At 41.0% G+C, this 72,089-nt stretch overlaps 3 protein-coding genes across 3 annotated transcripts in view; 2 read left to right on the forward strand and 1 right to left on the reverse strand.

Annotated features, from left to right (window-relative positions):
* LOC146630307 (ATP synthase F(0) complex subunit k, mitochondrial-like) overlaps positions 1-857 on the reverse strand; it is a 15,826-nt gene extending 14,969 nt beyond the window's left edge. Inside the window, exons 1-2 of the mRNA XM_085355741.1 lie at positions 788-857; positions 643-713 (exon numbers count right to left, since the gene is read on the reverse strand). Coding sequence (XP_085211867.1) covers positions 643-711 — 69 coding nt within the window. The 5' untranslated portion in view covers positions 712-713; positions 788-857. The remainder of the gene's footprint in view (positions 1-642; positions 714-787) is intronic.
* An 8,191-nt stretch (positions 858-9,048) lies between these two features.
* On the forward strand, positions 9,049-52,427 carry LOC146630308 (protein kinase C beta type-like). The gene is made up of 17 exons (XM_085356841.1): positions 9,049-9,399; positions 9,850-9,881; positions 40,655-40,737; positions 41,863-41,974; positions 45,000-45,128; positions 45,498-45,654; positions 45,967-46,101; positions 46,244-46,340; positions 46,456-46,599; positions 46,702-46,875; positions 47,067-47,158; positions 50,494-50,556; positions 50,658-50,796; positions 50,888-50,968; positions 51,084-51,191; positions 51,658-51,798; positions 52,235-52,427. The coding sequence occupies exons 1-17, from the start codon at positions 9,236-9,238 to the stop codon at positions 52,385-52,387; spliced, it is 2,004 nt and encodes a 667-aa protein (XP_085212967.1). The 5' UTR covers positions 9,049-9,235; the 3' UTR covers positions 52,388-52,427.
* A 13,240-nt stretch (positions 52,428-65,667) lies between these two features.
* cacng3a (calcium channel, voltage-dependent, gamma subunit 3a) lies at positions 65,668-69,177 on the forward strand. Its single transcript, XM_085355742.1, has 4 exons — positions 65,668-65,878; positions 67,589-67,672; positions 67,773-67,913; positions 68,612-69,177. The coding sequence occupies exons 1-4, from the start codon at positions 65,668-65,670 to the stop codon at positions 69,175-69,177; spliced, it is 1,002 nt and encodes a 333-aa protein (XP_085211868.1).
* The last annotated feature ends 2,912 nt before the right edge of the window (positions 69,178-72,089 follow it).

Below are 72,089 nucleotides of genomic sequence, written 5' to 3' on the forward strand. Positions count from 1 at the left end.
TAGGTTCCAGGATGAAATCCTCAGACACGAATTTCAGACCTAACACTTGTGCAGTGGGGCCCCGGGTCCTCCTGGTGCAGATTCTGATCTTTAAGGAAATTCCCCACAACCCCATTCATTGTTTAATCTGTCTGTAGTACAGTTACAGGCATGTATGATGTAAGTCTTACTGGGATTTTTGGATGATTTTAGTTTCCATGGACTGTTTTTAGCCCAAGTTTTAAGGATCCGTCTTTTTTGTTGCCCTCTGTATATTCTTTTAATAGCTGGTCTGTTTCCTGCCTCTTTCAGTTGAATTTCACTTGTACAGAATAGCAGCCAAATACAATCTTACATAATAAAGTCAAAGGTAATAAAGACGTTGTGCTGCTTGTGGAAATGTGCTTCATTCACTGGGCAGATCCATCAAAGAAGACAAAGCAGGACAAAGGTAACTGCTGTTGCTGCTTACTGATGACACTATAACACATAAATGATAACCTAAACATTAAGACCCCCCTTAATGTTTATTATAGACCCCCGCCCCCCCTCCCGTTTGTCTTTTAAACCCCTTCATATCCATTCTGTTACAGCTAAATCCCCCTCCACCGCATGCACCGTTTCATTTCACCTGGAAATCCCCGGATCAAGCCCCCTTCCTACCTTCACCTCTGTTACCAAGTGTCCAAAGCTGGTGAGGGGGATCCTCGTTTTAACAGGTGACGTCGGCATGACTGAGGAAAACACAAAGTTATTTTCCCTTTTCACACATTCACTACAGCCTGAGCTTCGTCTAGGTGATACTTACCGCAGGTTCAAGGGTGGGAGAGACGCTTACACAACAATCGGGCGTGTGGAAACTGTTCCGTACAGGTTTAACGGACAGCACCCACTGACCAACCACGTGGTTTTGCTTAGAGTATTAACCAATAGTCTGTGGCCTGGTGGGAGGAGCTCGCCCACAGTTACGCAAACAAAAACCGGTGGAATTTGCTTTTCTTTGACTGAGCCACTAGAAGGCGGGAGACTACAATTTATGTGGTCCTGCAGACATGCCCAGCCAATGAAGCTATAAAATATTATTTTTATTTATTTATTTAAGTTATTTTTAAATGAACCTTTATGCTGGGAATGCCACCCTATTATTTTCCTGTAAAATCTCTCCATTTACTAATATGTTACAGACCACACTATAATCTGCAGTTTACCCGAGATCAAATGATCGTATTCTGATAAAAAACAGAGAATATCAGGCAAAACAAGTGGGCTTTACTTATTTTGGTATATACAGACACGACAGCGTCAAACTACACTTTTATGATGTGAATCTCCTGTTCCATCACACCCCAAAGGGGCTCTGTTGAACTGAGAAACTCTGGAGCTCATTTGAGTACAGTGAACTCATTGTCACTTTCAAGAAACGAGATTAAGATGATCTGGACCTTGTTACATGGTGCATTATCTTACTGTAAACTTTGATTGGTGCAGTGTGGTCATGGTGTGGACATCGTTAACAGCAATGCTGCGGTGCTGAAATGATGCTCAGTTGGTGGTAAGAGGCCCAAAGTGTACCAACATCCTTACACCAACACCAGCAGGATGAAGTGTTGATACAAGACCAGATGGATAATTGCTTTCATGCTGTTTATGCCTAAATCTGACCTCACGCTGGCTTTAATCTCAGTTTCCTGCTCTTAGCTGAAAGCTGTAGCATCCAGTAATGTCCTCTGCTGCTGTAGCCCATCAAATCAGTTGAGTTCAACTGGTGAGTGCATTGACGTGCTCTTTTGCATACCTCGATACTCAGTTTGTCTTGACTATCTCTACATCTCTAAATGCAGAGTTGCTCCCATGTGATTGACTGATTAGATATTTGTATTAATGGGCACTTGAACAGGTGGAAATGGTGAAAGTGTCCAGTGAGATCTGCCTCGCACTCCGTAGAGAGTGAACAAACGTCCTGGAACATTTCTAGAGTTGGCAGAAAATGAATCAACCTTTGAAACAAAGCAAGGCTTTAATTTGACACAATTTATTGATTTAGGGATGATCAAAACAAACACAAAAGCAAAATCAGCGAAGATAAACAGCACTACGGAGTTCTTTAAACTAAAAATCATTTAAAAACAGTGGAACTTCTGCCAAGTTGTTCAGTTTACAATGGTGTGAAAGTACTTTACTACCTGGCTGAGTTTCCCAGACTCTCACGCCCACTTTCCAAAGAGTTCAATTATTTGTGCACGGGCATGAAAACAGGCAACGCGCCAGGGCCATCTCAGTTTCTGTTTGTGCTTCTGCTACCGTCGACCATGTTCAGTGCTGGACTGCTGACTGCTCTGTTACCTCTGTTTTGGCAGAAGTGGTGTTCAAAGGAAAAATGGGAGTGTGAGTGAAATTTGGATCAAGTTCAGAGCTTGAACAAGTTTGCACAGGACAGCAGTTCCAACACTGCCTGTGTATTTCCTAGAAAAAATGAGCCCTTAGATTTTTTTCAAGCAATTTATTGAACATTTGCACCACAGACTAATGGTGGAAAGCTTAATCCCATAAACACTCATTATAAACACCAGTATCTAAACTACACAGAAATTTGCCTCAGTGTCTACAAGGTCCAGCAACACCTGTTTTTCCAGATATTCCCACTATTACACAAGCATATTCTTGTTAAATTCACTGTTTATCTGTGGTTAGCGTGATCTTTTGTGTACGATGCAGTTAAAGGTAAACACTGCTGTAACTTGCCAGCGAGCTTTGTTCTTGCCTACTTTTATGATTTTTTCCCCATCAGACTTCTCTCTAGAAACATAACGCTCACATATTTTCCATACACAAACATTTTAAAAACATTTTTTTAAGTGAAATGTAATTAAAATTAGATCTCTAGATTATATTGACCTTAAAAAAAGGCATGGGAAATAAAAAGCATTTTACTGTTTTTCAGTTTTCTTTAACAGCGAGATGCACCACATGCAGACGGGGAAAATATAGGTGAAAAACAACCAGTGAGGTTATCTGCCACTGATAAGTGTGACCTGATCTTTTGATCTTTTTTAGTGTGCTAAAAATGTTTTGCACAATCATCTTAGTCATGCCAACTGAGACTCTTGTTTTCATTCAATCATTAAAGCCATCAGTGCAGCTAAAACTGATTGCTGGAATGGCTGCTCTGAGTTGTGGGAAGGTGACAGACTGACACCTTTTAGCCCATTTTCTCACATGAAACCTGTAACATGATAGGTTCAAATATTCAGAAAAGGCAGAGGTTTCCGTCATTCACACATAACCTCCTACACATAACGCTGCCATTCCAGAGAGACTGAAGGAACATGGTCAGTAACAACACTCAGATGGGCTGTGGTGTTAAATAATGCTCAGCTGGTACTGAGTGTACCAATTAAGTATCCCTCACACCACCTGAAACACTGATGCAAGGCAGGATGCATCCATGCTTTCGTGTTGTCATCTCAGTGTTGCAGCAGAAATCAAGACTGATGAGGGCAAAGTGGGACCCAGTGTGGCCTTCTGCTGCTATAGCCCATCTGCTTCAGGGATGGGCATGTTGTGCATTCAGAGGTGCTCTATTGCATACCTTGGCTGTAACAGTGGTAGAGTTACTGTTGCCTTCCTCTCACCTTTCAGCAGTCTGGAATCTCTGACTGCCACAAGGCATTTTCACCCAGAGAGCTGCAGCTCACAAGATATTTTCTCTTTTCCAGACCATTATCTGTAAATCCTAGAGATGGTTATGGGCTGAAAAACTCAGTAGATCAGCACTTTCTGAGATATTCAGACCAGCCTGTCTGGCACCAACAACCACGCCACATTCAAAGTCACTTAAATCCCCTTTGTCCCCCAATCAGATGCTCAGTTTGTACTTCAAGCAGGTCATCTTCGCTTTGTATACATACTTAAAAGCACATTTGCTACCACGTGATTGGCTGACTAGATATTTGTGTTAATGAGCAGATGAACAGATGTACCTAATGAAGTGGCCATTCGTAGTTATATAGACGAATACCCATACACATTTTAGTACATTTTAATCAACCGATCAGATAACCTTTGTCACTCTAACAGCTGCACAGAGTGAAGTATAGAACATTATCTGGCTGTTAGAGCCTGATCGATCCTGTTTTTGTGTTGAGGACAGTTTCTTCTTAGTTTCTTTTTAGTTATTTTTAAATGTTTATGTTGCAGTAGCCACATTTAAAGCAAGATCATCTCTCTATCTTTGGAAATGTTAGTGTATGGATTCTGGTGCTGTAGATATGTAATAATCCCAGAAGAAAGACTTCTATGATCAGCTGGAAGCAACTAAATAACTTTGGGTCATTTTGACATGCAGTTATCACTACTAATATTATGAGCATTACTGATGAGCGTTATTAATCTGATCTATTAAAGGCTCTGTCTTCAACACAAAACATTGTATTCTAGTAACATTTCATGTCTTGAATAGAAGTAAAATTAGAAGTCAAAGGTTTTTTTTTGGTTTTTTACCTCATGTCTAAATTTTATTTTGCCATGTTTATTATATTCTATTGCTGCTATTGTTCTTGTGTTATTGAAAAAATGAGCCCTTAGATTTTTTTCAAGCAATTTATTGAACATTTGCACCACAGACTAATGGTGGAAAGCTTAATCCCATAAACACTCAATATAAACACCAGTATCTAAACTACACAGAAATTTGCCTCAGAGTGTCTACAAGGTCCAGCAACACCTGTTTACCTGTTTTTCCAGATATTCCCAATATTACACAAGCATATTCTTGTTAAATTCACTGTTTATCAGTGGTTAGCGTGATCTTTTGTGTACGATGCAGTTAAAGGTAAACACTGCTGTAACTTCAACTGTCTTCAACACAAAACATTGTATTCTAGTAACATTTCATGTCTTGAATAGAAGTAAAATTTGAAGTCAAAGTTTTTTTTTTGGTTTTTTACCTCATGTCTAAATTTTATTTTGCCATGTTTATTATATTTTATTGCTGCTATTGTTCTTGTGTTATTGTAAGGTGGGTGAAAGGTGCCTATAGATAAAATTATTATTATTATTATTCATATTATATTATAAGGAAAATATGAATGGTGGAGACTGCTGTGTGCACCTCCAGCAACCAACTATTCCTATGATGTTTTGTCATATTCAGGTCGTTGTGTGTGCAGAAAAAAGCCTGTTTAACATATATAACTGTGTCAGAGATCACAGTGTAACAGTCAGTTTTTGACTAACCCCAGTGAGGCTGTTCTCCCTAACAGTCTTTTAGAGACTCAAGATTTACGAGAGGCAGGTCTGCATGCTGTAATTTCACGTGTTAGTTTTTATTAATCTGATGGAATGCATCCTGACTTGTTGTAAGTGGAAAGTTATATTCAAATATTGCAAAGGCCCCACCCGTGGTAGCTTTACCGTAAAAGTGTTTAAGGTGCTCATTCGGACACGAAGGCGACACTTCTGTATTTGGTCAGATAACCGGAAAGCCCGATCCAATAAAGGTTTGAAGAGGTTTAATTAGTGTTTAACAAGACAACGAGAAAAACAAAACATTTTTGGTCAATCCTCCCGATACAGCTCTGAATTCTCCTGGTTTTACACTGAAAAAACCTCGCCTCCCTACTGCCATTTAAAAAATATAACAGGACAACATTAATGTAGAGCTAAGCTGACGTGTCTTAACTGATGTTCAATTCAAGCAATTACAATTCTCTAACAAAAATAACCGACTTGCAAACTCCCAGGGACAGAAAAAAAAAGGCAGTCTTGTGAGATTTGGGTGTATTAATACATTTATCTTCCTTCGTGATCCCAACCTCATATCAGTAGCCTGCACCGGAAGCTTAAGCAAGACTTTACCACAGCCTGTCAGTTTTAAAAAACGATGCCTGGAGCAACAGGCTGTGTTTGCCTCGGCTGCTCAACCTGCTGAAACGTCAGATTAAATGCATACTGTACATACTTGACCTGCTTTGTACTTGCCAGTGTGTTTATTTCTCGAGGAACCAATGAGCACTCTAACACTGAAATGATTGTTTGATTAATCAGTGAGTCACTTGACAGAAAACTAATATGTGATTAATTCTTTTAAGCTATTTTGAATGTAAAAATACTGAAACAATCAACGGTAGTTTTACAAATGCGATGGTTTGCAATGTTTCCTCCCTGATAATCAAAAGAATTGTAATTAATAATAATTATAATTAACAACAATAGCAATTCTAATAACATCGTTATTATTGTTATTATTAGTAGAGCCATATAAAAAAATGTAAATTGACAATAAAAGCAGTTTTGTTAATAAACAAACACAAACTAAAAATGTCTGAAAAATAAATTTTGACTGGCTTCCTCTACAAGAAGATTGCCAGATACATATAACCAGAGATGGGCAGTAATGTGTTACTGTAATCCGATTACTTTTAACGAGTAAAGTAAGGAATTACTATCGCAAAAACGGTAATTAGATTACTGTTACTATCCCGTAAGCACGCTGCGTTACTGCGTTACTAAAACCGTGATTTTTTTGCGAGAATGTCTCATGACAGTGACGTAAGCGAGTGCGACGTTAGTGACAACAGCTGTGTGCAGATCAACAATGGATCGTATATCGAGTGCAGGAGAGAGTATGAGCGTGCAGCGTTTAAAGCGTGGAAGTACTGACCTTACTTTAAGTTTGATTCCATAAAAAGTGACAAAAACTTTAGCGTCCGTTGTGCGTGGGAAGAAAACTTTTTACAGCGAAAAAAAACCCCTAAACAAGCACCGAGTGCTCAACGACGTAATGGGAAACTCACAGAGAAACTCGCGGATTCTTCCACTGACCGCTGCGGCACACCTGCACCAGGGTAAACCTCCGCCTACTCTACTCCTGCTTTACAGGTGAAAATAGAGCAACAGGACCGCCGAGTCTTTGACTTTATTTATTTTCTGCTGTGTTTTACTTGCATCTATTTGAAAGAGTGAGTGTAAACACAAAAAATATTTTATCTTATGTGCTGGAATATGCAGAAAATAGGTTTAAATATTAAACAAATTTCTTCCAGTCAAAGAATGTTGCATATAATTAAATGTTTGCTTGATGCATAAAGTTAAAAGATTAAAACTGATAAAACAAGTTTTAAAAAGAGACTTTTCCATTTGATTACATTTTGTATGATGGATTATGTAGAAAAAGTAGAATTGGGCTGAAAGATCTATCGCTTTATCACCTATTCAGGTTGTAAATCGTGTTTTTAAAAAGTAACTAAGTAACTAAGTAATTAATTACTTTTGAAAATAAGTAATCAGTAAAGTAACAGGATTACTTTTTTGGGGAAGTAATCAGTAATTAGTTACTGATGACTTTTTTCAAGTAACTTGACCAACACTGCATATAACCTAAAATACAGTTATGAAAAAAAAATCTGATTTGGAAGTGTGAGCATCTCTACAGGCACACATTTGGGAAGTTTGCTGGTCCAGAGCATTTGGGTGTGTGTTATCAAGAAGCAACAATCTCAGAGTTCACACAGATTTTTTGCAGTTTCACTGAATGTTGCACAGAGAGCTACATCTCAAACTCAGGCCTCAGTTAGTGTGTTAAATGGTGAAGTTCATGACAGCACATTTAAATTTACACTAAACAGGTATGACTTGTTTGGAAGGGTTGCCAGGAGAAAGCCTCTTCTCTCTAAAAAGAACATGGAGCGTGGTTTAGGATTAGAAATTTGTACTTGAGCAAACTACAACACTTGTGGAACAATGTCCTTCGAGCATATGAGACTAAAGTGGAGATGTTGACCATAATGCATGAAGCCATGTTTGATAAAAGCAAAACACGGCATATCAGCACAGGCGGATATCATACCAACTGTCGAGCACGGTGGAGGAGTGGTGATGATTTGGGTTTGTTTTGCAATCACAGGACCTGGGCAGCTTGAAGTCATTAAGGTGGCCTTGAACTCCTCCAGGGGCAAATGTGAGACCAACAGCTCTGTTTATCAGCTAAAGCTTGGTCCACACTGGATTACTGAACAGGGCAATGACCCAAAACAGAACAGCAAAATCTATGCCAGAATGGCTGAAAAAGAAAAGAATGAAGGTGTTGCAACGGTCCAGTCAAAGTCCACACCTCAACCTGATTGAAATAGAGCTGTGCATAAACAAATTCCTGCACATCCTCAGTGATCTGAACCAACACGGTAAAGGCTAAGGATGGTTCTACAAGCTGCTGATTTAGTTTCTCCACAGAAATGCACAAAGTCCTGTGTACTCAATTTGTAATGTTCATGCTTCTGACTATGTAGTAGCTTTACTGTATCTGATAAGACTAAAAGGAAAAGAAAGCAAACTGTGGGCCTGTCTGTAATCTAGAGACAACAGTATGGCTTACCTGTCTGCACTGTACCGCCGCCTGGTTTCCACTTTGCACTGTAGGAGTCTTTACATGATTAGAGGAACAGCACATTTTTCACTTCCAGAATCCATACTCTCTGTCTACATATATATTGACAAATAGGTGCTGATTATCAAAGTCCACACTGACTCTGAAAAGGTACATTAATAATGCTGAAAACACTGATGACAACAGTCAGAGGTATATAATCAATAAAATATTTTAAAATGTAAGTTTTCATTCAGACACAGAGGCACGAGTTCAACTTGAAATTCTAATGCTCTCTATATGTTTGAAATAAGAGTCTATGACTAAAGGTAGATTTTTTTTTTTTTAGAAAACGGGGTCACCAGGTTGGCTAATAATGAGGGACTCTCTGAAATCGGAGCTTCAGGGGCCTCTGACTCACGGGTTCGTGGGCAATCACTGGTTTCTGTTAACTGGCGTCTCAGACTGGTTTGGATGCGTGTGTCTCCAGAAGTCACATCACAGTGAAAGAACGCAGGGCTCGTTGTGCCATAGACGGAGAGAGATCGCTTCAGAGGTGTGCCACACAAACAACACGTCAACGCACAAATACAGAGAGGGAGGAAGAGAGAGAGAGAGAGAGAGAGTTGTAAGCAGCGGCACATCGGTGAGAAGAGGGAAGCAGGCGCGCGGCACGGGGACCCGCCGGAAGAAGCAGCTGCAGCAGCTTGAGCGCGAGCTGGACGCAGACCGACAAAAACACCGGCAGCACGAGCGACACCGCGGCGGCCAGCGGGGCGAAGAGGAGAAGGAGGCGGCACCTGTACCGCGACTCGTCCTCCCCCGCCGCGTCTCTCTCTCCCCTCTCCTCACCCCTCGTTCCTCCTCTCGGACCGCCGCCGCTTCCTCGTTAAGATGGCTGACCCCAACAGCGAAGGAGAGGTGCCGGAGAGCGCGCGCGGCTTTGCCCGTCAGGGAGCCCTCCGTCAGAAGAATGTGCACGAGGTGAAGAACCACAAGTTCATCGCGCGCTTCTTCAAGCAGCCAACCTTCTGCAGCCACTGCACGGACTTCATCTGGTGAGTGTGCGCGCGGGCGTGTGTGTGTGTGAGGGGAAAGGACACAGGTGATTCACTTGCTGCTGCGGCTCAATCGGCCTTCGTCCACACTGACACCGCAGTGTTTCTTTCATTATCATGAAAAACAACGCGGTGCGCCATACACCCCCCACCCCCCTCCACAATTCTCCACAATGCGACAACACCGCGGGCCTGTCGGGGAGAGATGGCGTGTCGGCAGCCGCAGAGCAGTTGCTGCTGCTCGGTGTTTTTACCGCATCGTCCCGGACACCCATCTCTGACACTGGAGGAATGCTGCTGAAGACACAGGGCCCCGCTGATGTGTGTGTGTGTGTGTGCGCGCGCGCGAGATCATGTGTGATTGGATATGTGTGTGTGCGCGTGCGCGTCACTGCCAATGCATATCTTGTGAATTCCCCAAATCTCACAGCCCTGTCTTTCTGTCCACAGGGGCTTTGGGAAGCAGGGATTCCAGTGCCAAGGTAAGAGCAGCGGCTCATTCACAAATCCCTCTGCTGCATATGGCTGTGGGTGTGTGGACGGATGTTCACTGTCTGAAGGAGTGTTGCTGTGTGTGTGTTTGTTTCTTATATTCGGGGGCCTCAGGTCTGCACACTGTTAACGGTGACCTGTTGACTCTTTTGTTGATGGCGGGTTGGTGTTGGCAGGCAGGTGTCAAACTCAAAGCAGGTGCTTGCCAGCAGTGACAAATGAGAGTGCGAAAGCTCCCCGAAGAGGCTCGAGCTGAGGAGACAGTGTGAGATGTAAGAGTAGAAGAGTCGGCGGAGCACTGAAAGCTGAGATGTCTGGTTTTGACCGAGGAGAGATGGCAGGGAGACAGACCAGGAAGTTAGATAGATCATGCTGTTTACATCTGATTGGAGCTGTAAAATGGTGGTGGGCGTGTGTCTGTGCATGTGGGGGTGGATGGTGATGTGTGGCTGCGGGTGGGTGGCTACTCAAGGTGCTGGTGGGTGGGTTGGTGGGTGTCTAGACATGGACCTCTGCACAAAGCAGTTTCACAAACAGGTCCTTGCAGCAGCACGGTGACACCCCTAAATCACATGCATGCTGCTCAGCTGTGGCGATTGTTGTCGCTCTGTATCACTTCCTCTTCTTCACCATCCTTCTCAGACATCCACCTCAAGTCATTTAGCCTCGGTCATGATCATCCATGTGCGGCTCAGGACGAGGCAGCCAGAGTTTCCACGTTAGCCTCTTGTGTAATAGCGAAAAAGTTGAAGTCCCCTCCTCAACTGCTCTGCTGCTGATACAGGAAATGCACCGGAGGTAGAAAAAATTAACGCTTTATGTGGGTGAGTGAGCGCACACGGGCGCCTGGACTACGGACTGGTGTGCGGTTAATTAGCCTGAGTTGATGACACACAAAATGTGGAGAGCACAGACTGTCTGCAGCCTTTCTCAGGTAGAGCTGCTGTCAGATAAGGTTTTATTGCAAGTTTCAACCAGCTTAGTGAAAACAGAGCACTCTTAATCATATAGAAAGCCTTTTATGCCTCTGACTGAGAGGAAAGTAAACATCAAAGATATGAAAAGTAGCTAACCAGTCAGACAAACTATCCAGTCAGCACTTGTGTGCATGCAGACCAGAGCTGTGCTCTGTAAGTTAATGCCAAATTTAGCAATAACTCGAGTAAGTGTTTCTTTTTTCCTCAGCTGTTACTTGGGCTGTAAAATAAAATGTACTTAAACCACTTAAAAAAAGTAAACAAAAAATCAGCACAGTTCATCTGTCCAGCTTCTCTAATGTCAAACCAAACTGCTTTTACTGGTGTTCAAAAATAAAAGGAGAAAACCCCCGCTGGGTTACAAAGAATGAGGTCCGGGTTATTTCTCTAACTGCAGCTGTCAGATGTCCTCACATGAAGACGTGCACAGAGTGATGCTCTTTGAAACGAGGACAGATGTAAGAATGCGCTCGCTGAGCGTGTCATTTGTGGGTTGCCACACAACAAGAGAGTGACTGAATTTGTCGTCGCTTAACCTGACGCCCTCCAAGAAACCGAAAGAGCACAATAAACATAAACCATAGCCAAGTATTGCATTACTATTTTGTTTGAATTTAATTTAGACTACTCTAGTGAGGAGGTTTTAGAGATGTGTTTACACCTCCTCGTCAGAGGATTGGTTTAGCGGTGAGGTTAGAATAAGGTTTAGGCCGGTAATGGGAATGCATTATGTCAGTAAATCCACTCACAGAAATGACAATGTAAACATTCATGTGGTCATCCCAGCTCATCAGATTTTAGCCAAAACGTGATGGGTTCTCACTGAGATGAGCTCAAATTTGACAATGCGCTGACCTCAGAAATACAACCAATGAGTACCAAATGGTTCCTGTCTGATCTTGGAAGCTAAGTGGGGGTTGAGCTCGGTTGATATTTGGACAGGACTAGGTGTTGTAAGTTTGGATGTAGCTGTGCCTCAGAAGGTAGAGCATCCACTAATTAAAAGGTCGGTGGTTCTGTGGATGCTATTTAAGGTACTGAACCCCCAAAGTTTAATCTGATGCATCCATTGGAGTGTGAGTGTGTGCATGATGGTTTAAAAAGCCAGTCCATTTCTAGAGGGAGGTGAAGAGCAGGGCGATATGACCAAAAATATTTATCACGATACAGATTTGAAAATTTGCGATAACGATATAACTGACGATATAATTGACACTAGACAAAATACTTTACAACTCCTCAATTTTATTAGTGCAAAAAAACCCCATCAATGTATTTTCACTTAAACAAGCAGCTGTGTTTTGCATTAAAGTTATATAAAAATGTAACAGTGCAAATGCAAATTCCTTGCTGACAGTTTAACCAAAAGGCATTTCCAGTGGAAATTGGCCGACATATCCTCAGCATAACCATGTATAATATCCACAAAACTTAGAAAGAGGTTACACACACACGCAATACGGTAATATTATGTTGAAGCACCGTACGTATTACTCCGCGAGGCTCCTGCCTACGGTAGCTGTAATGCTCCGTAGGCTCCGTACCCATATTCTATCGCGATATTTCATTTTCTATACCGGTATTACCGTGAACGGTATGATATGGCCCAGCCCTAACAGACACATTAACACACACACATACAGAGATGTCTTTATTTATGAGTGAAAGAAAAATAAGTCATTTAATAAATTTGACTTGGCAGGTTCTCATTGATCCAGGTCAGAGTAGTTTTAAGCGCTTGAGTTGAAGCCAGCTTAATTTATAAAACTTATAAGTAATTTTAAATTTGATGTAACCACTGCATAAATGAGATGAAAAAACATCATGTCAGAGCACCGTTAGTCTCAGGAATTCGGCTCAAGCATAAGAGCTGTTTGATAAAGATGACGGGAAGGAAGGACAGCTTTCAAATGCCTGAGGTGTCCTGCGGTGCACAAATATGACAAATGTGTCTGTGCAGCGTATAATCAGCTGTAATCTAATAAAAATAATGCTGCATGCGTCTGAGGAGCACAGCAGTATGAGACGGTGCTTCTGAATGAATTAGCCCGTGTGATATGACAGTGATCTTAAAGGTAACAGAAAAGGTTAAAGTAAGCTCAAACACCACAGAAAAAACACATCCTGTCAAAATCACGTGATCCTTATCTAGCCAAATCAACTGCTGCCATTCAAAAAGGCTGAAGAGCAGCTTGTGTATCAGCCCCTCCCACCTTTAATTTTACTCGTGCTCAGAAAGTCCGCTGCCATGCAGAGCAGCAGCACAGCACATCTTCAGCCCCGCCGTGTGGTCTTTGGGGACCCTGTTCTTCCTGTTCAGGGTGGTTCTTGGTAAAAGTGATCACGTGAACAGATCGAAATGTTGGTATGAGTTACAACGCAGAAGAACAAGCACGGTCAAAAGTTGACCTGTGCTTGTACCGCACATTGAAACTTCTATAAATATGGAGTATGTAAATTAAATTTGGATCAAACAAATATTCACCTCGAGTATCCAGTGAACACTGAACGCCTAGTTGGCATCCTGTTCTTGTTTCAGATGTGTAGGCCTACATATACACTTTGCTGATGCTTTCTAGAGTTCGACAGCTTTAGAAACAAGCAAACGATTATCTTGAATTCTCAGGAAGTGCTGTGTTGATTATTTACTGGTTAATGATATCTTAACATTGCTAAATTAGTTTGAGAAGTGAGCACAAGTTTAGATTTTAATGCGATAGCCTGAAAGATGTGCAGGTGCAATCACAGTTGATGATTCGTTGTTGGAAACCGTGCAGTACTACAGCTTTGTATTGCTTTTATATTAATCAGATGTAGAGTTCAGCAGCTAAAGCTTTGTTTGCAGTTCACATATAAAGACAAAAAGAGAGAGTCGTCCTTCAGATTTTCAGTGCACAGTTTGTTAGAAACTGAAATGCTACTTTGTTGTTTATCCATTAATAATGTTGTGATTAAGTTTTTACGCTGTGATTTGATGATTTGGTTTTTGTGACGCACCAGTCCCTCAGTCAGTCACTCAGTCATGCTTTGATATTTCACTGAACAAATTCATCTTTTCCAACTGAATGATTCATGGGTAAAATAACTGATACAGTAATCAGTTGCAACCCTTCTTCATATTTAAGTAACTGCTTCTGAACAACCCAATCTAAAGTTCGTGTCTTTGGGCTGTGGGAGGAAACCCCTGTAGGCACAAGGAAACTTTAAGAATATCACAGCAGACCCAGAGGTTTGAACCCAGGAACCTACCTGCTGTGAGGTGTAACTCATACGTGTAGATGTGGATGTGAGAGTGTGTGGTTATCCTTTGCTCTGTGTTAGCCCTGTGATAGACTGGCAAACTGTCACCACTCTTAGTTGGATAAGCTGTTATGGGCTTAGTTAAACATGCCTGGAAATCTCTTAGGAACCTCCGGCACTGGTGAAAATGTGTGTTACTCGACTGGTTGGTGACTAGTTGCTGGCCGACTATAAAATTATTTGCATTAAAAACCTCCCTGTGATTGCTTTGGTCGTCAGCAGATTGCCGTGGCCTCTTGTTGTTTGGAGACCATTCACCTTCAAAGTAAAAGCTGTGTATTTCAAAAGGTGCAGCTTTTACTTTTGAAGGTGACTATCTGTTTGTAGTTTGCGTTGCACTTTTCACAGTTTCACTGCCTCTGGGCAAGCGGTTGTCGAGTGTTTCCCGACAAACCGCTTTTATCCACGCTAACTGAAGGCAACCATAGCAACCTGCTAACAACCAAAGTAATTGCAAGTACACTGTACTGTAGACCTCTTTGCAGCCAGTTAAACTTAGCAGCTGCTGGGAAACACTTGCCAACCCATTGCAGAATGCACATTTTTCCCTAGCAACCTTTGATTTTTGTGGGTAAGTGGGATCATCCACAGGTGTCAAGGTATGTGTGAATGGGGCTTCAGAAAATGAATGGAGGGCAAAGGAAAACATTTAAAGGTGCTAAAATCATTTCCTTCCATAAAGAAGTTTTTTCTGTGAATTTAACCAGATGTGAGAGCTGGTGGTGAAATTTCTAAATAAACTTTTGTAAAGATTTCTCACCACAAGCTTCTGCTTTTTGTGAGGATTGGTCCTATAACTTCTGTAAATAATCGGCTGAACTTTTATTCATGACTTTGGAAACAGCCACTGACAAAATGGTTACACTGTAACGTCCTTTAGTAGCTGTGTTGAATTTATAGGTTAAATAACTTAAAATATATAAAAGTGTTGAGAATAAAGAAACTTTAAAAGGGGCCCACTTTAAAGTAAAACTAGCCATTTTAATCATATTTGAATGTTATGGCATTAAGTCAGATAATCTACATATAAGTTGCGTAAAAGAAAGGGGGTTTTTCCTCTGCTGTGTTTTACCTGAGGTGAGAGAAAAGTGTTTAGATGTTAAGAGTGAACGCTGGTGCTTTAAGAGTCCTGAGAGAGAAAGAAGAAGGGTGTAGATTAGGGCTGCCACGATTTGTCGACTAGTCACGATTACGTCGACTATCAAAATCGTCGACGACTGATTTAATAGTCGACGTGTCGTTTGAAGCTTTGTAAGATCCCAAAAGACGCAGGAATAAGTAGCAGGATTTAAGAGTGTAATAACGGACTGAAACAGAAGATGGCAGCACAGCATGTACAAGGATGCCAGCTGCCGTTAAACCCCGAAGAAGAAGAAGCAGCTGTGTCCCAGAATTCATAGCGCGGCCCAGCTTAGTTTCCAACAATGGCGGTAGCTAGTTAGTTTTAATATTACTCTTATTATTCTTTCTGGGTCACAAAATAAACGTTTAACATATTTTCAGGCGAGAATGTAGCTGTGTAAACCTCAAATATCGGCTCAGTTTATCAGGACACCACATATTTTCAAAAGCGCTCCGACGTTTTCGGAGACGTCTGTTACCCACTAGCTCGATAGCTAGCCGGGGGCTAGGCTCACTAGCGCCGTGAGAACACCGGACTCCCGGCAAATTGTTTTCAAACCCACCGCCGTCTTTCGCGACTCAGGTTAAATATATATGAGTCACTTAGATAAATTAAAAATGTTGTTTGGCTTTTTTTTTTTTTTTTTTTTTTTTTTTTAGTATTTTATTTGTTCCTGAGTAAATCGGTTTGGCTGAGATTAAAGTTATAGTTTTTACACAGCTGAATAAACGTCAAGCAGATAGCTGATTATCAGAAGTGTGAGATGCTGGAGAATATACTCCGGTGTCCTGTTATATTTTAGATAGCAAGGAGTTTATTAAACTTTACCGAAACAATCTGCAAATTTCATTAAAATTGAATAAACTATCATCTTGTCTTTATTTTTAGTTAGCACCTTAAAAGCTTAAAGCTGTAAGCTAATGATAGTTATATAAGAGCAGATGCTGCTGGTGCAATAAGCTGTAGTTTTACGTCCAGTGATGGTTGCTGCATTTTATTTTTGAAGGACTTTTTGTTTATTTTGGATGATGATGATGATCTGATTAGTCGACTAATCGCATAAATAATCGGTGACTAGTCGACTATCAAAATAATCGTTTGTGGCAGCCCTAGTGTAGATTAGGTTATTGCGAATGGGAGGTGCACACACACACACACACACACACACACACAGCAAGTCAACAACACTGTTGTCGTTTTGGTTTGAAGGAATTTCATACGTGTAGTAAGGACTTGTTCTGACGTGCAGGGTGGATTGTATGTGCACGTGAGTGTGGGCGGAGGGGGGTGTCCAGCAGGAGACACTATGTTTCATACATGTGATATAGGTATCTTATGTCCGTTTTGGGCGTGTTGGATTCCTGTTCTGCAGGTATTCAAAGATCTCTATTCTTTCTTTCTTTTCCCTGCTTTTCATTTTTCTTTTACTGGTCCTCGTTTGTATATGTGTGCACACCTGAGTGCACCGCGGGCAAAAAAAGAGGAAGTTACTGTTGTTGTTTCCTGCTGCAGTCAGATGCAGGTGTCTGAACTGAGGTTGGATTGGCTGTGTTAAGGACAGTTTTCAGTTCAGCTAACGTACCATGATTTGAGGGAACGTTTCACAAGTGAAAACCACATTAGACAAATTTAAAATGCCGCAAAGTGGTTATAAATTATGGCTGGGATTTATGAGTCGCTGAGATGGGAAGGGAGAAGAAGTAGTTGGTTTAATGATAAAAGGCCTCTTTTTTAAATCGCAATTTTAATGGCTCCCAGTATTTAAAGCACAGGCAGTGGTGTGCAAAATTGCAGCTCTGTCGACGCATTCCCAGCAAGCCCTGGCAGGAGATGGTGGGCCAGATAGTGGTACGATCTATGACATGATTACTCGTGTCATTATTTATACCTATTCTCTCTTGCTGTGACAAGTCAAATTTTCTCAAGTGACAGGCTGGTTCCCTTTAAGTGTTTTTACTTCTGAAATGCAGCCCTGAAGCAATTTCCATGGAAGGTATTTATTTAGACTTGCAACTTTCCTTCCTGCATGTTGATGTTTGAGTGCTAAGCCAATAATCGAATCATTACCAGAAACAATCAGGCTTGCACTCAATGGCCACCTCATTACGTACACCTTCCGTAGGGGTGCAACGATACACAAAATTCACGGTTCGGTTCGGTTCGATACTTTGGTGTCACGGTTCGATATTTTTTCGATACAAAAAAAATGTTCATGCCTATTTAATTTGTCATTTATTAAAATTATAAATATATATTTTAACTCAAAAGTACAGTTTTTAAATTTAACCCTAACCCTTGTGCGTGTTTTTTTATTTTGACAGCGAATGCGCACCTGCGGACCACTTATGTGCAGCCCTGGTTATTTAGCTCGTCATATTGCAGCCACAGAAATTCTTTTGTCCATGAAACCATAAAGCTGCACTTTCTTTTTGCCTTATAGTCTGATTTGTCATAACTTTTCCGTTTTGTGGTAAGCTTTTCTTTGGCTGTCACTTCTTCACCCTGACCTGTCTTATTTGGCTCAGCAGAACTAAAATATATATCCTGCTGCTTTTACACACGCACTCACATAAGCTCAGCGATTCTCTGCGCGATCAACCTCTCACAGGTTTAAGCTTGCTGCGGGAGATTTCACTTGTCATGTTTGCATAGTAAGCTAACGATTGATAAGACGATGTCAGAGGAATTGGTGCACAAATTATCATCACTCACAGATCAGTGCTGTCGCTCTCTATACACAGTTCGCGCGATTGCAAAGTGAAAGCAAAAAAACAAGCGCAAATTCAAACGCGATTGCAATATGTCACATATTGACAGTGGCTCACCGATGCCAATGACATAATTACCCAGCTACATTTCCGAAAGAATGCAAAAGCATTGACATATATTTTTCCTTCCTACAATAGCCCGACGGGCAGGGCAGAGATAGATTTTGGTAGCCCGACTGAAAAAATCGCTAGCCCCGGGACGTTGGGCTAGCGATATTGCGAGCCCTGTATCTGATTGAAGAATCACTCATCTTTGGAAAAGAGAGTTTATTACAGAGAAATGTCTCTTTCCAAAATAAAAGCTATACTATCCGCTTCTTCTGGGCTATATTCTCAGCAGCATAAGGAGAATCATGTGCTAACAGCTGTCTAAATGACTCGGCTAAAGTTAGTAGCATGCTTGTTGTTTTTGTCTTTGCACTAGGATGATGTCGGCGTAAATGTGCAGTCATATTCGTTGTGTTCCCACTAGTGCTTTCAGGTTAATCTCGTTGAAATGACGTTAACGCCACAACACGGCAAATCTCCGTTAACGAGCTACCGCCGATCGCCCCGTGCATGGGGCTAGACGGCCAACAAGTTAACGAGCTAACTGCGCTAACACACTAGTTCCCACCCATGTAATTGAGCATTGCATGGCACATCCAACATACTGTTTTACTTTAGTCCATGACTCGCTTACCTTCAGGGTCATACGTCACATGAAAACCAAAATAATTCCAAACGCCAGATCTGAATGAGGGTGGGGGAGGTCCATGTTGCAAGGAGAGCTTAACTTCTGTCTCGCTAGCTTGCCCTGCGCTCTTCCTTCTGACGATGCTGTCTGTGTTGAGCGCTCAGTGAATCTGCGTTCGACTACTCCGCCTAGGCTCGACAGTGCAGCCTAGGCGGAGTAGTCGAACGCAGATTCACTGAGCGCTCAACACAGACAGCATCGTCAGAAGGAAAGTTGATAAAATAAATTACAAATTTTGTATTGTTCGATACATATGCGTACCGAACCGAAAGCACTGTATTGAACGGTTCAATATCGATACGAATATTGTTGCACCCCTAACCTTCCGAGTGCCAGCTTGGACCCAGCTTTTTCCTTCAGAACTGTATTAATTCTTCACCTTATTGATTCAACTACATGCTGACTGTGAAGGCCGTCATGAGCTCACTGTCATGTTCAAGAAACCAATTTGAGATGATTAGAGCTTTGTGACATGACATGTTATCTTGCTTGACGCAACCATAAGAAGATACACTGTGCTCATAAAGGTATTGACATGGTCAGCAACAATATTTGGGTGGGCTGTGGCACTTTAAATGATGTGGCAAAGTGTGCCAAAAAGTACCTACCCCCCCACAATTACACCTCCTTCAGCAGCCTTATCCGTTGCTACAGAGCAGCATGGATCTGTTGCTTTGTGATGTTTATGCCGACTTCTGACCCTGCCATCTAAATGTTGCAGCAAAAGTTGAGCCTCATCAGACCAGGCAGCTATTTTCCAATGTATCACACAGTTTAATGAGTCTTGGCATGTTGCAGCCTCAGTTTCCTGTTCTGACAAGATTGGGAACTGATGTTGGCATTAATAAGCAGTTGAACAGGTGTACTTAATAAAGTGTCTTTTGACAGTTTGTAGAATAAACAGGGAAAAAATATTCAAATTCTGTTTAAACAGCATCTGCATAACACCCAAAGGTCATTGGTCCAAAATCTTGTGAGTTATTCCACATAATTTCAGAGTTTGTGGAGAGATTTGTAAATAAATCAATAAATAAGAAGAATGCCTGACAACAATTTGCGTTGAACTTCTAGTTTAAGTGACTTGATATAAGACGCCTAAGCTTGGGGACATTCTGATTGAAAGTCTCCTTTAATCTGACTATTTCTGAAACTGTAGTTAAGACTGGCTTTACAGTAAGGGCCTGTCTATTTGTTTTGGGATCGCTGACATGTAAACAGCATTTTAGGCCATTGAGGAAAGGACTCTTAAAAACACCCTTGCATGGTGAAAATTTACAAAAAAATTCCTGTATCTATGTGTGAACAAAGAAAACAAAGATTTTGTTTTACAGCATGAAAGGCGTCCACCTTCCTCTATTTATTTATTTATTTATTTATTTTTGTTTGTTTTTTACGCCAGACTGCACGCTGTGTTTGTGTTTGCAGGGTTCCAGTTGGCTAACATTTCCATACAGTTAGGGTTATATTGCTACATGTTGCTTCCTTTTTTCTTTTTTTTTTCCCAAATGCAGAGATGTCTTTAGAAGTAAAAGCAGATCTGTGTTTTTAAAGAAGAGCATATATGGAAGTAACATAAAAATAGACATTTTATTGATATTTAAACAATGGGTATAATACTTAAACTAATTCTAAAAAATATCTAAAAGTCTAGTAGCAGTTCATAATTACGGTACATTTGGATAGCCATTAACTTACGCTAGCTGAACTGTTGCTGTTCATCACAACAATGAGTAAGTCTGGCTACCATGTTGCACTCCTCATGTAGATGCAGTATCCGGTCTTTAAGTCATACGTCATTGGCCGTTTCCGGATCCAAACTCCGCTGCAGGTCCCAAAGTCAAACAAACACTGCGGCATTACTGAGAGTTAAAAACTGTCTAAATTCTTTCATCTTTAATAAAATGATCAGTGTGACTCCTCTACAGGTGTAACAATTAAGTTTAACATCCAGATGATATCACATGTTCTGACTGAGTGATTGCTGAAAAATTCAAACGTACAGCTCTGCTATCACTTCCAACATGAAGGCAGAAAACTAAACAGTAGTGACGTTTGTAGGGTTACTAAAGTTGGCCTAGCTGGTATATAATGATGTGCTACATGGTGGCTAGCGACAGAGCTAGCATAATATATGGTTAGCACAGTATAAACACAGTGAAGCTGGAGGATGAATGCTAACTTTTTTCCACTCAATAAAAGTTAACATGAGGGTTCCCAATGGTTAGGGACAAATGCAGTCATATTGCAGGATGCTGTAAATGGACGAAACATCAGTCAGGAGAACAGCTGAGATGATCCATCCCCAATACGAGGTTAGTCATTAACAGAGATGGGCAGTAACGCGTTACTTGTAACGCGATTACTTTTTTTCAAGTAACGAGTAAAGTAAGGGATTACTATTGCAAAAACGGTAATTAGATTGCCGTTACTTTCCCGTAGGAACGCTGCGTTACTGCGTTACTAAAACCGTGATTCTTTGCGAGAATGTCTCACGACAGTGACGTAAGCGAGTGCGCCGTTAGTGACAACAGCTGTGTGCAGATCAACAATGGATCACATATCGATTGCAGGAGAGAGTATGAGCATGCAGCGTTTAAAGCGTGGAAGTACTGACCTTACTTTGAGTTTGATTCCATAAAAAGTGACAAAAACATTAGTGTCCGTTGTGCGTGGGAAGAAAACTTCTTTTTACAGCGAAAAAACCCCCAAAACTTCCAAGCAAGCACCGAGTGCACAACGACGTAATGGGAAATTCACAGAGAAACTCGCGGATTCTTCCACTGACCGCGGCACACCTGCACCAGGGTAAACCTCCGCCTACCGCAGTCCTGCTTTACAGGTGAAAATAGAGCAACAGGACCGCTGAGTCTTTGACTTTATTTATTTTCTGCTGTGTTTTACTTGCATCTATTTGAAAGAGTGAGTGTAAACACAAAAAAGATTTTTATTTTATGTGCTGGAATGTGCAGAAAATAGGTTTAAATGTTAAACTAATTTATTCAAGTCAGAGAATGTTGCATATAATTAAATTTTTGCTTGATGCATAAAGTTAAAAGATTAAAACTGATAAAACAAGTTTTAAAAAGAGACTTTTCCATTTGATTACATTTTGTATGATGGATTATGCAGAAAAAGTAGAATTGGGCTGAAAGATCTATCGCTTTATCACCTCTTCAGGTTGTAAATCGTGTTTTTAAAAAGTAACTAAGTAACTAAGTAACGGGATTACTTTTTGGGGGGAAGTAATCAGTAATTAGTTACTGATTACTTTTTTCAAGTAACTTGACCAACACTGGTCATTAATATACTGCTGCATGGGCTGGGCTGTAGTTACATGTAAGGTTTTAAAATTTAGCTGTAAAATTAACAGTGGTAATAACAACCAAGAGAGGCTGACAGTTATCACTGACTTTAGGGGCTTTTTCAGAGTAAAATGAACAAGGTGCAAAGCATTAAAACATGTTAAAAACACAAAGGCTTTAATAAACACAGAATAGTTTAGACCCGAAAGCAGGGTTCAAATGTCATCACTTAACAACTGTATACGTAGCAGAGGAAAATTGTCCCCAATTCAAATAAACACAACTTGCTGAATTTGAAATTTGTCATAAATAACCAATTATACACTTATACTTTTTAAATTAATATTTTTAATACTTTATCCTCTGTAGACAGTGACATTAGTCCACTTTCAGATTAATCTCATGGCAGACATGTTTACAGGAAGTAGTAGAATACCGACCTGTGGTTACGAGGCAGTCTAGTGCTGTGTGACTGAACTCTTAATGAAAGCAGGCCTGCTGTGAGGTCTCCTGGTAGCTTCCCCATTAAAGTGATGCCCTTTTGTCATGGAAGTTAGCCTTGAGGTCTCGTCCGGAAAACCCTACCAAAGTTAATGCTATAGTAATCACACTTTAAAGTACTCACACAGTAAATACACAAAGAAGTTTTCTTACCTCAATCAGATATTTTTTTTCCTTCATGTTTTTTGTATTTGTCTGCATGACTGATTTTGAAGAATGCAGTAACGTATGTGCCGACAACAGGGCTGCAGTGTTGTTGATGCCTGTCCTTGCTCTGATTTAATACATTCAAACTTGTCTGTGAAATAATAATGACATGAACATCAGTAGGTTCTTGTATCTCGTCGGTCCCAGGAACTAATAGGTTGTTGCCAAAAAAGAAAATAAAACAAACAAATCATATCAAGTGTAATCCATTCAGCATATTGTGACACAACTGATGTGAAAGGACGAGCCTTCATACTTCCTCCAGGCTCTATATTCAGGCTTAAGAGAATCTAGGCAGTGATTGGCGGCTGTCGCAGGTTCCTTCAGGCCAGATGAAGTGAACAGTATACTGTGAAAAAGTGAAAAAGTCAATGTAGGAAGTAAGACACAGTGGCGCAATGGGCTCAGTGGAGGACTTCCTCCTGGGAGAGCAGGATTTGAAGCCACATGTCAGCGCTGACACTGATATTTTTAGGCATTTGAAGCACGTACACATGCTTGTTCTCCTCTGATGGCAGGGAAGAACTGCAGAAGGCTTTTGGATATATTCTTTTTTTTTTTTTTTTATTGCATTTTCCTGCTGCACCTTAAATTTGCACATATCCTGCGCTATTATTTTCTATGAATATTTATTTCTGTAATTTAAAAATGTATATTTATTCTGTATTTATGTTACAGTATGTCCAATTTCCAAATGCTTTTGGTCAGTACATCGTTTACAAAAACTATATGCAGTGCATCAGAAGGCTGCAGGTTACTCCCTGTTACCCGTTTCGAGCTGAACCCTGCTGCAGTATGCTGGCACAAATGCATCTCATACACATTAGACCTTGTTGTGTGTGCATATCTAAACAGAGGAAAGCGCAGCAGTTATTTTCCTCGTGAAAAACATCTTCAGCACGATTATCGCCTCCCCCTAGACTCCGGGAGGGCCTGATTTGTTTGTAGCTTTGGTAAACAAATCTGCATGTAAGTGATGGTGTGGCTGACACGGAAATACGTCTCTTAATTCCTCTTAAATCCCAATTCACGTTCAAACATGCACACCATGAACTGCACTGTGTGGGGTGTTTGTATGGTCCGTGTGCAGATGCAGCGTTAGTGATGTTTGCTCCACCAAAAAGTAACTGGAGCAAAACATTTAAGATTTTCACTGATCTGGTCACTTCACATGCCGCTGACCTCTGCACTTTGAAAAGGAGATTATATCGGGTACTGGTCTCCTTATCAGAGTTTGATGGGCATCGCCTTGTTTTGGGCTGCTGTACGTGGCTGTAGCTGAATCACTGCCAGCGACTGGAACACAGTTAACTTTTGAAACTGATTGAGAAGTTGATTTCTATAAATGGCTTGACTAAGGAAAGTTCACAGAGTTTACTTCACTTTGAAGATTATTATTGTTCAGTGTTTAGTGGTAGGCGATGAGTTTAGGATGTAAAGAAACTAATGAGGAATATGTGATGTTTTCTGCCTTTGAAATTTGAGTTGGGAATAAATTTTAGTGTAAAGGGTTTTATTTAAGTCTAGACAATTGTTTTACTAATTATTAAACAGTTTTAAATTTATTTTAAACTGCCTAAAGTAATGTTGAAGGTGAGGAGGTCCTCTGAACTTCACCAACATCCTCCATTGTCTTAATGGTTCAAAATGAAAGACTTCTATTCACAAAAAATTACAAATTAATTTAATTAATTGATAACAGACTCCCTGATTCAGAGTGTAAATCTATTAAAACAAAGTGCCGGCAGCAGCACAGTGCAGTAGCAGTGACACAGCATAAAGCACAAAGATAGCACAGTTAGTGGAAATTCTAAGTAAAAGTGTTACATAATCAGGGAAAACTAGTGAAAGCAAAGCAGGTAAAAGCAGTTTGGCAAGAACTAAGCCAACTTAACCTTGCAAGTCTTCTGTAGCTGCACCATAGTTTCCTTAACTAATTTGTCTCATTCTGCCCCCACTCCTCCCCTCTTGTTCCTGAAGCCTTTTCTTTTTCCCGCCCTCCTTCCTTTGCCTTCAGTTCCATTTACAACGCATCCACTTAACACACTGTTTGCTGCTACAGCTACACATGTTTCTTTTCCAACTATTTATTTATAAGTGACTTATGTATGTATGTATGTATATATATGTATATATTGTACTATTCTTAGTTAGCGTATTGTCTGTCTTGTCTTAATGTTGGTTTAAAATGGAGCACTGTAACAAAAAATAATTTCCCCCAGGGATCAATAAAGTATTCTGATTCTGATTCTGATTTCAAAAAAGAGAAAACTTTTATTAATCACATAATGAAAACAAAAGGGAAAAATATTTTTCCCTATCTGGGAAGTTGTAAATTGAGTCGAGCTTTTTAACGAGCTGCCTAAGGGGATCCTTTTCCACAGAAATCCGCTAAACTGGCATCATATCCTTAGTCAACCAGTCCGTAATTTCCATGCACTGTTTGCTCTTCCCATCATGCGTTGTCTTAACGAGTTCATTTGAACCATTTGTTTACTTTTGGGTTGTATGTCTCCAGCTGCTAGTGTCTCCTCCACTGTATCCTGGTTGTACTTCATTGTGCTTTTTTGTTTCCTGCTTTAAGTAGTGAAACAAGTTACTCGTTGCCACTTTTACTGGAAAGTGATCATCGGAGGCGAGTGCGGGTCTGGCGGTCAGAAGTGGCTTGTCTTGTTGTTGTACACAATATAAATGTTGCTATAGCAATGATATCATAATATTAAATGACACTTGAACTATAAAGATGACAGCTTATGTATTTATTTTTATAATGTGAAAATGTATACCGGTATTATTGTGGACAAACGACACAGCCCTGCTAGTCTTAAGCCGCTGATTGAAAGCTGCATTAGTGATACTGTGGCTGTGAAAACAAACAGTCCTGTGCTGATCCCAAGGTGATGCAAACAGACTCTGTAATGACCCAAATAAACCAGAGTATTTACTCTCATGCAAAATATGTCCGACCTGAGCAGGGCCTAACGGAGAGTATCATAACAGCTTGCACTGAGTTTCCTCTTACTACTTCAACTTGTCCACAAAAGAAACACCTCATTTTTTTTTTCTTCCTTTCCGTTCTCACCTCAAAATACGTCATTATCTCCTGCAGTTCCTGCGATGTCTGAGATGACCTTAGTGCTGCGGCTGTAAAACAAGACACTGCTCGACCTGATTAAAGTTTTTGGACCAGAGTGTCTCTGTGCAGGGTCGCTCTCAGTTTCTTAGACCCAGTGGACCTGTGACTTTGATGACTGCTACTATCTGCTAGAAAAGAACAACACATGCAAATCATACTGGCATTTTGACCTTTACTGCAAAGTCACCTATGTAGACAGGACAGATGGGGCGAGAGTCGGGGTCCAATGTGATGTAAAACACTGAACTGAAACAGAAAGATGGCATGTGATGTAATCATCCATCCTCCCATGCTCTTAGCTGCTTATCCAATTCAGGGCGATGGGGAGGAGTGTAGCCTATCCCAGCTGATGGTGATCAAGAGGCTGGATTAGGACTGGGCGATGTATCGAGTTTTTAAATATATCGCTATATTTTTATAAGAGATATGAGATGTGACAATATCGTTTATATCGATATAGTCCACGTTAGGGCTGGGCTATATCATACCGTTCACGGGATGATATAGCCCATACGGTACCGTGAACATACCGTGAGCCCAATGTTGGGCAACGATAAGAAAATGAAATATTGCGATAGAATATGGGTAAAACGCCCATGTGCAGTGCCTTTGTTTTGGAAAAAAGCGGAAAAAGCAATGAGAAGGGCGAAACAGTACACAGTATTCAGAAGGGATAGAATTGGAACAAGAGGAGGAGGAATACTTGTGTATGTAAAAAAAACACCTGGATTGCTCTTTACGTAGTTCACCAATAGATGTCGAAATAGAACATATTTCTATTAAAATCACTCTTTCCCCAGAAATGTCATTTACGTTGATCTGTTTATATCGCCCTCCTTCCGCAAAGAATATTTTTAATGAACAACTACAGATATTACTTAAATATCATGCTATAAATAATAAGTCTAATGAAATAATTGTAATGGGAGATTTTAATGTCAACTGGGACTGTGAAAAGGACAGAAAAACACTCAAGGACATAATTGAGACTTTGAACTTTACTCAACACATTGAACAACCCACAAGAATAACAAGACACTCTAAAACTAAAATAGATCTGGTTTTCAGTAATAAGCCCGAGCGAATTATTAAATCTTATAATTTTATCACTGGTATTTCAGACCACAATTTTATATTATTTTCTAGAAAATTTATAAAATCACGGGTTAAGAATGACTTTCAAAGTTCATCTAATAGGAGATCCTTTTATGAATTCATACCAAGAAGTCAGCGACAAAATGTAGCAGAAGCATTAGCATCAGTTAACTGGGAGCCTTTATTGTGTAGTGATGATCCACAATTCTGCAGCAGTCACTTCACTGACATTAAGGATGTTATATCAACATACTCCATTAGAGGTCGACAAAAAATAAAGACAACATCTAATTTGCCCTGGTTAAACAAAGAGTGCAAGAATTTAATGAAAACAAGAGATCAATTACTAAAGCAGTTCCTGAAAACAGGTCTAACTCTGGATAGACAGAGGTTTACTTCAATGCGGAACAAAGTAACAAGAAGTTCGAGACAGGCCAAAGCAAAATTTTTTATAAATATAATTGAAAGAGCCAAAGGTAATGGTAAAATTATCTGGCAACACTTAAATTACTAGGCCGTCATTCAAACAAAAGTAAAAATACAATTGATCTTTGTGTAAATAACTCTATTGTTAGAGAGCCTCTATCTATTGCTAGTAACTTAAACCCTTTCTTTATTTCATCTGTTAAGGAGATCAGTCAGAGCTTTGACTCAGTCGTATGCTCTGATAGTGTGAATGATGCTGTCAAAATTTGTTCACCATCACTCATATTTCAGACACTGAAGTTGCTAAACTAATTACAGGTTTAAAACAATCAAAAGCACTTGATGTATATGGTATTAACACAAATTTCCTAAAGGAACATATGGATTTGCTTGTACGTCCAACAACTCATGTTTTGAATATGTCATTCGAACATTCCATTGTTCCAACAGATTTGAAAATTTGCTGCAGTTACACCAATTTTCAAAGCAGGTGTGAAGACTGACATGGCTAATTATCGCCCCATAAGCATACTCCCGGTCGTATCTAAAATAGCTGAGAAGTGGGTGGTTAAACTCCTCACTGCTCACCTAGAAAACACCCAACCCTCATTACATCCATTGCAGTTTGGCTTTCGGGCACATCACTCCACAGATACTGCCCTGTGTATGCTAGTGGAGAACTTGAGGAGCTTGCTGGACAAGAGTCCCTGTGTTGGAGCTGTATTTTTAGATCTGAAGGCTTTCGACTCTGTAAACCATCAGATATTGTTGTCCAGATTGACTCAGTTTAATATCTCCAGTCGGGCTCTTCAGTGGTTTGCCTCATATCTCTCACACAGGAAACAGTGCGTGTTGTTGGATGGGGTTAAATCTCCATATTTAGACTGTGATACAGGGGTTCCTCAAGGATCTGTTCTTGGGCCCTTATTGTTCTCTCTCTTTTTATCAATAACTTACCTGAAGTCTGTCCAAATATATTTGCTCAAATGTATGCAGATGATGCAGTTATATATACGCAAGCTGTTACGTCCCCCCCACCATGGCGGAGGCAAAGGTAGGAAGGAGACAGCAACACTGGACAACCACAATCAATGAAGGAGGAAGACCACAGAACAGTTAAGTATCAGGCAGGATTTATTGGGTGCTTGCCTGGATAGTCAAATTTAACAACAGTAAAGAGGTGGGGGAGGAGGACTGGGCGGTTGATCCAAATCAAAGAAAGTAATAAAACAAAAAGAGGTCAGTAGCTTCCAGGGCCTAGCCTAACTGAAAGAAAAATGCAAAACAAAAGGCCTACCTAGCTACTCGATAAAAGTCAGTGAAAACATACAAGGGTGGCATCAACCGCATAACCTAGTGTGACTAACAGAGTAAAATCTACAACCAGTGTATAGGGTACCCCGGCTTACCTGTCCAGCCTCCCACCACACACAACATAAAGATGCCTGTTCGCAAATGTTTGTCAAAGCAGAAGCCAGCAGCCACCAGCTGGCCAGGGAGCGGCTCATTTGTAGTGTTCCTTGGAGTGTGATTGGCCAACTGAGCCCAGACCAGCCAATAGACACCTGCCAATCAACTTCGAACTGGCCTGACGCCTGAAAGATAAACAGAACACAAAACAGAGCACAAAAGCAAAGCCACACCCCTTGGCACGTAACACAAGCAAATAGTGTCCAGCAGGTGGCAAAAGATCTTACAGCTGCTTTAGCATTAATGCATAGCTGGCTGGAGGACTCATGCCTAATGTTGAACACCTCAAAAACTGTCTGTATGTATTTTTCAAAACGCCCCTTAAACTTGAAGCAGTCAAACATATTCCTGGATGGAGCAGAGCTTGAATTAGCTCCAGAATTTAAATATCTTGGGGTCATTCTAGACCCAACATTATCCTTCAAGAGTCACATAAATAAGAGTCACTTCCCACCACCACTGTGTCATGTGTTAAAAAAACATAAATTACTGAACTTCAATAACTTAGTGAAACTTAAAAGAGTGTGTTTAATATATAAAGTCTTACACCCCCTTGCTCCACCACCACTAAAGCAGTTCATTAGGCATAAAGAAAGCTCAGACAGGACAACTCAAGCTACAACCCGAGGAGACTTGTTTATACCCCACAGACGGACAGTGGGCAGAACGTCCTCTCTGTTAAGGGTGGCCATCTGTGGAACAGTCTTCCTCAACTCATTAGAGAATGCTCTACACTCAATTTGTTTAAGGCAAAGGTTAAAAACTGGTTATGGACAAATCAAGTGTGTGATCATGTATGAGTTGTATAGTTTTAATGTTTTATTTGGGAACAGAATGGTGTGTATGTGTAAGTTTGGTGATGGAGTTTTTATTATGAATGAATGATGAATTTTTATGAATTATTATTTCTATTTTTTTTTTTTATGTTTAATGACAACAGATGGAAATTAGCCTTTGGCTATAATCTGGCATGTTTACATTCATGTACTTTTTTTTTTTTTTTTTTTTTTTACATTTATGGTTTGTAAATTGAATTGGTTTGTAAAAATGCTGCAACTTCAGTGGTGTGGAACTGGTTTAGCTTTCGTCTGTCAGATACACAACAAAACACTGTTTTTGATGGAGCATGCTAGTGGGCTGTCGTTATTACCGTGTTGTTTGGAAAATACGGCACACTTAAAATCAATCCTTTGATTTTTCTGAAAATCGACAGTGCCCCTTATAATCCCGTGTGCCTTATGTATGAATTCTGGTTGTGTTTACTGACCTCGAAACGAGTTTATGTCGTACATGGCGAAAATCTGTCAAATGTTTTAGTGTGACTTTCGTAAGCTACAAACCCGCACCGCTTGATGGATTGTCGGAGCATTACAGCTATCGTAGGCAGGCGCCTCGCGGAGTGATACGTACTGTGCTTCAACATAATATTACCGTATTGTGTGTGTATAACCTCTTTTTAAGTTTTGTGGATATTATACACGGTTATGCTGAGGATATGTCGGCCAATTTCCACTGGAAATGCCTTTTGTTGTTGTTCACTTGTTTAAGTGAAAATACATTGATGTTTTTTTTTTTGTTTTTTTGCACTAATAAAGTTGAGGAGTTGTAAAGTATTTTGTCTAGTGTCAATTATATCATCAGTTATATCGTTATTGCAAATTTTCAAATGTATATTGTGATAAATATTTTTTGTCATATCGCCCTGCTCTAGTCTACGTTACGTTATAACTATACTTGTGGAGCCGCAAGTTTGCCTCTCTTTCGTCCACTTTTGTCTCTACGCTGCGATACTCTGCCTCGCCTCTCCTTCACTGAACACAACTCCCCCCCCCAATCACTTCACCTGCATGCAACGGCAAGATGGATACGGCAGCTATCAGAGAGGAGCTGGTCGGTAAAAAGAAAACAATTGGAGATTACTATTTAAGTGCTGCATTAACGGGGCAAATCTCTGTTACCGCGGATCGCCCCGTGCGTGAGGCTGGACGGCGTCAATGCGTTAACGAGCTAACCGCGCTGACGCCTAAAATCCTTTCATTTTCCCAAAAATCGACAGTGAGCCTTATGTATGAATTCTGGTTGTGCTTACTGACCGCGAACCGATTTTATGTGGTACACAGTGCTCAGAAAACTTTCAAAAAATGTTTTGGTACGACTTTGGTAAGCTACGGAGCCGCACCGCTTGATGGATTGTTGGAGCATTACAGCTACCGAGGAGCCTCGCGGAGTGATACGTACTCTGCTTCAACGTAATATTACCGTACTGTGTGTGTATAAGGACCATAAATGGCACCTGTTACGAAGCAGATTTCAAACTCCAGGCTGTCAGTCAGGCAGTAGGACTTGGGAACAGAGCAGCTGTGAAATCTGTCTTTGTTATTATGCTCAGCGTCTTTTAGTTTACATTTTGACTACACAATTGTGAGCTTTTTATTATGCACAAAAACAACATTGTTTTATATTACTTGGGGAGCATTATTATTTAATAAATGCTGATAATTTATTTCTGAGTAATTTTTTCTTGTACATCTGCGCTGTATGTTAATAACTTCTTACTTTATGGCTTTAAAAAATATCGAGATATAGATCGTTTATCGCCATCCAGCTAAAGAATATCGAGATATGAATTTTGGGTCATATCGCCCAGTCCTAGGCAGGTCATCGGCGTCATCAATCTCATACATGGATTAAACTCCATAAAAGTTGGCGCCTTAAACCCACAATAATGAAAATTGTGTGGTGCTAATGGAACAGGTGGAGCACAGTTAATCTCATTCACATACACTGATGAATGATTTTTTCCTACTCTAATCAATGAAGTATGTGTAGACGGATATTAGTGGAACAGGTGAAATGGTATTAAGTCATGGCCCCACACACAAACAAAAAATCCAAATATTTCCAACTCCCAACCACAAATTAAGGAGATCATAACTTTATTTCTGGACACAGCTTCAGCCAGAGTCTTTAGAGAGCCATCGAGGAGCACAGCATTATCTTTATGCTTCATTTTATTCATGCAAGTTAAGGCCTGAAGGATGATTATGAGTGTCCCCGTCTGTGCTTTGTGTACTGGTAATCATCCAAGATGGAGGAATTTCCCGGCGCTCCTCCTGTTGATGAGAAACTGGCAGTCCTTCGCAGGAATCTTTTTTGGATCGACTCTGGTTCGCTGCCGATGCCGTCAGTCAGATAAAATTGGGCGGCGTGTGTAGACTCGACTCTAGGGCTCAGCCTGGTTGCTAAGCAACAGAGCAAAGACCCCTTCGCCAGGTCACTAAGCCTGTCTTTCAGTAGTGTGTACCTTTTTGTGTGTGTGCGTACAGATGTGTGTGAGTGACAGTGCAGATTTATGAACAAAAGCCTCTAAAGTGCAGCTGCATTCTTCGCTGTTTTCTGCCGCTCCAGTTCTCTGTTTCTGTCTTTCTGACATGCTGCAAACACACAAATGAATTTCCACCCCCTCACATTGCCTCAAACCCAGCTGTGCCCCCATCCCTTCCTGCCCACACGCACACATTTGTGCTCCTATCGTTGCGAGGACCCTCGTTGGCATAACACATTCCCCGACCCCTTTACTCTAACCCCAACTGTCACAGCCGAATGCCTAACCCCGGCTATCAAACCCCAGAGGTAAAACTAATTTTAACGCGGACCCTGAAACGACCTCTAAACTGTCAAACAGCTGTTCGATCAGAGCGGGCTAGGTTTCCGAAAAAGTGTCCTCACTCCAGAGATCTAAAACTCAAATTGGTCCACACAGACGTGCAACCCCACATCTTCCGCTTCTTCACTCGTTTTTCTTTTTTTTTTTTTTGTCTATCCTGTCTCGCCGCCTTCTATTTTTTCCCCTCTCGTGGTCTCATTTGCATTGTGCAGGGCAACAGAAGGGCCGTCTTCATCCCATCCCTATTACTGTTGTGTCTGTGGTGTCTGTTTGATTTAAAATCGGACTGATGTGGCCCAGCCTCACTCCTGCTCTAATGAAACGCTCACACGGACACACGGCCTTGAGCACTCTGTTGCTTAACTGCTAGAAACCCGTGGAAAGTGCCTCCAGTTGCCGCTGTGCCTCATTCAAATGTAATGAGAAGGTGAATAATTAAGATTAAAGCACAGCGTAATGTCACCCTGCATTTGTGTGTCTGTGTGTGTGTCTGTTTTAGGAACTGGCTCTTGTTGCAGTGAGGTAATATTTTCATGGTCATGATCGTTAGAGCCATTGTCATGCCAGATTTCAGTTTTTAGATAACACTGTGAGCCATTTCAAAGTGGAAGTGGGTGGTGCAAGATTTTTTGTTTTTGTTTAAAATACCGTGCTGATGATGAGACTAAACTGTTCCACTCTCTCTGTCGGTTGTTTACTTCATCCGTGGAAAGTGATTGCTCTTTACTTGCGTCTGAGAATGAGACAAAAACGTGGATGTTTCTTTTTCTGAGCTTTAGTTTGGCTTTAGTTTTTTTTCTTAAATCTTTTTTGAATCAGTGGTTGATTTAAAAAACCTACTGACCTGAGATTAATTAGATCTGTGCTGGCATTCAAAAACAGATTGAAAACCTTCTGGTCCACACAGGCCTACACCCAGTACCTGTGTGTGTGTGTGTGTGTGTGTGTGTGTGTGTGTGGTTTGCCACTTGACACCTGTTGATTGCTATTTCTGTCCTAGCACAACCCAGAAACTATCAAGTAAATTAGATAAATGTAAGATAAGACTTCTCTTTTTTTCTTGCTTCAAAGTGGACTTGAATTAGCGATCTGCTCCCCAAGCCTTGCTCCTCAGTTTTGGTTGACGGCGATTGGTTTGCGTTCATCATTACTATAAATAACAATGTAGAATCTGCTTTTATTTATTTTTTAGTCAAATTATCAGCATGTTTGTTGTGTTTGTTTTTTGTGCTTTTAAACAAATACTGTGTTCTAAATTTGCACATAATGTTGAAAAAGAGGCAACATGCAGCTAGCTTACCCAGTGTTGGTTCATGGAGATGGAAATTTGTGAGACCCAGGGAGACTTACAGTGTCGGGTTTCTGTTAGGGATGCACCAATATAGTTTTTTTCCCCCTGTTGCAATCCAGTACCTATACCTTAACTGTGGGTATCTGCCACAGTATATATAATTAACAAACTGCAATCTCCACTGTGAGGAAGATGGCGCCGGTGAGGTCGGCTGCCGTCACGACTGCTCCGACCACTTTTTCTTTGTCTTTGTTTTTTAAGTTAGTTTTCAGCGTTTCTAAATCGGCAAAATCATCACCATTGGGTACATTAGGTATGACAGTGACACTCTTGTTTCTCTTGGTATACAATGTACTCACAATTCGAAGTTTTTAACTCCGGATCCGAGCTGGCCGAGTGAGATCTCGAGGGAGAACAAAGGGAAGCAGCGGCGGCCTAGAGGGAAGCGAGCCGGCGTCAGGAACAGGCTGAGAGCTCGTGCACACCGCACACCTCTGCCTAGCATCCTGCTCGCCAACGTCCAGTCACTGGAGAACAAGCTTGACGACCTCAGGGCCAGGATAAAGTTCCAGAGAGACATTCGGGACTGCAATCTCCTCTGCTTCACCGAGACATGGCTGAACCCAGCGGTGCCGGACCACGCCATCCAGCCGGCCGAGTTCTTCTCGGTTCACCGCATGGACAGGACACGGGACTCGGGGAAGTCAAGGGGAGGCGGCGTGTGTTTAATGGTGAACAACAACTGGTGCAACAGTGCGAACGTTGTTCCTCTCACACGCTCCTGCACACCAAATCTGGAACTACTGTCCATCATGTGTCGTCCTTTTTATCTACCTCGGGAATTTACATCGGTCATTGTAAGTGCCGTTTATATTCCACCACAAGCGGACACGGTCACCGCCTTATGCGAGCTGCATGAGGCACTCACACAGCACCAGACACAACACCGGGACGCTGCGCTTATTGTGACGGGGGACTTTAATAGCGCCAACCTCAAACGCGCAGCGCCGAACTTTTATCAACACATCACCTGCCCCACCAGGGGTGAAAGGACACTGGACCACTGCTACACTACGGTCAAGGACGGCTACAAGGCACAATCCCGCCCCCCCGTTTGGCAAATCTGATCACGCCGCCATCTTCCTCATGCCAAAATACAAACAAAGGCTGAAACAGGAAGTTCCGGTTCAGAGGAAGGTCGCGCGCTGGACGGATCAATCGGTGGCCGCGTTACAGGACGCACTCGATGACGCAGACTGGGGCATGTTCAGAAACAGCTCCGACGATGACGTCAACGTGTTTACGGAAGCAGTTGTGGGATTCATCGGGAAACTAGCGGATGATACCGTGGAGACAAAGACTATCACAACGTTTCCCAACCAGAAGCCGTGGGTGGATAAAACCATCCGCGACGCTCTGAGATCCCGCACCGCTGTCTACAACACGGGACTCATGACGGGGGACATGGACCCGTACAAAGCCGCGTCATATAACGTGCGGCGGGCGGTGAAAGAGGCGAAGCAGCGCTACGGGAGGAAACTAGAGTCACAACTCCAACAGAGTGACTCTAGGAGCCTGTGGCGGGGACTAAGGACAATAACGGACTATAAAGCACCAACAACCGGTATGACGAACGCGGCCGTGACTCTGGCAGACGAGCTGAACACTTTCTATGCTCGCTTCGAGGCTGCAGCTAAGGTCTCCAACAATGCTAGTGTTAGCAGCGCTAACGGCTGCAGACAGGAAGATACTGCCAGCACCGGAAACGTGCTCGTCATCTCCGAGCATGAAGTAAGGAGAGCCTTCAAGAGAGTGAACACCAGGAAAGCAGCAGGACCAGACGGCATCCCAGGTCGTATCCTAAGAGACTGCGCATACCAGCTAGCTCCTGTGTTCACTGAGATATTCAACATCTCTTTATCTCAGTCGGTGATCCCCACATGCTTCAAAGAGTCCATCATTGTTCCTGTCCCGAAGAAACCCCACCCTGCTTCTCTCAATGACTATCGCCCTGTAGCCCTCACCTCAGTAGTGATGAAGTGCTTTGAACACCTGGTCAGAGACTTCATCATTTCTTCACTACCAGACACACTGGACCCACTACAGTTCGCTTACCGTCCAAATCGTTCCACAGACGATGCCATCTCTCATCTCCTCCACACATCACTCACTCACTTGGACACTAGAAGGGGGAATTATGTTAAAATGCTCTTCATAGACTACAGCTCTGCATTTAACACCATAATTCCCTCCACACTCACCACCAAGCTGGAGCATCTGGGACTCAGCTCATCTATGTGTCAGTGGATCTCCAACTTCCTAACTGGCAGACCACAGGCAGTAAGGATGGGCGGACATGTCTCAGCCTCCACCACTCTCAGCACTGGAGCCCCCCAGGGGTGTGTTCTGAGCCCCCTGCTGTACTCTTTGTACACATATGACTGTGTGGCCACTACCAGCTCCACCACCATCATCAAGTTTGCTGACGACACCGTCGTGGTGGGCCTGATCTCTGATAACAACGAGACGGCCTACCTGAAGGAGATTAGGAATCTGGAGAACTGGTGCCAGAGGAACAACCTCCTTCTAAACGTCAGTAAGACAAAGGAGCTGATAGTGGACTTCAGCACTAAGCAGGAGAGGAACTACCAGACCCCCGTCATCAACGAGTGCCCAGTGGAGAGAGTGGACAGCTTCAAATACCTCGGAGTTCACATCACACAGGACCTGTCATGGTCCTGTCACATCAACACCGTGGTGAAAAAGGCCCGACAGCGTCTCTACCACCTCAGACGCTTGAGAGACTTCCAACTGCCCTCCAAGGTGCTCAGGAACTTTTACTCGTGCACCATAGAGAGCATCCTGGCGGGAAACATCTTAACCTGGTTCGGGAACAGCACCATGCAGGACAGACGAGCTCTACAGAGGGTTGTGCGGTCAGCTGAGCGCACCATCCGCTCCGAGCTCCCTGACCTGCACTCAATCTACAGCAGGCGGTGCTGGACCAAGGCCAGGAAGATCGTGAAGGACCTCAGCCATCCCAACAACAGACTGTTCTCTCTGTTGAGGTCAGGAAAGCGATTCCGCTCCCTGAAGACCAACACAGAGAGACTGAGGAGGAGCTTCTCCCCGCAGGCGATACGGTCTCTCAATCACACCACCACACAGTCCTGACCCACACATATGGTTCTTACACACACACTGGACTTTCTGGACTTTGTTTTTGCACAACACTGGTCACTATATTCTTCATTTCCGGTTAATACTTGTACAGCTGCTGTTATTGTGTATATATTTATTTATATTTAGATTCCTTCATACATTCTTATATAGTTCTATATTGTGTATTGTGTATTTTGTTGTACAGTTATTTTATTTTCAACTTTAATTTATATATTTATCTTTATCTTATTCTTCCCAGTTAAATTTACCCTTCATTCTAATTTGTGTTGTACAGTTATTTCATTTTTAACCTTAATTTATATTTTATTCCTTCCTAGTTAAATTTACCCTTTTTAATTTTTCATATTTATTTCCTATCTTATTCATAGCCTTTTCCTTTTTTGTTTTCTTTAGGTCACGAGCAGTTGTCCAAGCATTTCACTACATATCGTACTGTGTATGACTGTGTACGTGACAAATAAAAATTTGAATTTGAATTTGATTTGAATTTGAGACTGGGAATCTTTCTTTTATACATAAGGCAACATCAGGATTTATGTAAGCAACTTTTCTTTGTAAATGAAAAAAAAATGTTAGAGATGAATGGATAAATATGAACACCCAGTTGTTGGTATTAGTGTGCAATTGAAGCGTTCTAGTGTTACTCTTCATTTTATTTGGACTAGCTTAATTCAAGTCATAGCTGCGTTCAAATACAGATACAGAAGTTTTTCTTTCTCCTTTTTCCTCCTAAAACACGTCGTGTATATAAAGTTGACGTATAAAATGAAATTGAATCGAGCGGAGGACGACATGTTATGTTAAAATAAGTATAATAAAAGCTTCCCAACAGCAAGCGTTTAACCTAACCAACGTCCAAAGTAGTGTTTCTCTCCCTGAAAATTTTGAGAGTGAGCGTCAGAAACAGAGAGAAATCTTAAGAATGACTTTGAGCACTAGTAGACTAACAATAACTACTGATGTGGCAACATGCAATACCTCCCTCTGCTGCCTCCTCTGTTTCATTTGCACTGCTGCTAGCTTCTGCTGGCAAATGACGAAGTCAACGAAACAACATAGAACTGAACTGAATGGATATGAGCGTGTGTTGACTCGCTGTCACTCATATTTGTGGCGATATTGTACCAACAGGGATACCAAATATAGAACACAAAAATTAACTTGAGAATAGTTTTTTTAATAAGCAAATAACTAAATTCAAACTGAAAAAACAAAACAAAACAAATTTGAGCAGCTAGGTCCAGAGCAAATGTAGATATTCCCAGCGCTGCAGAGTTGGTAAATTGGCAGACATTTTTCTCTCGAGTAGATACACTAATAGTTATTTTAAAAGATATTGATAGAGTTTTAAGTACTGACTGAACTTCTTTAACTGAATAAAAGTGAAAAAGCACAGGTGCTGAAACGAACTTAAAGTATAAAAATGAAAAGCAGCTCTTTCAGGGATATTTTTTTCTAGCTCGTCCTTTAACTTTAGCTTCTTTACTCTGGGTTGTTTTTTTTGTTTTTTTGCCTCCTCAACTTGACTTCTTTTACATCAGCAATAAGCACATTGTGCTATTATTCCTTATCTTTAGGTTGAAATTGGCCTGCTTTAGGGAAGATGTGCAGTGACATGAAACAACTTCCCACAAACACGTTATAAATGAAGGATCTTATTTTGAAAATCCAAGTAGTAGAAAGCAGAGATGTTTGTGTTAAAGTCAAAAGCGGTCAGAAAAGTAAATATTCAGATAAACTGCAGATACCTCAAAATTGCTCACTTCCACTTCCAAATCTACCCAACAAAAATTCCCATCCCACTCCAACCCCCAAGAGGAGCAAGAAGGTCGTCACAATGCTAGAATTTCAAACTCAATACCATTTTACGGATACAATAACACATGGAAAGAATGACAAAGGATAAATAAAGATAAAACAATATTGGTTGGATTAAATGTATTGACTTTCAGCCCTGTTTATTTCCTGTGCTTCTGGTAACTTGACCCCATATTTCGTTGCTGATCAGATAGATTTATTAAGGTAGGCTGCCACCGTTTCTGTCTAGCTGCTGGTAGACTTTTTGTTGCTTCAGTCTGGTACTTTAAGAGAAATGTAACTCACTTTGGACACAAATAATTGTGTTATCCGTAACAAAATGATAACAGACGGCTAATGCAGCTATTAATACTAGCAGTTAATATTAATAGCTGTTTAATACTTGAGCTTTCTTGACCTCACAGATCGGGATGTCTGAAGATGCTTCAACAGCAGTTCAGCTGCTAGTGAGGGGAGGGGCTGTGTGACGTTTGTGTGTCAGCTGGCTGAGGTGATGACAGTACTGTTGGTACCAGTTCTGCTGCAAGTGAATATTTAATCTGATGGTAATTTCTATTATAAGTTAGTGCAGATTTTGTGGACAATCCTACTCGGTGCATATACCAGCTTTAATTTTAAAATGCTTTCAGTGTTTTGAAATCTAAAGGTAAAAAAAAAAAAAAAATAAAAAAAATAAAAAAAAAAAAAAAATGACAAAGGATGAACTGAAGCTCTGCCATCACGTAATGTCGCATACTGCTGTTTCTGATGTCATTTAAAAAGAAAAAAAAAAAAAAAAAAAGAAATCTAAAGGTACCATCAGTCCCAGTTCTGGTGACATCCCTATCCATAACTTTATAACATAAACTGAAGGAGAGATTTGTTCTTGTAAACCGATGTTTAAAATGACATTTTTGTCTGTGTTCCTCGTCATTTGCTCCCAACTCAACCAGCTTCTGGATGTTAATTGATAGCTCTCTTTTTTTTGGTCTATATAAGACTAATAGGGTGTTCAACTGAGCCACAGTCTTAAATAGTATAATGTTGGGGTGTTCATTTAAATAAGCATGCTGTACAGTAACAAAGTATTTCTGCTTTTCCCGCCAACAAGATTCAGATGGTGAACTAAACGTCGTCGGGTTGGACTGTTTGTTTGACTATAAGTTTGTGATGGGTACTTTCTGATATTTTAATGACTGAGAAAATAACCAGCTTTGTTACAAAAATTCACATTTTGTTCTATGATTATCTTTAAATAAGACACAAATTCTTGTATTGCGTTACCCGGCAATGAGTGAAGATCAGAAGATCTTAAGCACTTTTTGTCTTTCTAGTTTCCCTCTAACAGGATTTATTTCCTACTATCTGCCATGTGCTATATAAGGATGCAAGTATGAACTGTTTATTTCAGTCGCTACACTGAATAATTTCAAGCAGCAAGCAGGAACAAGCAGTCAAATCACCAGCTATACTGCCTGCTGCCATTTGAAGCTTCTAACATGGGAAGTTTCCTGTGGCAGCTTTAATGTTACTGGGCGTGATTATTAGACTTCCCACCATGCTGTGGTTAAATTTAAAATCATCTAAACTGAAGCAAAGACTAACTATAGATGTTGGAAGCAAGAAAGAAATGCATGTGAACTGCTGAAATACGAGGAGCTTTTTTTGCAGTGACTAATGCCACATAATTGACATATTGATTTATCTCAGTGTTGTTATTGTGTCGCCTTATTTGGCACCGCAAAGAAGCCCGAGCTGATTTTCACTTTTTTCCCTCTCCCCAGTGTGCTGTTTTGTGGTCCATAAGCGCTGTCATGAATTTGTCACCTTCTCCTGTCCGGGGGCCGACAAAGGACCTGCCTCCGATGTAAGTATAAAGAAAGTAAACACCCACACTTGTGCACGAATAAAACATCTACACAGCTTGATTATTCGATCCTTTACTCCTTATTTTTAGTCAGACCTGAAAGCAAAGGTCAGACACACACACCTCTGTTCGTGCACAGGTGTGTGTGTGTGTGTGTGTGTGTGTGTGTTCGATAAACAGCACATTAGCAAAACAAAACCCAGTGCTGACCATGCTCATTTTATTAATAACCATTATTCAACAGCAGAACAGCTTCATGCATTAAAAAATATTTAACCTGAACAGACAGACACACACACACTTACACACACACACACACACACACACACACACACACACACACACACACACACACACACACACACAGCCCTAACCTCCTAGCCTTACTCCTGCTGACATGTCAGCCACAAATCACATTCAGACACGTCAGTATAGGAGAATGTGCTGGCTGGCTGCATCAGGTTAATGACCCAATATCTCACTCTCTTTCACTCACGCACGCACGCACGCACGCACACACACACAATTTGTGGGTTTGAATTAATGTTAAATTCATGTCACTGATGTTTATTAAGCTCAAACTCCGCTCTTTGTTTTTGTTATATCACCAGTGCTGTTGTTACCTATTTTTGTGCATCCTCCAAATTCACTCAGTTTTCCATCTCTATCTCTTGGTCTCTCATGCTCACATTAGTTCTTTTGTTTTCCCGTAAAATATTTAAACATTTAAAGGCTTTACTCTGGAGAAAATCAGTACTGTAAGTCATCTACTTATGGCTAATCCCTGCCATGGGGAGTGGAGATCATATGATTTTTTTGCGCCGTGATATATCGCATGGTTTAAAATGATTCATCATCAGTCACTGACTGAAATGTTCTGCTGTCCATATACTTTATTTTTGCATCCATGTGGGTTTGCAAATTAAACACATTATGATTAAGAACCTGTTAGAGGAAATTGAGAACCCCTTTTCTTGTAATTTAGCTGAGTCCAGGCTTTAAATGGCGACTAACAGGACAACTGAGAACACCTAACCTTGCAGCTTTAAATCTTTTAACAACCCGAAACAGTCTGAGTTATTTGAATATAATTGTACTCAAGCATCTTCTGTCTCCTCTTTACAGGATCCTCGTAGTAAACACAAGTTTAGGGTCCACACTTACTCAAGCCCCACCTTCTGTGACCACTGTGGCTCCCTCCTGTACGGGCTGATACACCAGGGAATGAAATGTGACCGTAAGTACACGAATATCTGCCTGTGTTTCAGAAAGGAAGCCTTGTGCTTTAGAAGCTTGCATTTTACGCTCTTTTTAAACCTTGCTAGTACTGAGATGGACCCCCATTTCCCTTTATAGGTGCCTTAATTCTTTGTGGCACAGGTGCTGGAAACATTTCTCAGAGATACTGGTCAATAATGACATGAGAGTATTGATGCTCATCTACCGAGCATCTGAATAACGCAGCAGAAATCAGGGCTCATCCGACCAGACAACATTTATTTTCTGATTTTCTCTTGTCTTATTTTGGTGAACCCGTGTTAGCTATAGCCGTGGTTTTCTGTACTTAACTCATAAATGTCCTCTGGTGTGGTCTTCTGCTGCTGCAGCCAATCTGCTTCAATGTGAGGCTCTTCTGCAGAGATGCTCTTCTGTATACCTTGAATGTAACAAGTGGGGATTTGAGTAACTGTTGCCTTCCTCTCAGCTCAAAGCAGTCTGGCCATTCTCTCAGAGCTCAACAAGGCATTTTCACCCAGACAACTTCCGCTTACTGGATATTTTTTCTCATTTTTTTGACTATGTGGGAAAATCCCAGCATATCAGCAGTTTCTAAAACACTCACACCAGTCAGTTTTGCACCAACAACCCTGCCTCATTGAGAAACATTTAAATTTTGTTTCTTCCTCATTTTTGGCTTGAACTTAAGCAGACCGTGTAGACCATGTCTGCATGCCTAAGAGCACTGATTTGCTGCCATGTGATTGGGTGATTCGATACTTGTATGGAAGTAGACTACGTTTAGAAAATGAAATCTGGTTGTTTCTCACATTTACGAGATGGTGTAAAAAAAAAGAAAGAAAGAGGAAGACTTGAGGAATTGGCCACAAGTTTCAGGTTTTTGAGATTTCTTCACTTCTGTAGTAAAAAAAAAAAGGCAAATTCAGTGTGTTCAGTTTTTCACAATGTAGATGAGCACGGGCGAAAAAACTAATGCTGTTGCAGCATAGAGTGCAGCACAGGATACTCGGGCAAAGATCAACATTTCTGTCATCTAGAAGCTTTTCATTTGACAATAAAAGTTTATGCTGAAACTGATGTTCGTTAGATTATATCTGATCTGATATCAGATTTATCAGTTCTTTTCCTGTCCTGATCAGTTTTACTACTACAGAAGCTTCACTCTGTCGTTAATGCTTTACAGCATTAATGACACACATATTGCTACAGCTAAAGTTAAAGCTTCCACTGCTGAACACTGACTGCAGTTTGCATGAATACTTCACAATAATCAAGCTGCTCATAATATTTTCCCCCCTCCATTTCTTTAGTTGTGTCACAAACTGTTTGTGTTGGCACGAAGAGGAAGTAGGTTACCTCTCTGCAATGCTATACTCAGGCCAGCATTATTTAGTGGGCAGATGTTTCCTCATTGTGCTTTGACTTTGCATCATGAAAATACTAGAGTACCTTATTTGACATAATTTACAAGCGGGTTTGGTTATTTATTAATCCATAGAAACACTCGAGTTGTTCATTAATTGTAAATGTATAATTATCATACAGAAGATGAGACTTATTTCTGTAAGTGTTGGCAGACAAGCGCAAGTAGTCTTCAAGGTTTACACTCGTTAATGGATTAATGGTTCTCATGGGTGTGTTTAGTGCCTGTTGGAGATAATACATTGAAATCCACGGTCACAGAAACATTATTGTTACTGGAAAAGAAAACCTACAGAGAGCAAGAGATTAACTTCTCACTCTCCACCTTCAGAACCTCAACACCACCCACTGATTCAACAGAGTGGAGCAAAATGTGGTACATCAGAAATGTCTGCCATCTAGTGGACGTACTGAGAAATGACCATGGGTTATTAAACTTGTCTGTGTTCTTGCATTGATCAAATTGTTTCCCACTTACTAGTCTGTAAAATAATGAGTTTTGCTTAAACTGTGTTCTACTCTCACTGTCCAGATTTAATGTTTAGCTGTGCCTTTTATTACCGAAGACAAATTTTTAAACTGTTCTGACCAACCTGTATATACAACACATAGCTTTAGTGTTGGTGCTCTTCGGCCCTCAGGCATTTTCTCTGGGCCAAGGTTCATTTAAAATGGACTGAGGAAAGTGGAAAACTGTTCTGTGGTCAGACGAATCGAAGTCTGAAATTTATTTTGGAAAACGTGGACGCCACATCCTGCAGACCATCCGGCTTGTCATCAGTGCTCAGTTCAAAAAGCCTGCATCTCTAATTGTATTGGAGTGCATTACTGTTTATGGAATTTGGCAGCTGGCACAACTAGAAAGGCAACATCAGATGACATCTTCTACAGGTGAGGCCCTGCATATTTCACCAAGACAATGCTAAACCTCATATTACAGAGCTCCATAGCAGAGGAGCCCAGGTGCTAAACTTGCCTCCCTCCAGTTCACCAACTGAAAGGATTTGGAGAATCCTCTGATCTCAGATGTTTGCAGACTTGCTGTTGCTACAGTGGTAGACATGCCCCTGTATTGAGAAGTGCTGCTCCTATCAAATTCATAATGAGCCAGTATATTTTTCTTAAAATGGTACATTTGATGTTTTTCTGTGTTCTACTATGAATAAAGTATGGATTTATGGATTTGATGGATGGATCTGGTTTTATTTACATACGTCAGGGACTATAGGATGGTTTTGGGGGTTGGGTGAGGTCACATCTCTGGTTGCTCTGACCTAACGAGTATGGGTGATATTTGGTCTGGTGTCCGGGATCTGAGAGTTCAATAGTTTTCATTACTTTAAGTACCCAGCATGTTTTTACTTATTATCTAACTGTCTCCAAATTTACCTCTTTGTTTTTTTTGATTAATTTTTTAAGCCCCCTGTGTCTGTTAGGGTGCAGCCCTAAATCTCTTTTAATCTGGCAATAAGGCACTGAAAGCCTTCCGGTAATTACTTTGGGGGGGTTTAGGGCACAGACTGTCACATGTTAGACAGACTGTGATGATTGTGATTCATAACCAACCTGCACAATTTTCCTGTCTCTCTCTCTCTGTTCAGACTGTATGATGAACATCCACAAGCGATGTGTCGCCAACGTCCCGAGCCTGTGCGGGACGGATCACACGGAAAGGCGAGGACGCATCCACATCTCTGCGCAGATCACTGACGACACTCTCACCGTCACCAGTGAGTGCTCCCACACACACGAGCGCACTGAGTGCATCTCAAAGCTCTCTGCCAGCCTAAGACTAAAACCGGAAAGTCCATTAGTTGATCAATGATCCAACGATTGACCCACATTGCCACTGGGACATGCACCCACGTGCCAGCGCTCCCTTTCAGACAGCTGTGGATTGATTATGGAACAGAAACTAAACTGTTGTTAAGTGTTGTCTAATGTGGCCAGAGTTATTTAGGGCAGGCTGAAGCTTTAGACATGGATGGGTTGCGCTAACACTTTGGGAAAGGACAAATTGCGGACAGTCTAAAAGTGTGTTTTATCCTGGGATCTTCTGGCACTTATTTGTATTTATGTCCTCAACCCCCCCCCCACAGTCAAAGAGGCTAAGAACCTGGTGCCTATGGATCCCAACGGCCTGTCAGACCCCTACGTCAAGCTCAAGCTGATTCCCGATCCCAAGAGTGAGAGCAAGCAGAAGACAAAGACCATCAAATGCTCCCTCAACCCCACGTGGAACGAGACCTTCACTTTGTGAGACACCTTTTTGTTGAACATAACTTGCCTTTTGATTAAAGTTACTCACTTGGCCTCATTTTGAGTCGCATATGCGCAAACCTAACTGGAGCTCGTGCAAGTGACCCAGTCCTCTCTCCTCCTCCTGTTTGTGCTCGTTTTTCGAGCTATTCTCGGGTAGGAAAGGTATGAAAAACTGTGATTTGCTGCATTGTTTTTAAGTTTGTACAGAGAGAGATGAGAGGACTGTGATCTCAGGTTTTCATTTTTAGCTATATTAGGAACGCACTTTATCTTCCGTTTCACTGTCCTCCATTTTTTTCCTTTTAGCAACCTCAAAGAAACTGACAAGGACCGCCGTCTGTCAGTAGAGGTCTGGGACTGGGATTTGACCAGCAGGAATGACTTCATGGGATCACTGTCCTTTGGGATCTCAGAGCTACAGAAACAAGGGATAGATGGATGGTGAGAAAATTACACAGGTGTAACTAGAAATGATACAGGCAGGACGTGCAGGGGTGTGAATGTTTAGGAGGCTTTGTTGTCATAGTCTGGTGATAATCCTGGATTTTGTCTGGCAATGCTCTGCTTTCATTCTGGGGTTTAGGTTTAAGATGCTGTCCCAGGAGGAAGGAGAATACTTTAATGTTCCTGTCCAGCCAGATGGAGAGGACGGTAATGAGGAGCTACGGCAAAAGTTTGAGGTAAGACTCACAGAAATCGACGAGAATGACGACTGGTTTAATTTGTGCTCTTGCCTATTTCTTGTTCTCTAATAAACTACTTCTTCCCCCTTCCCCATTTTAATTCTCTCTCTAGAGAGCGAGAGTGGGTCCAGGGAAGCCCACTGACTCCTCTTCTTCCTCCTCGGTGTGCAAGTACGACAGCAACGGCAATCAGGACCGCGTCAAGCTCTCAGATTTCAACTTCATCATGGTTCTGGGCAAGGGCAGCTTCGGCAAGGTGGGGCACGCGTCAGTAGAAATGTGATGTTTCTGATGTAAACATGGCATGAATGAAATCTCTTTAAAACTCACTGATTTCCTTTGGTTGACTCCCTCAAAGGTGATGCTGGCTGAGAGGAAAGGCACAGATGAGTTGTACGCCATCAAAATCCTGAAAAAAGACGTGGTGATCCAAGATGATGACGTGGAGTGCACCATGGTGGAGAAGAGAGTCCTCGCCCTGTCAGGAAAACCACCTTTCCTCACTCAGCTGCACTCATGCTTCCAAACCATGGTGAGACAGCTTGAAGCAAGACCAGCTTCTTATCTTTTATAATGTTATCAGAGTGCTTTCCATGGCTTGTTTGCTTTGGTCTGTTTACTGTGTAAATTTGAACTGTGTAATTATCAGCCTGTCAGTAAACTGTGATTCTGAATAATTTATTCCTCTCTTCTGGTCTCCTGCTTCTTCTTTATTGCTCCTAGGACCGATTGTATTTTGTCATGGAGTATATTAATGGAGGAGACCTTATGTACCATATCCAACAGGTCGGCAAGTTTAAGGAGCCTCATGCTGTGTGAGTGCATGCACACACACACACACACACACACACACACACACACACACACACACACACACACACACACACACACACACACAGACAGTGAGTTTGATCAAATCTAGAAGAGAATCAAGCATTTCGATGCTCTTAAACAATCCCCCACTTAAGAAACTCAATGGTGATTAACAAAACAGAATTTGGCATCCAGACTTTCCTTAACTAATAAGTTTAGTTTCACATCAAAGTTGATGTGCCACCATTATTATCTTGTTTTTGCTTCTCCTCGTCTGTTCTTGCTTTCTTACTTATAAGCAGTGTTGGGTAAGTTACTTTAAATTAGTAACTTAGTTACATTACTAGTTTCTTCTATCAAAAGTAACTCAGTTACTTCAAGTTACTCGTTACTTTCAGAGTAACTAGTTACTAGGGAAAGTAACTTTGATTTAACTCAGAATTCTCTTGTTAATGTGTTGCTTCCGTAACTGGATACCCAGCAAGATTGCCAGTCTTCTAGCTTGCTTACTTGCCACAAGTGCACTGTGCCACCTACCAATAGAAAGGAAAAAATAATGTGCACATTTCCACGAGAGAAATCCCACGCCTGATTCTATCCTATCCTCGCTTTTTACATCCAACACAAAAACTGCAGTCGTGGTGCTTTCGATTGTACTCAGAACTCGGAAATTCTGCCTTCCGAATAGGAAGATGTAGGTAACACCAGACTGCAGATGAGCTGCATACAGGGCTGGACTGGGACAAAAAAATCGTCCCGGGCATTTTGACTAGAGGCCGGCCCACCATTATAGGAAAAATCATAAAGCCTTTGAATGAAAATAAACACTGTTGTGACAGTGATGTACACTGTTCTGATGGTATATATGTATCAATCTATCAATCGTTTGTTGTAAGACTCAGATAATTATTTTTTTTAAAAGTGAGACATTTTAAATGAGAATAAGAAAGTATTTCCTTGTGCCCCCCTCTCCCTTTTAATGCCCTACATGGACCCCTGGCAACACTTTACTAGATCCGCCCCTGCACAGTTACCAGCTTTCAGCTACTTAGAAAAGGATCCTGGTGTTATTTGTCTCTCAGAAACAGTTCATAACTTCCCTTCAACTCACTCATGTGACCTAAAAGGTAAACCTGTTTCTCCATCACAGCTCTGATGATTCAGTAAGGACGTCTCCTGGTTTCATCTTCATGTTTCCCTCTCACCACATAACCAAACCGATATCATGACCAGCAGCTTTTACAGCTGTGGCTCCAGCAAACATCAGCTGATACTAGAAAGTAATATTAAATAAATTCTAACAACAGCTGATCAAGCTTAAAAGTGCTGCTGTTGTTTAGCGCGACATCCGCTGGTTTCCTCTTTCTGGCGCAAAGTGGGCGATAAACAAACAAGAGAGAAAAGCCGATCAGCTGATCATTGATCAGTTTCATGATTGAAGTAGAAACAGGAGAGGGAGGGTGAGAGGATGAGAGAAGAAGAGGCAGCTGTGCAGCGTAAACACAGAATAACTCCAGCTTTGTGTCTTTTTCATTGTAGCTGAAGTCCGGGACAAACTGTTCCTTTTCACCTCAATAAGAAACGCGTAATATTTTCTCTGAATACCAGACGATTCCGTTTTTTACAGGACGGTTGGCAACTCTAATAATTAACCTTATGAACAAAATAAAGTTCAACATCAGTAACATAGCACCCACCCAGCTGTATAGAAACTCCGTCATGCTAGCTAGCACGCAGTACGAAAAATTCAGCATAACAAAAATAAACTCCACCTAAACTTGGTTCATATCTGACCCAGATGGACTGCAGGTCATAACTTCTTACCTGAAGTTCAGTTCAACTGACACTCACAGACCAGCGGCCACTTCGGGTCTCTCCTCTTGCCTCCCTTTTCCTTCATCCACCTGCTGGCCTCCACCACTTGCTAATGTTATTGAATCTGTGGAAGCTCCGCGATAGCCACCACAGGAAGTAACGAATAACGAGCCTATCTAAATCCCAGTAACGAGTAACGCGTTCCCGGTCTTGGCATAATAACTAGTTACTGTGCTCTTACCACAATAATAACGTAGTTACTGTAACGCGTTACTTAATAACGCGTTAGTCCCAACACTGCTTATAAGTGATGCAACAATACTCCAGATCTCCAAATCGCACTTCAGGACTAAGATAACTTTGCATATTCACAATTCCAAAATAATCCTTTTTTATACATTACTGGATCTTGGTGCAGCTCGTCAGTTAATTCACTGTCTCAAACGAGCAGTCTTGGCTCCCCTCTTCCTTCCATTAAGTCAGCCACACTTTGATTGGCTCCATCTTGCAAACAGAATGTTTGAACAGCTGTGTTCCTGTGATGACCTCATTAAACATATCTGTTCTCATTGACTCAGTGTTTAGTCTGAAAGAAGAGCTTTTGACTTACATTGAGTGAGATAAAAAATTGCCATTTTATCTTCATATATAGCTGGAGAAAAAAGAAATTCGACCCCCCTTGTTCACTTATAAAAGAAATGAACAGTCTTTATTTTTATGGTAGTTTCATTTTATTTCCCGTACTGCATGATTGAGGAAAAAAATGAAAAGTGTAATATGTGCCCAATAAACATAACAGCTCAGGGAATCTTAGGGACTAACTACCGCCGCTCCACTTGGCTCATTAACGTAAGCAATATGTGCACGTGGCTAATTAGCATGACATTACATAATGCAAGTTAACAGAGCTATTTCTCAGCCTGTATCTACACACATGGTGTTTACACAAGCACAATCAAAACATGCCCTTAATAGGAAATGTTTAAACAGATGGCGAGTTAAACTGTGTATTCCACCTCAAAGCTTTGCTAACATAGCTCCGGTGTTAGCTACAGGGATGAAGCAGCACCTACCTTTTTCTGCCACTGTTGTCACATAATCCTTAACTGTCTGTATTTACATTCATGCACTCAGCAGCTGGTCTTCACATAATGCTGGCATCTTTGTTGAAGACAAAGGTCAAGATAAACCTTTACCAGATGACAGGTTAACAGGTACTTCCTGTTTTAACACTTGCGCAGATCCGTGTATGAGGAGAGACGAGTTCCTTTGCAGTAAAAGCTCTGCAGCTCAGAAAGGTTATACATTACTTAAAGTGGCAGCCAAAACTGTTATAAAATGAACTTTTTATGCATTTTGTGCGTTATACTTACAAATGTTGATGTTTTTGTCATTCGTGGTGCTTAAAAAAATGAAAATGCATGAGGCACACTTTAACCTCTCTGAAGGGCTTCAATAGGAGATATCAGAGCATCACCAAACGCACCTTTCAGTTAAAGACGGATGTTTGCCTCTGTTTTAGGTTCTATGCTGCTGAGATTGCCATCGGCCTGTTCTTCCTTCATTCCAAGGGCATTGTGTATCGGTGAGATGGTTTTTGAATCAGCTCGGCTACTCGCGTGTAGTTTCCGGTCCCTTTTAGTTTACAGATGTGAGTAACATCTGTGCGTTTGGATGTTTTTGCAGGGATCTGAAGCTGGACAATGTGATGCTGGACTCTGAGGGCCATATAAAGATTGCAGATTTTGGAATGTGTAAAGAAAACATGCTTGATGGCATTACCACAAAGACTTTTTGTGGAACTCCAGACTACATCGCTCCAGAGGTGTGTTTTACGGGTTAGCCACTGTCTAGTTGTCGATTGGTTTATTTTAATCTTTCAGACATTGATTGCAACCCTATTCTTTCTCTTGCAGATCATAGCCTATCAGCCTTATGGGAAGTCTGTGGACTGGTGGGCTTTTGGAGTCCTGCTTTATGAAATGCTTGCTGGACAGGTTTGTATTCATCTACTGCTTACCCTCTTAAATTATTATTATTATTATTATTATTATTGTTATTATTTTACCAAAACAACAACTAAAAAAAGGGTCTGCATTTGTGCCTCTCTAGCCGCCTTTCGATGGTGAAGATGAAGATGAGCTTTTCCAGTCCATCATGGAGCATCACGTCTCATACCCTAAATCCATGTCCAAAGAAGCAGTTGCTATCTGCAAGGGGGTAAGAAAACATGCTTGTATGCGCATACATGCAGGGTAACTCCTAATGTGGCCCCTGAAACCTCTGCTTGTTTTTCACTCTGAGCACTGGAGGGTTCGTCATATTATAAAGGCTGCTGCGTGTTAGTGCGCACCCTCCAGCAGTGAGGCTGAACTGCCTCTTAACAGCTCGTGGCAGCAAACGATGATTGTACTTGTTTATTTGCCCTCCACACCTCCTCATCTGTGATATCTTTTTATTTGTTTACTAATGCGTTAAATAGTTACAGTACACATTAATAAAGATCACTGTTTTTCATCTCATTAATAATATTTTGCATGACATAATGACTTTGCATTGCTGTTTTTAATTTAAAAATGCTGCCTTTATGTAATGCATACATGCTACAGATTGATTATGGGTCCGTTTTAAAAAGACTAAACGAATACGACTCATCTTGCATTGTATGTCTTTGTGTAATCTCTAGCTGATGACCAAACACCCGGCTAAGCGTCTGGGCTGCGGCCCAGAAGGTGAGAGAGACATCAAGGAGCACGCCTTCTTCCGCTACATAGACTGGGAAAAACTGGAGAATAAGGAAGTCCAGCCGCCTTTCAAACCGAAAGCTGTGAGTATATGACACGCTGACTCACTTCAGCTGTTCACTTTATCAGCCTTCACTAAATGCCTTAGAAATCTTTGCACAGTAGTTAAGAAAATGCCACAGTTTGCTCAAACCTTTAAGGTAAGTTATCAGGATTAGTTTGTTCATCCTTCAAACCCAACCATCACCTGCCGTTGGTCACTGCACTCACCAATGCAGAGCTGATTTATTTATTTATGTGAGTGTAGTCACCAATGATGAAGGCAGATGTCACCTGGCTCACGTATGGACCAATGGAAATCCACAGTTTCGGCTGTGAATGATTTTATTGGTTGATGCCATATTTTAGTTGTATTTCTCTTTTTTCTCTTTGTTGCTTGTTGTCCTTTTTTTCCTGTCATCCTTCATCAAACTCACTGCATCCCCCCCCCCCATCTCTCTCCTCTCCTCTCCATGGCAGTGTGGGCGTGATGCGGAGAACTTTGACCGCTTTTTCACACGCCATCCCCCAGAGCTGACCCCCCCAGATCAGGACGTTATAGTCAACCTGGACCAGCAAGAATTCCAAGGCTTCTCATTTGTTAACCCTGAGTACTCCTACACAGATCACTGACCATGCCGCATATTACTGGTCTGCATTAGTATCTCTTGCACCACACATACTGTACAAAAAAATAAATAAATCACAATTTCATATTGTATTTGGAAGGGTGAAAGAAATCACTCAACATTTTGGAAAATGTGTCTTTTCCTTTTAACTCATCACAATTTGATAGCAAATAATATCACTCTAGTGTTAATGTACGTGGCGTTGTAGCTAGGTAGGGATTAAGCCTCAGTCACACACTTCCCAACCCCCTGGCAACGTGAAATGTGTGTTCTCTGACTGGTTGGACTGGTTGCTGGCTGTTGCTAGGTAAAAGTGTTGCACAGAGGTTGCTGCACCCAAAACCTGCATGCTATTTCTACGTGGAAGATGCCAAATATTTTCTATAGTTACTCTCCAAATTTTAGTGAAACTTAAAAAAAGACAGTTTGCATTCAAAGGAAAAGTCATGCTTTTTAAAATATTTTGGTTGCAGCAGTAAGACACAACTTTTTGCATTTTGCAAGTACTGTGAATCTTTTCAGACAAATCTGCGTGTTCCATATAAGCTAACTGCATGAAGGTTTTCAGCCCACAGCCCTCTTTGTGACCAATTTCACCTAGCAACAGCCAGCAACTTCTTACCATCTGGTCACAGAATACATGCTTTTCCTTAGCATCAGGTGGTTACCAGGGGTTACTGACCAGCAGTTAGCATTAAGTTTGGAAGCACCTAGAAATAGCTAGCCTGGCTCTTTCTAATCTCAACAATAAGGTAACCAGAAGTAAAGCAGATTAACATGTCTCTGTGGTTTTACAGATATGCAACACAACAAAGCTGCGAGTTGTGGCTTAAACTCATAAACAAAGCAGTACAACTGTCTCGCTTTATGGGGAAGCTAGCAAGCACACTAGCACAGATATCCTGGTTGGTAAAATAGTGTTATATGATATAAAACCTCCCTAAGATTCTTAAAGGACATCAGTGGCCTGTAAGGAAAGAGCCACATGACAGATGATGACACTGAAAGGTAGCATTTAGCTGTCCTTGAGCAACCTGGTTGGTTTACCTTCTGGCACTGCTGTAAAGTTTGATAGGTAGCACATAAACAGCGACACATTAAAAGTATAACTCCTAAACAACTTGATTACCAACTTTTAAATATTACAAAGCAGGGTGGTATCTTTTTAGTTAATATGTTAATATTAGAAATAAACATTCCAGTCTGTCATACTAGAGATGGCACGATACCACTTTTTTATGTCCGATACCGATACCGATATCATAAATTTGGATATCTGCCGATACCGATATGAATCCGATATAGTGTTTTTTAATCAACAAAACTGTTTTTTAAATATCTTGCTGCATTTTGTATAAGTTCATACTCAAGTTTAAAACAACAACTACACTAAAGCTATTCTGTTATACCTGTATGCAAAAAAAAGTTTCATAGTTCAGCAATACTGATCAATCTAATAAACTTAAACCTACACCATCCTCCCTATTCTGGTATTTTAAAGAGTACTTAGCATAAATATTAAGCAACCTAACTAATAGGGTTCCAACTCCCAGCAACAACAAAAATAAATAAATAAAAAATAGGGAACCACCCCTCACGCTCCACCTCATGATGCTTAATCGACGTAATCAACCTTAATTTGATGCAGTGTGAAAAAAATGCACAGAAATCAATTATTTTTCAAGAAATATTAAATAGATTCAACATCTTTCTTCAACAAAATTGCAGACTGCACAGATGGTACCTTCCCAAAGGAAAAAGTACTATAGCTTACTAGGGTATATATATTAGACTTAATAGTTACTATATACAGTAATTGACTTCTATTCATTTTGCATCAAATTAAAACTTTGGGTGTCAGATAATTATTTATTAAAAGCTAGACATTTTAAATGAGAATAAGAAAGAAAAGTATGTCTTTGTGCCCCCTTTTCCCTGTTAATGCCCTATCGGCCCCCCTGGCTAAACTTTGCTAGATCCGCCCCTGCACAGTTACCAGCCGTCAGCTACGTAGAAAAAGATCCTGGAGTAGAAAGTAATATTAAATACATTCTAACAACAGCTGATCAAGCTTAAACGTGCTGCTGTTGTTCAGCCGCTGGTTTCCTCTTTCTGGTGCAAAGTGGGCCAAAAGCAAACTAGAGACACAGACTCGCGACAGAAAAGCCGATCAGCTGATCGTTAAGCAGTTTCATGATTGAAGTAGCAGCAAGAAGAGGCAGTCGCTCCATATATCGTTTGTTAAGCTTAACGCAGGAATGCTTTACAAACATTCAGAGATGGACTTACACACTTGCTTTACTTCTCTCGGGGATAACTTTGTCGGAGATGAAATGCCGGGTTGCTAGCGAAGCTCCAAATGCTATCCAGAGCACCGACAGGTCCCGCATGCCACAGCCGCTCTATCACGTGAGGCATACTGCTCCGACATGCTAACGTTCTGAGGTGAGTTACGGCGTGTTGCAAGTTTTGTGAGGTGCTTTCGTGATATTTAATGGATCGGATTACATTTTTTATTTTTCTCCGATATCCGATCCAGTAATTTAGGTCAGTATCGGACCGATACCGATACGTAATATCGGATCGGTCCATCTCTATGTCATACTTTTTGTGCAAATTAGCATGAATTTGCACAGTTAAACTGCTAGCGAGCACAAACGGTTAACAGTGCTAAACATTGAGTAACAATTTATATTTTGAAGATTGTTAGCTACAAACAGTAAAACATTAGTCTAGCTGCCAGTTTGTTTTTTTTATACACATTGCGCAAAGAAAAAAAATTAAAGACTTGGTTAGCAGTTAGCCACTAGCTCATTAATCTAGCTCTGCTAACCCTCTCAGTTGAATAACCTTTGCCTTGCAGGTTGCTACATTTGCTTCAAAGATTAAAACATTAAATAAAAGATTTTTGTGTAGTTAATGGTAGTTATTGTTGCCACATTAGTGAGGAGAACCAGGCTAGCTGGCCCCCCCAGCTTCCATTTTTCACATTAAACCAGGCTAACACCTCTGCATAAACATGGGTGATATTTATCATCTCATCTGACTTTCAGAAAAAAAATTGAATCGGATGTATTTCTTGTATTTCCTAAATAATGTTCACACATGAACATTATTTACAGGTGCTCCACTGAAATGCGACTAAAATAATCAAGTGTCAAGGTGCCAGTAGGCGGCTAATCTTGTTTGCAGCAGCGACACTGTTCTGAGTTTATTGTAGTTTAGCGCGTCACGTTACACTGCTGCTCTTGTAGCAGCTCTACTGGCTGTATTTTTATCTTTAGTACAGACATGTTGCTCGCTCCTAAATGCCACACGGCTGCTCACACTGGCAGGCTGATGTCGGAGTCAGACCTCAGGGCCGACTTTAGCCTGCTCCGTCTCTATGTTGCCCTCCTTTGTAAGGCAAGACAAGGCAAGGCAAGTTTATTTGTATAGCATAATTCAACAACAAGGTGATTCAAAGTGCTTTACAGAGACATTAGAAACAAGAACAAATAAAAAGCATGATTTAAAATTGAATAAAACAAGCAAATAAACTAACTAACTAATTAACAAACAAACAAACAAACAACAATGTAATTGCATATTGACTATGACAACCTATATTGATGAGTGTACTATGATCACATGTTGGTAATTCATGCAGTGTAAGTGAAAATTGACCAATTGCTTTGCTATGATTGTTTGACTACTAATCATTTTTCCGAATGTTTACTTTTGTCTAAAATCTGCATCAACTTAGTGATTTTTTTTTTTTTTTAAATGTCATTGTTTGTTGGGGTTTTTTTTGTTTTCTTTCTTTTTTTTAAAAGCTCTTCTCATGATCAATTTCCGAAAACAATCTCCACAGTTACACTGTTTTTAATGACAGAGATCATATCTCTTTGCTTGTGCACAACCATCTTTGGAGAATTTCACATATGATGAAGGTGTTTCGAGTTTTGTGAAGTCGGTAGTCTGTTAGCTTACAGAAACAGGATGTCCAAAAGTGCCAAAATAAAGTCCAGAATTCACAAGGCTGTGAAACAACTCAACAACTGTGATGAAGGCAGCCATTTTGTGCCATTTTGCAGTTCATGTATAATTATGATATGCATTATACTTTTTGTTCACAAGTAATACAATATCCCATAATTTTCATATATCAAATGAACTGTCTGAGTTGTATTAAACTTTTGTAACTGTTTAACGATGCAGGGTAGTAACAGTGTGTCAAATGATGTTCTTTGAGTTCGTATCAAAAAGAAAAGAAAAAAAAAGAGACAGGAAGGCGATATCAAAGGGTTTGTTTTACAAAAATGCTTCTTGAAAAACTATTCTTCCAGATGAAAAAGCGCTTATTGTGATGATGGCAATGGTGAGGAATACATGTTGAAATAACAAGAGAGTGCAGAGAAAATTGTATATATATATATATATATATATATATATATATACATATATATATATATATATATATGAGTTCTATATATATATATATATATATATATATATATGAGTTCTATATATCAGAGAGATACTGTATTTGGATACATTGTTTCTGGATGAGAGAGATGCTTCAGTGGATTGTGTAATTGTCCTGTATGACTGGAAACTGATAATATACTCACTGATGCCTACCAGACTACTTCTGCTGTGTCTGCTTTGTTAATGTTGTTGCACCCAAACACAGTGCATCAGATACCCCCATCCAAGCAGAGGGACCACAAATTCTCAGTGGTCTGTGAAAAGTCCCCTAACTCATCACATAAATTCAGACTTGGTTTGGGAAAAGTGTCATTTAACACACATACAGTGCAGAATAGCAACAGCTAATATCTGCTAGGCTGCCCTCATTCACAATAGTTATGAAAGGTTTAGCACAATTTTTAAAGCTTTCCCAAAGACCAGAGACGGATGGATGTAGCTACAGTGATAACACGCACTAGTTAATGAAACCCCCAGTTTAAAGCTTCTGCCACCAACAACAATAAAACACCTTTTTTTCTGACAAACGAGATAACTAAATAAAAGCTATGATCAAAATGCCCCTTTGACGCTTTTGTTAGTGAATAAAAACGAGATGAAACTGTTCCGATCCAAACTGATTGGGCTGTGTAGAAAGGCAGGATGAGTTTGGAAGTGATCCAATCAGAAGTAATCTCCCATGCTTCTGGTTTCTCATGAAAATGTGAAAAGATTGTAATGCTTGAGATGAAGGAAAGAGCAAACATATGGAAACATTTCACAGTTGATGTCAAGGGAAATAAGATGCTTTGTAAACCATGTGGAGCATCTCTCACCGGTAAAAACACATTTACACTTTATAATTTAGTTGAATGAATCAACTTTGGGTTTAGTCTGTGATAATCTTTTATTTAGTCGACAAAAACTAAAAGAATTTGGATGCCTAAATAATGATTGAAACTACATTTTTGTAATAAAAAGACTATGCTCATGCTCATTGGCTAACGACTAATCAATCACAATGAACCGTGTAGGCTACCAAGATTTTTAAAAATTATCATCTTTTTAATTCAGTATGACATGAAAGGAGTGACTGAGCAGATAAACTGGAGCAGGAAAATGTTTACTGAGGTAAAGTCAGGTGCTTTGCCTTTAAATTTATAGAGGACCGGAAGTCATTTTTTTCAATTCCAGCTATCGCCCCCTGCTGGCTGTTAAAAAGAGCGCAAGGTTACAGCACAGTTTTAAGCTACGTCCTTGTTTTACGCTGTCTGTGGTCGAGACATAGTAGGACACTAGTGAGCCCTTTAAAAGGTCAGTGTAGGAAATTTCTGTATCTGGATTTCGTTTGCGTCACATGGCTGTTACTGTTGTCTGAGTTGAGGTTGGACTGCCGGGCAGTTGCACATTTTATATTTGTTGACGCATCAAATCATTTAAAATGGCTCTGCTGTGATACTTGGTCAATAGTGAAATTACTACTCCTGTATTTGAATGGAGTCTTCTTACATCTGGATGCTCGACTATTTTGTGAAAACACCTGCACCAGCTTTTTGAAGATTGAACCCACCGCACGGCCAAAATAATTCTGATGGTGTCATGTAGACGTATGAAAAGTTTAATAAAAATGTATAAAACTTGAATGGTTTAACTGTGGCACCTACAAAATTTAATCAGTCACAGGTTTAAACTGATTTATTAGCGTCTTTAAAGCTTGTGACACATAAACCATCAGTCCGATTTATAATTTGAAGAGCTTAGGGTTATCAAAAACATAAATCCACATATACTGTGTGATTATTGTTACTCAGTCTCCATACACCAAGTTTTAATCAATGAATCAATGAAACACTCTGAAGCCACAAACATACACTTGCTTCATGCACTAATGGTGAACACGTGGACCATTGGTAGAGATGGGGAAAGTCATTTCAGCTGGAAGCCCTGTGATGAAACGAGGAGGTAGGAAACTAAAACTGTGTGTGTGTGTGTGTGAGTGTGTGAGTGACTCGTGTGTCTTGGGCTCACTGCTTCACCTCCCTGTGTGAAATCCTTTCGGTTGTGGTTTGGTCCTCAGCAGGTCTCTTTTATCGATCCTCGTCTGCTCTGTACTGGAACATTTCCTCTGTCTCTCTCTGGCTCTGGAAGTTTGTCTTGGGTCTTTCTGCATCTGTGCTGTTGAAGTTGTTCAGGGTGGTCTCTTTGACTGTGTTTCTGGGTTCGTCCGCAGAGTGTGTTTTGTTTGTTATCCACTTGCTTTCTCAGTCTATTTGGAATCTGATCTGTTGTGCTCAGTCTAACAGTTTTGGTGGTGCCACCTTTTACTAGTGATCAGAGGTGTGGACTACACTGGACTCTGACATCAAAACGCACACGCAGCCCACACGACTGATTCATAAAAAAAATAGCCAGATGCTCATATGGACACTGAAACAGATGATGACAGGAAACCTTAAAAGACCAGTAAGAAAAAGTGAGGATATCAGGATACCAAATCAGTTTGAGTGTTCATATGAATGTTAGATTATTGTTGTAACTTTAAGTCCTTTGACCTGAAATGACTTTATATCACCTCAACCCAAAGACTAAAGTTGACCTGATCAATATAATCACATTATGACCATTTCACAGAGTTTCCCTATTAAGACAAACTCAAGGGGTCAAGAGTCTTCATTTGCCCTCAGCTCTACGAAGCGTTTTTGCAGACTTCAGATCATCAGTTTGGATTTAAAAGCTTTGCTCTTACAAGCTGCTGACATCAAACTTGAAAGCATGAAAAACTGAATCAGTTAAATCCCAAAAGGTTGATTCTGTTCACCTGACCGCAGCGTTTTCAGCAGGAGTCACTCATCCAGGTGACTTCTTCAGTCTCAGCTGACTGCAGGTTTCCCCAACCTTATAAACAGTACATTTGCACAATAACTGAAACCAGCCCAATAAATGAACAATGGGCTGTGAGGTCAGTTCCTTGATCATTAATGCACAAATTGTCATGACCATTGATCAAAGACCATGAGTACCATTTACAGAGAGTTAGGGACTAGTAAAGCGCTATACAAATACAGGCCATTTTCCATTCCCCAAGGACCCCAAAGCGCTCTACACATTCAGTCATCCACCCATTCACACACTGGTGATGGCAAGCCACCCTGGGGCCCATTGACAGAGGCGAGTGGAATGGCTGCAATCTCAGCATTTTAAGATGGCAAAAGATATACCCTTAGGGCCCCCCCCCCCCTTTCCCTTTCCATGTAAATGGCTTTCTTGACTCTGCACTCAAACCAGCGTTCCTCCCTGTCCAGGAAGTGTACATCCTCATCCAGATGACCAGAATCAATCTTTAGGATTTACTTACCTGGATGATTCAGCATCAATCAGTTAAAGTGTCATGACTGTGGACATGTATAATCAGTCCATCATTGGTCATTTACACTGCAGAAAAAGAGTAGCAAGTGGAGCTGAGGCCTATAAACTTTAAGCCAAAAACACCAGACCGCAGCTCATTGAAGGAGGTTTTCAGGATATTTTAGTATTTTTATGGACTGATTTTGAATTCATCACATGATTTTGCACGTTGAATTTGACTTTCTAGACTTCAGGCACTAGACACTGACTTTGTCCCACCTCTGGCAATGATCAAACTGTGTCTTTGCTTGTGTCACAAGTATTTGCCTCCTCCTCTACGCTTCATCTTTGTGCTTTTTCTAACATAGATGTTCTAATTCCTTGTTGTCAACCCTCTGTCTGAACCGCCTTTTTAAAAAAAAAAAAAAACCTCTTTTACAAATACGCTCTAACTTTATTCTCTTTCTTCCTTCTTTCTGTTTTTATTTATTTATTTTTTTGTGCGTGTGTGTGTCAGAAAACACGCAGAGACGTCTGCAACTTCGACAAGGAGTTTACAAAGATGGTGGTGGAGCTGACGCCAACAGACAAGCTCTTCATCATGAACCTTGACCAGAACGAGTTTCAAGGCTTCTCCTACACCAACCCAGAATTCATCATACAAGTCTGATGACTTCCGGCTGGTTAGAGGCCGGACTTTACTCCAGCTTGTACAGCCCAGCCACATTTCATTAAAGACCCATCCAGCATCAGATCAGGACTCAGAGCCGCGCCGTCTTCAGTCTCGACCCACACCAGCATCTAAACTGGGCAATCATAAACCGTCACATTAGCTCCACAAACACACAGACAGCAGTGTGAAACAAAGCCCGCTGGTTGCCAGTTTCCAGAAAACTCCAGGTGGTTAGCATTCCCAGTACCTCACAGTGAGCCGGTCAGTACAAAGAGCGGTGATCAAGAGTCACAGTGAATGTGCTAATAGTGTGTATGTGCTCTATTGATCACCAACAAGAGTGTCTGTTTACTTGATTTTCTTCTCTTCAGCCTGTGGAAGTTGCATCATGAGCCTGCAATGATCAATATGTACATGCTCACTCACACACACGTGTGTCTGTGCAGGCTGCGGTTTGGAGCAAGGTTGGTTTTGAATTCAAAAAGCTCTGATTTATAACCTCATGTCTAAGTTAGTCCTGAACTTAGTCTTAAGCACGTTTCGTCTTCCAAATTGATGCAAAAAGAAAAATTAAAAAAGGAAAAAAAAAAAAAAAAAAGACCCCCCACCCCAAATGCCTGTTTCGGCAGAGATATTTAAAGACGTCTTTCTCTAGCTTAATCTCTTTCTCTATGGCACTGTGTACGTATGCGGTGGGTTAGTGCTGTAGGCCTATACAGTCTTTGTGGTGCCGCTCCTCTATGCATGCCATGTTTGTTGGTCCAGTAGTTTAAAGACTTGCTTTCAACCTCTCGGACAACGAGGGGGGACCTCGTCAGGTGTCCAGAGTCAGTTCTGAAATATCCAAAATCAAAGTTTTAGTTCCCACTCTGAATGCTGTATCTCTTAATAGTGTTTTGAATATGCGTGGCTACACAGTTTGCTTTACAAAGCACGGAGCAAAGACTGTCTGGCTGTCTGTAAATGAGCGTATCGATGTAACGGTGCTGTATGACCTGTGTTTGTGTGTATGTGTGAATAGGAATGGGATGTAGATCTAGAAGTGTTTTTCATGTTATCGTGCACTTCTCTACTATTCCCCCCCCCCCCCCCCCCCGTTCTCTCCCCCCCCCCCCCCCCCCTCCTCCTCCTCCTTCCCTTAAATCTTCTTTTGATCTCCGTCCCCCCCTCCCCCTGGTTAACGTTCATATCATTTTAAGGAAATGTGATAAGACGAGAAAGACAGAGGGAGGGCAAAAGATGGGGGAGTAAAGTGTTAACTATGCAAAAAGGCAGGAGGAGGAGGAAGTGGGCAACTTTTATTAAGCAACCAAGGGATTGTGTAAATGGACAGTGTACATGTGTTGCATGCGCTGTCTTTACCTGCGCGTGAGAGACACCTGCAGAAAGATGCATTAAAATGAATTATCATAAAACATTCCAGAAACTCTGGCTCTCTTGTGTTTTTCTCCTTTTTATCAAAGACAATCTTGTGATCGTGCTTCATTTCTTACCGAGATGTATATTATGTCTGCGATGGAGAGGAGGGATTGTTCTTGAAAGCGATACAGATTTTTAAATCTGTATTGTATTCTTGAAATTAAAGCAGCTATAATGAGCAGTTCTATAGATGTAGTGATAATAAGTATCAAATGGCTCTGTGAGAACATGAAATAAGTCGCTTGGACGGATGAATCTGCAGAGGATTACAGCCCGATTCTGCTTACAGCTCCTTGGAAACTATTATTAACGCTTATTAAATGTGCACATTTAACTTCTCAACAGAAACACTGTGTTCAAAGGCCTGCTGTGCAAGTTCACCAATGACATATATATAATAATGTGCGGTTTAGTCGAGAAGCTGAAACAGTGATTGATCATAACAAAACATTTTACAGCGAGGAAGCTCGTTGGTTGGGGTTGATTGCTTTTGCTTCTTCACACACATGGCCACTCACTTTGCAAAGCCTTAAATAGTCACATCCTCATTTATTCTTTTAATCACTTGTATGATATGCTTGTGGAGTGAATACTGATGACAATATTAATATTAAAGGACATGTAATGAGTAAACCTGGCCAAAGAAAAAGCCCCATGAGAGTTCTGTCTGTCTATTTAAAAGTGTTTTCAAAATGTTTTTTTTTCTACCTGATTATGCATTATTGGTACAGCATACATACAGTCATGGCACAGAGAAAGTATACTTTTTCCTTTTCATTGGATCATTGTCCTGTTGCAGATCTTGATTTCAGTCGAGCTTTAGCTATCAGAGAGATGGCCTCGCATTTGAGTCTAGAATACTTTAGTACGCAGAGGAGTTCATGGTTGATTCAATAACTAGAAAGGCGCCTGAGTCCTGATGCTGCAAAACAAGCCCAAATGCTCACTCCTCCACCACCGTGCTTGACGGGTGATATGAGATGTTTGTGCTGATTGGTTTTCACCAAATGTGGCTGCTTCATCTTTCAGTTGTTCCCTTTAGGGGTCCTCTGTCACACCAATACTCTGCCCGTCCTCCTTCATTACATCATGACCCTCCTCTGATTCTTAAACATCGACCATCCCTCCTCTTCACAGGTCCAAACTTCCCTCTTTAACTTTGTCTCCAAACAGCTCAACCTGAACTTCCCTTTTACTCTTTATCCTTCTGTCAGGATACACCCCTGACACTCCCCATTCTGTCTGCACTTTTCGCTATCCTACATTTATCCTCCTCTTTTACTTTATTCATGAAACCCTCAACGCACACCTTCCACCTTCTCAACACACTCTCTTCACTTCTTAGTACATTTCCATCTCTATCACATCCTTCCTCTGCCTCTCCCTTTCTTAGTGTCCAGCCTCACAACTCACTACAAGCCTTTTCCTTTGTCATCTCTCTCTTTGCTGTACACCTAGCCTCCCAGAACTCCTTCTTCATCTCCCTAATTATCCAACTTTTTCTTTGCTGACCTCTTCCTTATGACCCTTCCCAGATTGATAGACAGCCACAGATGCTTCCCTAACATCATTGCTGATGCTCCAGAGCAGCAGACTGCCAAACGTCTGCTTTGGTAGAAGTGTTCGCACTTGTTGCTGATCGTTTAATCAAGTGCATTTGAATAGCAGCACCTGGCCGCTCCTTACGCTGATACGTTTTCTTCCCACAGAGTGCTTCTAAAATTATGGCTTAATTTTTGTTAAATAACTACACAGTGTAATATGTCATGTGTTCTTGTTTGTTTGAGGTTGTATTTAAATTTTTCAAATTATTTTCCTTCTCATATCCTCATATGTAAAATCTAAAAAGTGACAGTTTGTGCTCTTCTTTTTACCATGACTGTAACAATGACCAAGACTTTATATAAGAGATGAATTTAGATCCTAAATTTGAAAGGAGGCGGTGACTCCTGTCATTGCGTAAATCTCATATTTTAGTCACAATATAAAATGGAAAACACATCAAATGTTTGAATTGAGAAAATTTGCTGTTAAAATTTTGATTGCAACAACATGTCTCAGAGGAGTTGGGGAAGGAAAAGTAAGTGGTTCTAAAAGGAAATATTTTGCAGTTAATTGGGTTAACTGGAAACAGGTCAGTAAGACTATTGGGTATAAAAAGGAAAACAAATTTCCCACGTGTGGGACTAATAAAGGTTATCTTATCTTATCTGAAACGGTAGAGAGGAAGAGTTTCTCAGATCTAAAGATGGGTAGAGGTTCAATCTGCAAAGAGTTTCAGAATGTTCCTCAGTGAACGGTTGTGAAGACTTAGACTTATTTCATCATCTATATTTCATAATATCATCAAAAGAGTCCGAGAATCTGGAGGAAATCTTGCTGTGTGCAGGAGACAAGGCAGAAAATCGATATTGGATGCCTGTGATCTTTGAGCCCTCAAGCAGCACTGAAATCAAAACAGGAATGACATTAAAATCACTGCATGGGCTCAGGAACACTTCCTGAAAGCGACATCTGTGAACACAGTTCATTTTATAATCCAGTAATGCTGCTTAAAGCTCAATCATACAAAGAAGAAGCCACATGTGAGCATGATCCAGAAACGTCTCCATCTTTTCTGAACCGATACTCACTTAAAATGCACTGAGGCAAAGTGGAAAACCGTTCTCTGGTCAGATTAATCAAAATTTGCTAATTTTTATATTTTTTCAAAAACATGGATGTTGCATCCTACAGGCTAAAGAGGAGAGAGACCAAAGAAGCTCTGCTGTAATGTTCACGGGCACTTATCTCCACTTTAAGACTGAATTTAAAATGTAAAGTTGCCTTTTTGCAGTTCTAAATTGAAGTGTTTTTAGGCTGAGTTAAAGGTTTTATTGTGTCTTTGCCAGAAAATAATGCGCACTACTTTCTGCTCTCTTGCTGCTCTCCATGGTGCTGACCTGGTGGACTATGAACTGGTTTGCATGAAGCCTGTGCTATTCTTAGTGACAGGGACACACACACACACGGACAAATGCACACACACATGCAATCAGACAGGCGGGGTCATTCTGCAGACTGAGCCCGTGCAGAGTTGGGCTACAACAAACTAGAACGAGTCGAGAAACATGCCGCTGATGCCATTTTCTCCAGACTACTTTCCTCTATCATTTCCTCCAACTTTCAGCGCCGTTTCTTTACTTGTTCTGCACAGCCAACAAGATGACATCAAGCTTCTGTGCCTTTAACATGGAAACATCTTTGTGAACAAAGTTTTATAGTTTAGAGGAAAATGGGGCGGCAGAAGATGTGCTCGGAGTTTCCTTCCTGGATCAACTCAAAGATCAGACACAGAGGGAAAGTTTTGAACAACCTCTAAACTCTGCCAGACTCGGTCCTCAGAGGGAGGAGGAGACATGAGGGTGTTTAACCGGGGTGTGCTGATGCTTCTGACCACAGCAGGGGCTTTCTGTGCCTTCAGCCTCATGACCATCGCCGTGGGAACGGACTATTGGCTGTACTCCCGAGGGGTGTGCCGCTCTAAGACCCTGAGCGACAACGAGACGGTCCGCAAGAACGAAGAGGTCCTGACCCACTCCGGTCTGTGGAGGACCTGCTGCACAGAGGGTGGGAGTCACACTACACCTGCATGTGGTTTCACATTAGAAGCTTATAAAACAGCCCAGAGTGAAACACAACAAAAATGGTCAATCTAAACATAGTAAATATGCACTATGGTGTGTTTATGTGACTATGACTTGTTAATCTAATAAATTAAATAGGATATAAATGGGCAACTCAATATTAAATAGCAATAACACTGTCGGTTCTTACAAGCAGGTCTCTAACGGGCTGAATATATAAACAAAGCTGTGCATCATGTTTCTCTATCGGGTGATAATTGCTACATCGATAAATCATACAACAGCAGCTACATAGTAATACTATTACAAAGTATTACAACATAGTAATAGTATTACAGACCTGAAAATGTTCTGCACTCAACAGTTGAGTGGAGTATTTATATTCTGTATCACGAAAAGTAGAAATCCGACATAAAAATACCCTGTTATAGTGATTGTAACTATAAATATGTGACTAATATGTAAAAACTATTTTTTACTTGCACTGTGCAGATGATTTTGATTGTTTGCTGGTGTCATGAGGACACATCTTAAAGAAGACTATAGAGAAGGTTTAGTCCTGGCTATATGATGGATAGAAATGACATTTTTAATTATTCATTTCTCTTTAATAGCACTACCAATACTTCTCTCACCCTATATCCTTGGTTCTGTTTTGCTTTGCTAAGTTTCTGAATGAAGAGAAAATGCTTGGCTTTTCGATTTCCTTCCCACTTCCCTTGCATCCCCTCCCTCTGCTGCTGCCCCTGCCGCCTGTAAAACCAAGCCAACCTAAAAAAGGTTTAATGGAGAGGAAACAGAGCATGCAGAGGTCATCAGTGCTTTAACAGTCTGGTGTGACTGCGTGTTGGTCAGTTTGCCTGCATTGCAAAAAAAAGCCATAAACAGGCAGATAGATGAAGATAATCGTGATGCACGAAAAAAGCGCTCAGAGACAAATTTGTTGTTGAGCCAGATGGAGACAGATGATCTGATCTCTTGTTTCTAATGTGACAATAATTTGAATAACTTTACACCTCACATCTTTTCTCTCAGCCCTATTCGCCGCAGCTTATCTGTTGTTAATGAATGAGTTTTGTTTTGGTAACCATGGGGACCGAGCCACATCATCGATACTGGTCAATCAGGGCGGGCTCACAGGGACACATTTGTCAATACGATCCTGTGTGCGCAAATACTAAAAGGCATCTCGCGGCCAAAGGTTACAAAGGCTGATGTTTGTATTTCCAGGCATCATTATAATGCATCAGAGCCTTCACGGCTTACGAGGGTTATTATCTGTCTGTGCCATATACAGTAGCGTTGAGCGATAGTGGAATATTTGTCTTTTCACTTGAGACAAGCTAAAACTAAAAGTGATCACATGACATGAGTGAGTGTGGACAGCCACTGCAACACTGTGTCCTCCAGGTTTAAAATCTGATAGGCTGAACAAGTGAAGCCATAAAGTGACTCTTTGGGCATGCTCATAACTCACAAGCACAATATAAACACAGTAAAGGGCCACAAGAGGGCACTGATTCATGTTAAACGGTTAGAAGGTGGACAGGTTGAGTAAAAACCGACCTGAGAAGATACCTGTGCATATTTTACATTTGCATCAAGTACAGAAGAAGAGGGAGACAGGGGAAAATGACAAAGCTGAGCAACTTTTGTTACAAAATGATGTAATTGTCTGATTTTCTGTTTTCAGGGACATTTCGGGGTGTTTGCAAGGACATCGATCACTTTCCTGACGATGCAGACTACGAGCAGGACGCTGCTGAATACTTACTGCGTGGGTCTCAAATAATTGCATGAACTTTTAACAGCTGTGATGACAGTGTGAGGTATTTGCGTGGTGTCTTAATACCCTCGTTCTCCTGTCCTCTGCACAGGAGCGGTACGAGCCTCCAGCCTCTTCCCCATCCTCAGTGTGGGGTTATTATTTCTTGGGGGTGTCTGCGTAGCTGCCAGCGAGTTCTACAAGTCACGCTATAATGTCATTCTCACTGCGGGTATACTCTTTGTCTCTGCAGGTCAGACACACAGAGTTGTTTCAGCAGCATGATTATTATTGTGGCTCTTCATTCAGTCCCTTATTAATTCTGAAACACAGAATTAAAAGCTTTTTGTCAGTGATGTTAGATTTTATGTATACCCCCCCCCCCCCCTTTTTTTTTTTTTACTGTTATTAATTAGGTTTTTCTATGTTAGTCTTTCTGGTATTTTTTCTTTTTTTTCTTTTTTAAAAAAAAGTATTTTCTTCAGGTGTTTTAATGGTTGTACTTTCTTGTTGTATGGAGGATCAAAAGGGCCAAAAATAAATAATGATTGAACGACTCAATAATTCTCTATCATTAAATTCATCAAAAGTAATATTAACAGCAAAAGGAAATAAAACATTTTTTTTTAAAACACAATAAAATAAAAATAATGGAAATAAATGGAAATTCATTTAAAGGTAACAAAAATACAAAAAAATAAGAAAATCAAATAGAAACAAGAATTGGTATCATATTTAATTACTTATTGTATTTATTCAGCATTTTTTAACCATTATTGTTATTTCTGGTGCATTTAACTGGTGTCTTTAATTTTTTTTAATTTAACTAATTAAATTTACATTTTTGCACTTTTAGTCCTCCATAGAATGTAGCGTGTCAGTCAACTGCAAAAATTCCTCCACAAATAAACATCTGACTGACCCTCTTCATCTCTATGAACACTACTGCAGGTCTCAGTAACATCATTGGCATCATTGTGTACATATCAGCCAACTCAGGTGACCCCAGCCAGAGCGACAACAAGAAGAGCTACTCCTACGGCTGGTCCTTTTATTTCGGAGCTCTGTCCTTTGTGCTGGCTGAGATGGTGGGCGTCCTGGCAGTGCATGTGTTCATAGAAAAACACAGACAGTTGCGCACTAAGGGCCGGCCTTCGCTCATGAAGCCGCCCATCTCTCGAAGCTCATCGTATTACCGCAACCGTTACTATCAGAACCGCAGCCGCCGGTACAGTTACAGGAGCAACCACAGCGCAGGGGACCCGCACTCCTTCCGAGCATCACTCAGCCGTGACCGGGAGCCGTCCATCTCCGCTGAATCTAAAGTCACCACCATGGCAGGTTTGCCGAAACCAGTGTCAGTGGGCTCAGAGTTCATGCTCTACGCTTTAACCTCGCCTCTCAAAAACAGTAAGATAGACATGGCTGTGGATCATTTAACAGCTGCAGCTGCTCACAACAACACAGAGATGCTGCCTGGAAACTGCGCTTCCAACAGGAGGACCACACCTGTCTAAGAAGAGAGTCCCTGTAAGGCTGAACGTTAGTCGGAGGAGAATAAGCTTTCTCATGTTCTTGCTTGCAAAAGAGAGACATTGTAGACAAGTGCAGGGCTTAGCCTGCCAAATATTTTTTTATGAACTCTTCAGTCAAGAAATAGTGGGAAAACTGCCATTACAATCTCCCAGAGTCAGTCCAACAGTCAGCAACAGTCAACAATTGCACCCCAAGTTATATCCTGGTGTTGCCAGGATATAACTTGGGGTGCAATCAGAAAGTCCAGTTACTCCAACCATTAAAAGCAGAAACCATGTCTGGTTTAAATTTAGCCAATCTCCCCTTCAAGTCTGCTCCTTCTGCAGCTCTGGAATTAAATGGGCGGTGCATTATGTGGTTCAGTGGTTTGCACAGAAAAAGGTCCTGGGTTTGAATCCACTGGCTGGGGCCTTTCTCTGCGGAGTTTGCATGTTGTCCCTGTGACTCTGAGTGCTCACGTTTCCTCCAACAGTCCAAAGATGTGCATGTTAAATTCTGATTTGTCAGTCTCTCTGTGTTACCCCCTGTGGCAGATTAGCAACCTGTTCATGGTCTCCTCAAACTCTTGCCCCATGACAAGCTGAATAGGCTCCACCAGTGCAAGGAACAGTTTGGAGTGAAAGTTCCCCACATGAAGGCAGTGCATCGGATTAGAATGATAGTTATTTCTTAAGATATTTGCAGGGGCTTGCACTAATTCAGAATGAAATCCGGGATGAGAACTTCAGTGCGAAGCTCTACTCTAGAACCTGAAGCGTCCAATAGAGTATATCTGGTGGAATCAACCTGAACTGGTTGCTTCCAGTCTTCAATCTGCAACTAGCTGCAACTTTTTCATTTTTCACATAATTATATATAAGCTAAGGTGTCAGCATTTTGACATGGTGGAGGAGATCCAACATGCACTGTTGAAAGAAAAGTTGAAGTGGTCAGAACAGGGCGTGCAGGGAAGGGTTTAAAATAGGAGCTGTAGGCTTGCAGCACTGCCCAAAGACATGCCCTAATGGGGAAGATGTGTCACATTTAAATCAGGTTATGGTTCACAAGCTGGCACCGCAGAACTTAACGATTGCATCTCCTGATGAAACAAAGCAAGAAAATAAAGCTGTTTGAGATGTTGAAATCAGAGAGACCTTGTCGTTTTTTACTGGAACAATTTTAAAAATGGTCCATCGATGATTTAAATAGTTGCAGAATGTTGTGCAGTTAATTCACTTATCGTTTCAGTTCAAGCAACCAGCTGATCTGTATATTTGACACTCGGAGGAAAAATCAAAGCAAACAAAAACTGAACTTTTAAAAAATAGATTTGTCTCAGTTTTTGTGAGTGTGTGTGTAGTAATAGTCAGTCAGATAGAGAGACAGAAAGGGAGAGGTGCCCGTGAGGAAATAGAAACATTTACAGAAAATACAAAACGCATGAAAGCAACTGAGAATGAATGAATGAATGTCCTGTTCCTGTAGCCTCATTTTTTGTGGACCTATTGCAGAAGATCGAAACCCCATTAAGTGCATTCGAACTCTCTCTGTCTCTCCATGTGTCTAATTGTGTGGCTGAGTGAGTTTTTGTAGCATGTGAGCGTGCATAAGCCCACTGAAAGGGTCTGCCCTCATGGTTATGCCACTTTCTATATGCCTTAAAGAAAGCTTCAAAACTCACATCACAAAAGGTGCTTTTTTAAAATTGTACAGGACATCTCAGTTTCTGGCATCTGGCATTTGCAAGAGAAACTAAGAGAATATTCAAACACAACCCAGCACAGAAGCAAAGGTTTGAACAATACTGATAAACAAAAACAGTTTATCAAAAAAAGGTGACCTCTCCTGTGCTGAGTAATATCAGGGCCTTATTGTGCCTGAACATGCATGAATTAGCTCCGTTACATCTGATGGCAGGGCAGCACAAACAGACACACGTCTGAGAAACCTCAGGTGTTACCATGGCAGCAACGGGATTCAGGCTAGAATTCAAGGTAGGTTATGAATACGCTCACACAAGAAATTACCTGAAAGCACAACTGACTACTTCGGCTACTGTTTCAGCTCCACAAGCTATTTATCGCTACTACACTGCACAGAGTCTACTGTCCAAGGATCCATATGGAAGTATTTAAGTAGTATTTCAAATATTTTTACTAAAAGTAAAAAAAAAAAAAGTGCAAACAAAGGATTCAAACTAATGCCTCAAACAGACTGGAGCCTCTAATCAGAAAGCTTCAATATGATTTAGTTACTAAGCAAACAAAAGTTAAGTTAATGAATAAATTACCAGCAGAGACCAGCCTGCAGTGTCTGAAAGGAGAATGGTGAAGCCAAAGAGACTGATAACATCAGGCCAGCTAACATCAAGATTTACATTTCTTGGGCAATACTCTACAGAAATCATGGTAAAAAAGGTCAAGAGTCAAGAATGGACAAGAATCTATTGAAAATTTCAGCAGACCAATTTTTATATATAACTGTTGAAGTGAGAGCCGAGTAGGCTTAATATTATAGCTGGATTGGTTGGTTTTGTCTGCTGATTAAATTAAACGAAACAAGTTTGATCACAATCTGTAAAACCAAAGGAGTGCGCTAAAAGTCACTAAAATGTTTGGCATATCAAAAGAACTGACGAACCAACTTTTTTTTTTCCTACTACTTTTCTCTGAGGAGGTGCACTCGAGGCTCTTAATTAAAGAATGGGTTATAAATAGAGCAGCAAGCTTTGTGAAGCCGTTGCTTTTCTCTCATTGAAATGGGAACTTTCAGTCACTACTATATTAAGATCACAACTTGCTGTGAGGTATGTGTAATATGTTTCAGTTTCCTTCAGACTTTACAACAACATCCCAAAAATGTCACCACTGGCCTTTCCTCTTTAACACTAGCATTCGTATCAGGACATCATTGG

The sequence above is a fragment of the Diplotaxodon limnothrissa genome, linkage group LG6 (genome assembly GCF_057381915.1).
Source record: "Diplotaxodon limnothrissa isolate DT_005_m linkage group LG6, D_limnothrissa_male_GT1.1, whole genome shotgun sequence".
NCBI lineage: Eukaryota > Metazoa > Chordata > Actinopteri > Cichliformes > Cichlidae > Diplotaxodon > Diplotaxodon limnothrissa.

What these genes read in the sequence shown, in the direction of transcription:
- LOC146630308 (XM_085356841.1), top strand. Translation starts at nt 9,236, where the DNA reads ATGGCTGACCCCAACAGCGAAGGAGAGGTGCCGGAGAGCGCGCGCGGC. An exon ending in TTTAAGGAGCCTCATGCTGT is followed by an intron (nt 47,159 to 50,493) that starts GTGAGTGCATGC and finishes CCTCTGTTTTAG; the next exon opens with GTTCTATGCTGCTGAGATTG. An exon ending in CAGACTACATCGCTCCAGAG is followed by an intron (nt 50,797 to 50,887) that starts GTGTGTTTTACG and finishes TTTCTCTTGCAG; the next exon opens with ATCATAGCCTATCAGCCTTA.
- cacng3a (XM_085355742.1), top strand. Translation starts at nt 65,668, where the DNA reads ATGAGGGTGTTTAACCGGGGTGTGCTGATGCTTCTGACCACAGCAGGG. An exon ending in GAGGACCTGCTGCACAGAGG is followed by an intron (nt 65,879 to 67,588) that starts GTGGGAGTCACA and finishes TTCTGTTTTCAG; the next exon opens with GGACATTTCGGGGTGTTTGC. An exon ending in TATACTCTTTGTCTCTGCAG is followed by an intron (nt 67,914 to 68,611) that starts GTCAGACACACA and finishes ACACTACTGCAG; the next exon opens with GTCTCAGTAACATCATTGGC.